Raw genomic sequence first — 63,085 nt, forward strand, 5'->3', positions numbered from 1 at the left:
AAAAAAAACATTAAAGAGACAGACAACATTTGATTTCAGAAATCCAACAAACAGTTATTACCTAATGCCCAACTGGAGATTAAGCATCAAATCATAATTCTTGTGGCCTTTGGATATGGTTTGCCCCGGCTTCTTAATATCGCCATTAAAGCAACACGGGTTGCTTCTAAACGGGCGGGTTCCGTACCCGTCCATCGGTGACCCGTCCCGGTAAATCATGGAGGCCTCGGCGGTGTCAATAATATCGCAGGTTATATCGCCGGCGTCGCCGTCGGACTCCCATATGCAAATCCTCGGGAAATTCCTCTCCGTCGTGGAAGTCATAGTCAACCGGCCGCCGTCCATTGAAGTCCTCTTCTTCCCGAAATTCTCCGCCGCCATTAATGGCGCGGCTAGCTTAGGGCCGAATCCTTCTTCTTTGAAATTAATAATGTCGAGATTGTCCTTCGGCTTTGTGTTCTGAGCAGGGTAAAAAGTACCATTTAAGACCTGACTGGTTTTATTGTCTTTGCTCCAGCACCCAATGTAGCAGCTCCCGTCCGGCCAAGTGAAAACGCCGTGGCCTTTGGGGACCCCACTTTCCCAATTCCCGTCGTAACGGTTTCCGTTAGCCCAAATTAAAACCCCCCGGCCGTGAATCATTCCGGTTTTCCATTCTCCGGCGTATTCGTTCCCATTTTTCCACATATACCTTCCTTGCCCCTCCTGCAAATTCCTCTTCCAATGCCCCTCATAGTAGTCGCCATTGCTGTAGTGTTTCTGCCCGAACCCGTGTTTCCGATCCGCGGACCAGGAGCCCTTGTACATGTCCCCGTCGGAGCCTATGAAGGTGCCGGACCCCTCCATCCGACCCGACTTGAATTCCCCCTGGAAAGTCGCCCCCGACGGCCACGAAAATTTCCCTTTCCCGGAGGCCTTCCCTCGCTTCCACTCCCCCTCGTACATGCACCCGTCCGTCCATAAATACTTCCCGGATCCGTGCGGCGCGTTGCCGGAGAAGTCCCCGATATACAGATCCCCGTTGGGGAGGTGCTTCTCCACTACGGCCTCCCCGGCTACTGTGGGCCCCGTGATGGCACTAGTAGTCGGCGTCACTCTCCGGGAGGCCGCCTGAGATTTGCTCCGAGGAATAATAATAACGGAACTCGCCGCCGTACTCGCGGCAGTAAGACTAGAAACATCTAGAACCTTCCCCCTCTCCTCCTCCTCCTCCCCATCTCCCTTCTTCGTGGTGGGCATATCATCCGTCGTTAACATCATCAATCCCGGAAACAACAAAAGGCTTTATATATTCCCTATAAAAGCTCGCGGCGGCGTAAATGGCAGCGCAATCTCTCTCTCTCTCTCAACTATCCCAGGAAACGAAAATGGGTATTGCAGTTGACAACACAGAGTTTCACCTCCGGGAGCATATCCGGCGGCTTTCCTTTCCTTATATAATCCACCCACCCTTTCTCTCTCTAAAACAAAGCACTCGGAAATAGAGAGAACGAAAGAGGGTATCGGGATTATTGAGAGAAAACGAATCCTTGTAGTCTTAGAAAACAGAGAGAATAGAGAGAGTCACAAGAAAGAAAGACAGAGAGAGAAAGCGAGGAGGAACGTAAAGAAGTAGTAGAAGCAGAGGGGTCGTGGTAGAGAGAGAGAGAATACTGTAAACAAAATAAAAAAGGGCATAAAATGTAAAGTAGAGAGAGAAAGGAAATAGAAACAAAACGTGTTTGTGTGTGAGAGAGAAAGAGAAAGGGGACTTATATTGAAACAGAAAATTTATAATTTTTCAGTTCCAATTAATCTCACAACTTCCCCATATTTTACGTAATTACCATTCACAGAAGATTTTTAATGACTTTAAAAGCTTAGTGCTATTCGATCTCAAGTCAGCTATTATTTGATTCAGACTTTAAAAAAGTTTTATACTAGTATTTGTCTATTCGTATTTAAAATTTTACTCCGTATTAACTTTCATATACTCTATCATATTAAGATTCTTGTAGTCAATGATCTTGTGGTCTAGTAGTACCCGGTGTCCCAGTTAACACTTTCACATGAATGATGGAAGTAGTGACCTTGAGTCTCAGTGGAGGCAACTGTCAACTCTTTGTGCTTCAGTAATTACATTGTAATAGAGTCAGTAGCACTCAACAAAAAATCTTGTAGACTTTTCCATTACAAATATAATAAATAGTTGAAATCCAGCATCCAACTCTAAATTTTCCAACTTTCTCTACATATACATAGCTATTTGAGACTTATACCTTAAAATAATTATAGTTAAATAATTTAAGAAAGTATTATTATAAATTATGATAAATATTATAAGTTATAGAAATCATATTATATTGAAATGAATAATTATTGTTGTACTATTTTTATTTATATTGTGAAAATTCTATCTATATTGAAAAAATGATAAGTAAATAACTTTTGAGTTATATATAGCATATAAAGTCATAAATACATATCATGAAAATTATTTTTTAAAGTTGATTTATGATTTTTACACGGTATATGGTAATTATAATGGTGCATTATAATTTTTATTTATTTAGAAGTTACTTCCATTGTTTGTCTCAAATTTATAAGTGCAGTATATTTTAGTCCATTTTTATCAAAACATTCTCATTTGGTCATAGACTTATAGTATTATTGTGTCATTATCATCTTTTTGTTCTCCGTCAACAAAATCATTAAAATGTTGTTAAATACAAGGGCATTTTGATATTTTGTATACAAAGTGGGTTGATCCCGCTATATTTTATGTTTACTTTTTAAAAAAAACCTATAATTAAATACCAAAATGATTTTGTATTTAACGGCATTTAAACTGTTTTGTTGATAAATGACCAAAAATTGCCATGTCACAATAATACTATGATCAAATGGGGATGTTCTGATATAAAATGACTAAAAGTGAACTGCCACCTATATATCTAAGTATCAAGAATGGAATCAACTCTTTATTTAGTCATCAAAGTTATAATTTATTAAACAGTAACGAAGTTATAATGAGTAATTATATCCAACAAAAATGCAATAAAGTTATTTTCGTTCCTCAATACGAACTATTTACGTTTAACTTGTCAAATCTGGTGGTCATATGGTAGAACTTCATATTATTGTCCCCTGAGACAATCCATTATATCCGAGATCGTTGGAACCACAACAGTTCATCTTGTCAAAGAGTGTCCTAAAGGTTCTTTCTAATATTTCTCTCTAACTTGACGAGACCCCTATGCGGGTTGCGAGCCAAATCTCTTTGGATTCTCTCAAAAGCCTAGCCATAAGCTTACGCTTTTTCTTGTGTATGTTATTGAACGAGTCTTTGTTCGAAGAAGTCAATGCCTCATCCAGTAAGCTCAAGCTATCTGTAACACTCAAGGTGAAAATGTCAATAGGCAACTCCTACACGAAATTAAACATGAAACATTGTGGCTACTAAACTAACTATTCAACTAACTCGCGTAGGGAATAACAAAACTTTTTTACTTTTGGCAAAGGAAAATTTCATAGAAGGGGAAAATATGAAAAGGCAACATTGCCAAACTCCGTGTAGGTGCCAAAACCATTTTTTATGGTATTGTTCATTTATAGCATAAAAAATTTGACAATGTCCAATACCATATTGTGTTTCATGGTTGATGCCATTTCACTTTCGAAATTATCAGCAAAAAAGTTAATGGGGGAAGAATTTCAATGTAAAAAAGTATGGGGGACTGCACTGATAATTTCCCAAATTCCTACTACTTCCTAGGGAATGTCACTACATACCGTATATTCGTAAAAGCTTTCATTAATTATGGCCTAACATTTTATATACCTGATTCTCCCCTCCATGTTAGATAATATCGAATAAAATTTTTATAATGCAATTGTGCACCATACTAATTACAATATGTATAACTAAATTGTTTTTTGACATTATAAAATTTTTCTTGTTAATTATTATTTGTAATTAAATGTTTACATTAAAATTTGCAACAAAAAAAAATGTAGTGTTACTTTTTAAATATTTGAAGAGATTAAGAATTGAATTTGTATACTTAAAAAGGTAGCCTATATATATGAAAATTGTTAAGGTTAGGATTGTACGCATGATGTCATTATGTATGATATATTAGGGAAAATGATCAAATATGTCCAAATAGGTCTAAAACTTTACTCAATAAGTCAACTAGACTTATAAACTTTCAAAGGTTGCAATTAGGTCATTAAACATATTATTTTAGAGCATTGAGACTCAGAAACCGGTTGGTCACTTGTAATTACATGTCACTAGGGTTCTGGCAATCCTCTAACGGTCCTCCAACCATATTTCAACCAAAAACACCAACGAAATTGTTGTTGGTGTTGGTTGGTTGCCTTCTTTGGCGAATGATAAGGCAGACCAACTAGTTTGGTCCTTAGCCGGAGAAGGCAACCAATTTGGTCGCTTTCCCAGTCGACTAAGTCTCATAGGCAATTGATAGTATTTTTAGCTTATTAAAGAGATGGAAATAAGACTTGTCAAAAAAAAAAAAAGATGAAAATAAGAAAACAAAAGTGATTTTTTTTTTTTGAAAACAACAAAAGTGATTTATATTAGGTTTATTGGCAAAAAAAAAAAAAAACTAAAACATTTGTATTTTATGATAATTATATCTTAACTTTAAAATTTTTTTATATGTTTATGTTTATGACAATTATACATAATTATAGTGTGAGGATTAATGGTTAACGGCGGAATAGGAGTGGTAAAATGCAACGTTAATTGGGGATTACATGAATTGACAACGATAAATATGGGCATGAATTTTGGGGGGAAATAAGTTAGGGCAACAGAAACAGGAGAATCTTTTTCCTATCGCGACGTGACGGAATCGCCTAGGAAGTGTGCAACTAGGTAAACAGGATCCCAATTTCCCCCCTCCTTGCTACTTTCAACTTTTTAGATTACCTTCGCTTTTCACCTTATTTCTCATTTTTGCACCTTTAACATTATTAATAATATAACCTTTTAATCATTTATTTCTAATTTTAATTTTAAGTGCTTAGTTCAAATTTACTAGACTTAGATTCACAGCGTTTTTTTCAAAAAAAAAAAAAAAATAAAAAATTCACAGCGTGACAACCCTAAAAATGATATGTGATGTATGTACCATACCATATTTGAAAAACATGTGATCGGAAACTATTTTTATTTCCAAATTTTATTATATATTATATATTCTAAATGAGAGTTAAACTCTATTGACATTGTTAGGTAAATAATACTGTAAAAATATTATTCCAGAAAAAATTAACAAGCACAATGAACGAAAGGAGAATTAGTTCTTTAAGTTTGGGGACGACGCACAAGTCAATTCTTTTTTATTTGTACTTACCATACGCGCGAGAGAGAGTTTTTAAACTATACAATTCAAACTCTCTCTAAAATGGTATTCTATATATAGTAGTGTAAATTCATTTCTTTTTCCAATGTAGGACAAATGTTTCACAAGTCTTTTCACCTTTATTTTTCAACTCAAATATATCTACTTTAAGAATCAATTTCTTACTCACATATTATCGGTTGTTAGCGTACAATATATCAATATCTTTGTCTCACTATTGAAGAACTCAAATTCACTTTGACCCGACTCAAATTGAAAGTGAACCTCACATATATTTATACCACAAAATAATCCATTAAAATGTCATTTTATGCTTCTTTTTTTTTTTTCAACATGCATTACCCAAACTCAATTTGAAAGGCGTGGGCATAAGAGAATAAGTCATGGTTATATAATGGACCATGTTACATGTTGCCACTTACACCTAAGATATCCCTACATGTTCTTTTTTTTTTTCTTCAACTTAAACTTTTTTCTTTGTACACGGATTTACTATAGATTCATAAAATCATTATTGCAAGTTCATAAAGTCACTATTGTAAATTCAAAAAATTACAATAGTAAGTTTATAAATTAAAGCCAGTACTATAGGTTCATTAAGTTACTATTACAAGTTCATAAAATCTATATTAGGTTACGTTCATTAAGTAACTACAACATGTTCATAATGTCATTGTTATAGCTTATAAAGTTACAAGTAGGTATATGTTCAACAAAACCATTACTACAAGTTTATAAAATCATGTACTATTGCAAATTCATTACAAATTTTTAAAATGATATAATGAAACGAAACATATATCAATATAGGTATTATTTTAAATATTTCAACGAGAAATTTTATATACATTGATTTTAGTTATACAAAAAGAAATGAAAAAACAATATATTTAAGTAATACAGAGTAATTGATCAATTTTTATCATTTTTTTATGAACTTACAATATTATATTTATGTGCATTGGTCCATGATGGAACATGGACTCAGATCTATAATATAATCAGGGTCGGTCCTATTATTTTATAGCTCTGGGACAAAATAAAAACAATGACCATTAATATATGAAGTTAATTAATAGATTGTATGAGTTAATTGAAAATAATTAAATGATAACTATATGAACTTTAATTATAACATTGGTTAATATATACCTATTAATTGAATTAATATATCAAATAGTTGTAATTGTTAAGTGAATTTAATATTAATAAATAACTTTGAAGTTATAGGTTCAAATCTGTGCATGTATTAGATTTTTTTTTTTAAACTTCATCAAAAAATAAAAATCAAGTTAGAGAACCTCACGTTGGGCGCGGGGCGATTGCCCAACTCACCCTCCCATAGAGCAGTTCTTATATCGTGGACCGCGGTCCCAAAACGACGTCGTTTTAGTAAGTGGAGACGGAGCCCCGTAATTGACACTACAGTTCATTCAAAAAGATACTGCCTTACATTTGTTTTGATATTATCGAATGAAACTGTAGTTATATCAAAATGTAACTGTAGTTGTGTTGAAATGTAACTGCAGTGTATATGAAAAGATACTGAATAACAGTTTCACATTTGTGTTTGATATTATCGAATGAAATTGTAGTTATATCAAAATGTAACTGTAGTTGTGTTGAAATGTAACTGCAGTGTATATGAACAGATACTGAATAACAGTTTCACTTTTGTGTTTTTATATTATCGAATGAAACTGTAGTTATATCAAAATGTAACTGCAGTTGTGTTGAAAGGTAACTGCAGTTGTGTTGAAATGTAACTGAAGTTGTGTTGAAATGTAACTGCAGTATATATGAAAAGAAAGTGAGTGGCGCGAATTCATCCGTCTGTTTTCATTAATCAAAACGACGTCGTTTTGGGACCGCGGTCCACAATGCATTGTGGACCGTGGTCCACGATATAATTTGCGCCATAGAGTCGGCGTGGACCGTGGTCCACGATATAATTTGCGCCATAGAGTCGGCCTTGGATATAATTCATCGAGGATAAGGGATTGCTAGATGCCATATATATGCAAAAAGGAAAAAAGTATATTAAAAAACTATTTTATTTTAAAATAAGAGCAAGAGTGTGCACGGGTCAACTATCCTAATGTGTAATACCTTGCAAACTATAAAAGCGATATAAACCGCACTAGAAAAATCTAATACGACAACAGACTCAACTAAGAAAATGTTGGTAAAAATAAAACACACAACCTTTTAATACAAGAATCATACCTCACGTACTCAGTCACTTCTTTCCAAGCTATAAATATTTTTTAGTAAATCCACGAGTTGTTCTGGGTCTTTCTCCGTCCATTTAACAGTCCGGGTTCACCTGACTAATTTTCGCTCACTCCCAATTCTTCCCAAATCATTATTACTTATTAGTATTATTATTATTATTATTAGTAGAAGTATTATGTGTTAAAACGCGTACAGAATAATATTCATAGTAAATCACATGAGATATCTTTTTGTTTAGGTAATTGATTTGTTGCCATTATAATAATAATAATAATAATAATTTTGCTTACCCCGGATGGATCATTTGTATATATTTGTGACGCATAATTTTCTTGACACACAAACGAATGAACACATCTTTGGAGATATTATTGTTTAATTATTAGACAGATCACAGATGGCGTAACCATTATTATATATTAATGGTAAATAGAATTTAGCCTTTTGCACATTCATTGGTTTCCTGAATTGACTGGTATTACAAACTTCTGATTAAATACTAAATAATTTAATTAGATGTTGCCACATTAAGAAGATAAATTGGGAAGAAAATTTTCAGAAGGGATACTTAGCATTACTCTAAGTTGAATCATTCCCTCAACATATACCGCTCCATCAATTTTAAATATGCAATGATAAAATTAACTAAAATTTAAATATATTGACCAAAATAAACAAAATTAAAAATACAAATACTCAATATTTTGGCGTACTATAGATGCTAATTTAATCTACATTTAGAAACTCATTCAAGCTCAAACTCATATAAATAATTAAATTGGATCCACCTGTTAATTAAATGAGAGAAAATTAAGTGCACATTTATTACTATCTTATTTAAAGGATTGTATTAGGCCGGCTACATGATATAGCTGAGTGAAATTAACGCATAGTCCCATATAGGCGACGTCTAAGGCTTTATTTAACACACTAAGGATACGTTTGGAAATCAAAAAATATATTTTTTGAAAAATAAATTTTAAAAATAACTTATTTTTTAGAAAATAATTTTTTTTGAATATTTGACTGAAGGTCCAAAAATTATCTTTTTCTGTTTGGCTAAAAGTTAAGAAAATACAATTTTTTTTTTCTATTTGGTTCATTTTTCCTCAAAAATAAACATTTTTTAATAAGAAAAATAAACATATTATTTGTTATAAAATAATAATAATAATAATATCAATAATAATAATAATAATAATAATAATAATAAGAAGAAGAAGAAGGAGAAGGAGAAGGAGAAGGAGAAGAAGGAGGAGGAGGGTTCAGGACTGCGGACTTGTGGTGCTGGTGATTGTAATAATAATAATCTGAAAACTATATTGAAAAGATATGAGAGAAAAGATAAATATGAAAAAATAAAGAATTCAAAAAATATCTTCCGACTAAAAATTTAGGAAGACATTTTTCGTCAAATTGTTATTTCTTTCGTTGACCATAATGAATATTTTTCTTTGATTTTATTTTTCTTAAATACCCAAATATGAGAAAATCCAAAAAAAAAAATGACTTCTAAAATTCATTTTTCGAGTTTCCAAACAAATCTACGTTAAAAATAGAAGATGAAAAGTTTTGTTGTTACTTGTTAAAAGTTAAAAGTCAGTTGAAATCGGTTAATATGAGTGATTAATTGATTATGATATGTACCAAGTACCTTGTGGTTTGATGGCATCACTGTTACCATTCCAAACAGGAAGGTGTTAGGTCCAAGTCTCATCTTAATCAATGATGTTGGCATTATCATTGTACGTTAGGGCTACATTTTAGTTTTTATAAATTTTCAAAAGATTTTTTTTTTTTAACATATGAAGGAAATTTTAAAAAACCAACTATGTGAATCTAGAGACCATAATGTATAAATTTTTATATGAAAGCTGGAGGTAGGAGGAGAAAGTAGGATTTTAATGAGAAATTGTTAAGTGATGTAATTTGTAAATTAACAAAGTTAATTATTAACTAAAAATTTTTGAAATTGAGAACTTTACTTAGCATATGAAAAATAAAAATATTTTGCAACTTTTTTTTTATTTGTCAATTACCAAACACAATTAAAAACTTAATTGTATGTTCATAAACAAGCTAAGATTTCCCTAGCAAAGCGTTAGGTTGCTCTAATTTCAATCAAAGAAGTTTGGCCGCAATGTGGTGTTCGATCAAGAAGATCGAATTAGATTTCTTTAGCTTCATTTTTCCCATGAATGATTGTGTGTTGTAACTAACCCTATAAGAAATACCCCTTTTGGCATAATTCGTATTCATTTTAAAGTTCTCATATATAGCAACATATTCTAATATGATATTGAGTTTGAGTTCTAGTGATCATAACGTTCTTGTTTACCTTTTTGACCCATTGACAAGCCAACGTCCACAACAGTCTATGCTACTCCAGATGATTTACATTCTGGACTCGTTAAAACCCTAACTCCACCACGTACAAAAGTTAGTTCATGAGTGAAAGTTTTGTTCCATCTTAAGTACCACTCCACAATCTCTTGTGAAGTCAATGTGGAATCATATAAGTAGTTCTTACTTTAGTTGCATACATGTGTTGATAATTACTTCAATTATATCGATCAGTGAATAAATTTATAGGTATCTACAATCTAAATACATTAATATATTTAAATATCCATCTTGTGATGAAGTGTCATTTTAATTAATTTACAAATTTTTATGATTTAAATTAGGTTTAATTATATTTATTAGAGCATTTCATTGGGATTTTATATATGTTGGATTTGCATTCATAATTGGTAATTAATGTGAACAACTTAATTAAAGGGAAATCAATATTTTTGTCTACAAATACACTTTATTAGAGCCATTGATTTCAACGTCTAGGTTTCCTTTCTTACTTTATGCTAATGTAGTTGGTAAACTTTTGTCGTAAAAGCAAGGTGGTAGTTAAAACCTCATAAACTCATAACCTATCTTTAAAGAAGAAGCTAAAGCATTTTGATAGCCCACAAGAAAGATGAACAAATGCTCAACTAATTGAGGCATAATAATTTGCAAATGTTAATGCATTACAGAATTTGAATAATACTTTTTAATAGATAAAAATAGAGTTTTAAGTGAATGGATTATTACTAGGAACAAACTCAATTTAAATGTACTTCTATTATTTTTCTAATTAGATAAACAAACAATCATAATTTAATTAATGATGTATAACAAAGTCCTCATTTTGATGCGTAATAATTTATGCAATTATATACAACAAGGAAGTATTCCTCTCTTCTAGCAATGAAGCTTTTGCCCATAAAAATATATTTTACTCATTTTAAGTTAAGTTGTCAAAAAATAATGGTTATGCATAAAATAATTTATATAGTCACCCTAAAGATCATGAGATATAATAGTGCTCGAGCAGTTGCATTTATTACCTAATGAGTATGTTGGGATTACCAACCCTAGAAAAGTATGAGCATGCTAAATTACCTTCAGAAATGAGTAGACCAAGATGAAATTCATTAATGTACACGTAGTTCTCATACTAACATAGTAACATGTAATAATTCGTGTAATTATATATAACAAATATTCCCTTCTTATAGCAACCATGACATATATTTTAATCATCTCAAATTAAGTTATCAAAAAGTAATGTTACACACTTACAACACGTTTGGTTCACATAATGAATTTGGAGGGAATATGAATACTATTCCATAAGGAATGGAATAGGTAAGGAATAGAATAGAAATTGTATTATAGTGTTTGGTTCGTTGAAGGAATAGACTTGGGAATTGTATTCCAGCGTTTTGTTGGTTAAAAGAATAGCAATGGAATATATATTTAAAAGACATAAATGCCCTTAGGAATTGTATTCCAACGTTTTATTATTATTATTATTATTATTATTATTATTATTATTATTATTATTCACCATGCCGCAGCCGTAACGGTTTTTATATATATAAATAAATTATTTGTAAAAAAAGGGAGAAATTTAGAAGAATACCTTGAAGAAGAATTTCAATTTGCAATGCCGGAAGTAAGATGCGTGCGATGACAGAGAGAAAGGTGATGTGATGCGATGATAGAGAGATAGAGAGATAGGTCATACTGGGAATGCATTCCCTGCCTGATCTATTCCTGATAGGTCATACTGGGAATGCAATGCAATTCCCTGCCTAATCCGTAAACCAGAGAGATATAGAGATCTATTCCTGATAGGTCATACTGGGAATGCAATGCCATTCCCTGCCTATTCCATAAACCAAACACCTGCCTATTCCGTAAACCAAACAGCTCGTTATAGCGTAATTTTCAATTGAATGAAGAACAAAGAGCCAATATCGCCTCAATGCCATTCCCTGCCTATTCCGTAAACCAAACAACCCGTTATAGCGTAATTTTCAATCGAATGAAGAACAAATAGCCAATATCGCCTCTATTGAAACTCAAACTCATTACTCTCATGTGGGGTGCAATCAGGTGCCACTAAACCAGAAGGTCTTTGTTACTAATATTAAATTGAATTCAAATAAAAATAATTATGAATTGAAATAGACAAATAACATGTGTTAAGAAGAAATGGATAAGATTTGAGTGTTTTTAGGCATAGCATTAGAAAGCCGGAAGAGTTGGGGCAAACAAGAAAGGGAAAAGTAGTGTGGCATCCATTATGGAACCGGTCAACGATAAAATAATATTCTTTTACTATTTCTGTTTTTTTTTATTTCGTGTATTTTTCTTTAAACAGTAAAATAATACTATTATTTTTTTGGCTGGAATAAATAAATAGTACGATAATTATAGGTATATCAAGAGTTGTGTAAAGCATTCCTCGGAATAGGGTAGGGGCTAAGGTTAATAGGCTACCAACCAAATATAAAGAAAAAAATATTTATTGGATTTTTTGTTATAATTTAATTATTATTAAGGTAATGAGCATTGGAAATGGTGGTGCATCATGAAGGGTAGAAAGGGAAGCATAGGTGGACCCACTTTTTAGGGGGATTGTGGGTCCCATTTGTGGCCCACTCAACACCCCTAGTGGGTTGCCGGGTTGGAGTCCCATGAGGCCATGACAATAACCCAAATATGGATTCTTGGACAAGACCTGGCTCTTATCTCTCCATTAGTCATTTTCTTCTCCAATCATCATTCTCAATTTTTAACAAATTAAATTCTATCTTCATATGTTTATATATTCACACATTAAACTCAAATTTTTAAATACAGACATGCTCCAAATAAGTAGGAAAAATCTGCAACTTGAGCAACTCACTTTATCTTCAAGTTGTAGATTATGATTAAATATGTATGATCAAACTTTGACAGCCAGTCACAGTGTAAAAGTTATACACAATATGATGAATTTCTTGTAGACACTAGACATTGGTCATCCTACTTAAGAGACCGTTGAGGCCATTACGATTTGCCCTTCAGGGATCTTGTTGGGCGAGGGTATCGATTATATTATCCATCTGTAATAGCTGACCGAAAATTGATCCCCTTCGCCAATAAAGGTATTCTCAATGGAAGATATTTTCCATTCATATAGGCAAAACTCCTGCTGGCTTCATGCATCCAGCAAGTTGCGTAATGAAAAGTGATAGACAATTTTTATTTTTTTAAAGATACATGAATATTAAGTTGATGTGAGAAAAAAAAAATATCTACATAAATTATAGATGTCCTAATATTATTAAGGATTCAACTTATGAACAAAAATTTAAGTGCATTGTCTCAGTGCATTCTATATAATATTTAAGTGAAATTATAAAATTAGAGCTGTGTTTGAATTTTGAGACTTGAGATTTTTTGCATAAACATTTTAATTTAACTTTTGAAAAAATAAAAAACTATGCAATTACACTTGTTAGATGGTAACAATGTAACATATTAATACTTAGATTAAAATATATCATATCGTTATATCTTGTCAACAATATTAAAGCGATAATATGTTTGGTTAGTTTCTACCAATGAAATTATTAAAAAAATCATTAACAAAATATGTTGCTAACCCCACTATGATTAAAATGGTTATCATTATTAACATCTGATGATGACAATGACTAAATATCCTTTGACACCACAAAATACACCAAATAGTGTATATTTGTGATTTCATCAAATTAATCATTTTCAAAGTGATTCTTTTTTAACCAGGCCTCAACAAAATAAGATAATTAGTCAATCAGGCCAATTTAAAGTAAATATATACTTAATTGTTTATATTATAAAGTAGGATTCAACACACACGGAGACTAATCTTATTTGTGTTGGGTATAACTTTAAAGGGCATTTTCTTATGTTGCACTACACAATTGGCTTGTTTTTTTTTGTTTTGTTTTTTTTTTTGTATTTAATTATTAAATTATTTTTTAAAACTCATATGGTATTGGTCAATTCATTATCAAGCAACTAATAAATAAATAAATAAATAAAGAGTGTTATTACTATGTCAAAATATAAATATTAGAAAGTGAATTAATAACACCTATCTTGCTAAATAGAAAAACCTGTAGTCTAATCTTGGGGATTTTGTGGCTGGTTAGAGCAACATGTGTCACCCATTTAGTATTGGATTTAATTAATGCAACTATAAATAATGATAGAGAATAGCATCAAATAATATCATATAAAGGATGATAACAAAGTCATATATGTAGACATATGCATATGCCCCATTAATTTGAGGAGAAATTATGAGAGTAATACAATAAACAATTATTGAAATACTTAATTAACATAACCAAATAAACTAATTGATTGTGGAAATATATCCAAGTGTATAGTGTATTGACAAATGACTCACTTAACTCCATCATGGCTTTGCTTATATGAAGCTTCAAAGAAATTAAACAAATTAAAACCAACCCTTTTCCAGTGAGTTGATGATCTTGAATATAATCTTGAATAACAGTAGTCTTACTTAAAGTCAATGATCATTTCAGTAATTAACTCTTTGCTTAAATATTATTTTATGAGTTTAAATATGTATGAATACATACAACAACACTTGAATATAATACAAATATCCGTTTAAAAAAAACTTATCATACAAATAGAGTAAAAAGAATAATTAATTCTCTCGAAGGAAGAAAATGTTTAATAAAATAAAATACTAATTTTCTCCTTATTTTTCCATCATATATATTCTTTCTCCTCCATTTTCCTTCTTATCCAAAAAGCAAAGAATAAATGTTCCCATCCTATTTATTACTTTCCCCATGCATACATTTCCTTTTTCCTCATTTTGAAGTTTCAACCATCAAAATATACTATTAAGGTATGTTGAACCTGCTTAATTCATACGCGAAAATCTTAATTGCCAATAACAATAGTAAAATAACACAAGGAGGGGACAAAGAATGTATACGTCACTACTAAAAAATAATGTTTTGGGTAAGTATTGTTATTGCATTCTTGACTATAAACAATTAGTTGTTTTGGGTTACAGAGAAATCTTTTTTTTTTTTTATTATTATAGTTTTATTTGTTTTCTGTTGGGCGTTTATTGTATTGCATAATGTACGTTATTTGAGTAGTTACAAAAATAAGTATCATGATCAAGATTATATTTCTACGACTAATTAAATTATGATCTAAATGCAATAGATGCAATTCATTTTATATATGTTCGTTGCTTGACCATAGCTTATACTTTCAAATATTTTGATGAATGAAACATTCAATGTGCTTGTTGTCATGATTTTGAAATTAAGGGTGTGTTTGGTAACCCGTAAAATAACTTCCGGAAAATGCTTTCTGAGTTTTTGGTGTTTGGCAACGTCCGGAAAATGCGGTCAACGGAAAATACTTTCCGTTGACCAAGGAAAATCAGTTCATTTTTCTGGAAAATGACTTACGGAATTCCGTAAGTCATTTTCTGGAATCGTTAAAATGACCGTTCCGCATGTTCTCGACCAAACCCAATCCATATATCCTATATCACCCATGACCGAAAATGGACCAAGAGGTGGGAAACCGGCAGACACAGTACAGGTTTCCGTCGAAAACCTGTTGTTTTACGTTTTTTTTTTTAGTTTTTAATTCTATTTTTAATAAATAATATTATTATAATTTTTATATTTTAAATAAAATAATTACAATGTTTAATTATACAATTCTACCCATTTTCCAGAAAATGAACCAAACATACAAAGACAATTTTCCAGAATACATCCAAACACTGAAAATGAAACTATTTTCCAAAAAATGACTCATTTCCAGAAGTCATTTTCGTACTTTCCAAATGGACCCTAAATCAAATCATGTCTTATGTTCTTTTGCTTGATTGAGTGTTTAATTCTATAGTTTGTTTTATATGGAGTCGTTTTATATGAAAGTTATTAATTGTGATGATTTATCATTGTTCATAAATGAAATGCCTTATGAAATAGTATTTCTGTTCTATCAACGAACCAAACATGGTATTGTTTGCAAAGTAATTGCTCAACTCCAAAAACAAAAAATATATATTAGTGCACATCGTCAGGTAATGGAGGTGAGTTTCCCTTGTCATTCAAATATATGTATTTTTGTTAAACATTTGTATTTCTACAAGAATCTTTTTTAGACTTATTTACTTGGAACTTTTGCTACATTTCTCTCATTAAATTATCTTATATTGTTAAATTATTTTTCTATAGATTTAATTAATTACTACATTAGATCTTTTTATAAATCTTCTTATCACTTAATTATTAACATGTGATAGAATCAACTAAAATCGTAACTCATACCCAATGGATACAATAATATTTTTTAGATTATTATAAGAAAAATGTGCAACTACTATATCCGATGATACGCACAGAGTAAATTTTTCTTGTGTGAAATAGCTAGCTACACTTTTTTATAATTTTTTTTAAAGTCTTACACATGATGTTGAGTGAGTCAGGAGACAAACATTGGAGGAAATTAAATTTCAAATGAAAAAAAAAAAACATTTTTATTTACTTANCTATAGATTTAATTAATTACTACATTAGATCTTTTTATAAATCTTCTTATCACTTAATTATTAACATGTGATAGAATCAACTAAAATCGTAACTCATACCCAATGGATACAATAATATTTTTTAGATTATTATAAGAAAAATGTGCAACTACTATATCCGATGATACGCACAGAGTAAATTTTTCTTGTGTGAAATAGCTAGCTACACTTTTTTATAATTTTTTTTAAAGTCTTACACATGATGTTGAGTGAGTCAGGAGACAAACATTGGAGGAAATTAAATTTCAAATGAAAAAAAAAAAACATTTTTATTTACTTATTACCCACTCCACTTTAATTATATATATATATATATATATATATATATATATATATAATTACAACTACAAAATATATAAGTGTAAATCATTCATTTGAAAACTACAAAATTAACATTTTAAAGAAATATGATTTAATACATTGGTCAAGATTGTATTTGCCTGACCATGAACTAGTATGGAGCAAAGTTTGATATTTTGAAAGATCCATCGTGAGAATACAATATATATATATATATATATATATATATATATATATATATATATATATATATATATATATATATATATTTGTTAAACTACAAGGAGTCTTGAGTATGCTCTAATTATAGTTCGTACCAAACCAACTTAAATTAATTAAATGACAAAGTGCTGGTCATATTAATTTTTTCATACGATAATGAGGTTTAAATTTGAACTCTCGATCTCTCTTAAGAGATTACAATATATTTTATTAGTGACAAGGAAAGTGTATTCCCATTTGTCCCAAGGGAACAAACCCATAGAATTATTTTCAAAAAAAAAACCCAGAATTAATTATTTGGCAGATGGATGTAGTTAAGTTCATTGAATTATGGAGTTATAGAATAGAATAGAATAGAATTAATTAATTAGAGTGGGAGGCCATATTGCCAACTCAATCTGGCTTGCCCATGATAGCAATGGTTGAAGAGGATGCATGCATGGTAGCCCAGCCTTGTGGAAATAAACATGGCCAAGTTTCTATTAATGGCTCTTTATTTGCTCTTACGTACTGCTAATTCATCCTCTCGCCTACTATGCTCATTGCTGGGGAAATTGCATTAATGTCTAACTTAAATGCCCCCCTCCATCCCCACCCAAGACAACCATCCATCTTTTAATCTTGAAGTTAAAATTATATCAACTTGAATATATATATATATATATATATATATATATATTGGAGTGGCAACCAGTTTTGCGGCCAAACTTTGAACTATATATCAAGGACTATTTAACTCTATAAATTTGTGCAGATAGTATTTTTAGCAGGTTACTTTTAGGTTAAGCAGGTAGGATGAATAACATGGCATCTTATGTGTTAATTTTTAATATTTAAATTAATTTACTATAATTCTCAGAACAAATAATAATAATAATAATAATATATCATTAATTAATTAATGACATATAATTCAAGAAATACGGTATATAAATTATGTTAGTAAATCATATGTAATTAAAATATTCCAAAGGTATACGGTATACCAACAAGAATCAAATAGGTGATGGGAATGTCAACGTTACCTCAACAAAAACAAGGCAGCGGTAGCATTGTGCCAGCAGGAAAGAATTTATATTATGCTTTGCAAATTAAATAAAATATATTTTACATTATATTCGTTTATATGCCCAAAGCCCATAGTTTATGTACTATGCAACAACGTATAACATATATCCCTTCTCTTAAGTATGTTCATTGTCATTTGTCCACCAATCTTAGTCGTCGTCAAGCATTTAATTACATGTGTGAATATATTAATGAAAGAATATATAGCCCGTTAAACTGTGACGGTACTTTCAATCCGTCATATCTTCCCAATTCATCTTCGCATGGATAAGTTGTTGCAGGTGACAATGAGTAATGGATTCGATTGGTTCTTAAAAAATTAAATCCACGGAATTTGAATTGGATTTGAATTTTATGTACAAAATTCGACTATAACTCCACCTGATCCACCATATGTGTGTATGTGTGTATAATAGTAAAATAAGTATTGGTATGTAATTAGTTATAAAAGTTTCTATAACTTTTTCTGACTTTTTAGTATGCTTAGTTCTGTACTATTTGAGTAATAAGTTTATTTTTTAAAATTAACAAAATTTTTATTATATTTGAATATTTCTATTATTTTATGTTTTAATATAACTAGCTAGTTAATTCTATTATTTTATTATGTGTAAATAATTTAAATGATATAATAAGTTGTTGATACCCGTAGTGACACCCACACCCAGTGAACGGGGGTGTGTATTTTGAAAAAGTCCACCCAATGCAGATCGAGGTGAGAGTAGGTAGTGGAGAAAGTATAAGGTAGATCAGGTGATGAATATAGCATTCCCCGACCTACTCCAACTCATTAACATTACTACTGTCACGTTCCGGTTACACCCTTAAAATGTATTTCTTTTTAGGAAAAGGGTTTTCCAATGTTTATAACTAACGAAAAATGCATATTTTTTTTTCTCGAATTTTCAAGAAAGAAACATGTTGGGAAATGCATAAATGCTCTCACTTGAAAGTTTATATGTATCATATCCATATATTATAAACTGAGAATTACATGCATTTGCTTAACGAAGCATATTAGGATTAAATTACTGAGTCATAATAAACAACACATGAAAATGTCCGTACACTTAGAATATTAAAGATGATATGATATACTATACATAAGTTTATAAGTAGAAAATGACTCATGATTTTGTCAACTTAAAGACGTGGTTAGGTGTAATTATGTAACTCAATTCCACGTACCCCCCTTTGAAAACTAAGCACATTATCTAACTTAATTGTTTAACACTAAAATATTTTAAAACTATTTAATTAGCATAGGATCACTATATTATAAATTTATAATACACATGAAATGATCAAGCTAGTTGGGTCAAATGATAATGTCATTTTGTCTTATCTTGAATTGGTTTTATTAAAAGTAAAGATGCAAATAAAACATTGTATTAGTTACTGATTATATCATGCAACTCAGGATCCACCTTGTAAGATATACGATGATTCATATTTATTTTTAGTATGTTCATTATATTTTGATATATTATTTTAATTTATTACAAGTCAAAATAAATCTATATATAACATACTAAAAATGAATTTATAATATATATTAAAAAATAAATATATTAAGAGTTCATCTTAATATGTGAATCCTAATTTATGATACAAGCATTGGTCAATTAATAATACGTAGACAATATTTTGGTGCCAATTTAAATAATTTGTTTTGTGTATCCATTACAATTTTAAATTAATAATGATATTGTACATTTATTATAACTTATATGCTATTCTTTAAAACTAAACATTTCATGTGACACCTGTTCTTTAGGATTCTTCTTGTCATTATATATATGTATTTAAAAATTATAGAGGGAGGAATTTGCATTATTTGTAAAATTTAATAATTAGGTTATTTGATTGACCATATTCCATATAATTCCAGGGAAAAAATACTAAATTATTTGTAATGTTATTATTTAAAGTTTAAATGGAACAGAATGGGAAAAAAACAAAGGTGTGGTGCCAAACGGTCTCTTTAGAAACGTGACGTGGAAGGATCTGAGTTGGCAATTTGGAGGGAAGTGGGCCCATAATGGTTCCAGCTGCCGTGTGAAGGATCGGTTCCATTGGGAAGTCGTAATTCAAGGCTTTGATTTGGTTTAAGAATTAATTCCAGAAATAAGTCTTCGACTATTAATTTTTATTAATTTTTATCATTAACTTTTAATTTTATCAAAATTGGTCCCTTAACTATTGAATTTGTATCATTTTTAATGCTTTTGTTAAATCTATGTTAAATAGGTGTTAAAATTAAGAAAAAAAATGTAAAATCAAATATTTATCAAGTTTAAACTATTAATATCTTGATCTCAAGTTTAAACTATTAAAATCCCTTCTGTTTAGGTTGGTGACTTTGGAAAGTGAAAATCAATCATAAATTATTTTGAAAAAAATAGATTAATCATATGAATAAACTAATTCATCATATTTTATGCTTTTTAATTAAAATCAGAAAAATAAGAGGAAAATGTTGAACAAGGATTTGGAGAAGAAAAAGTGAGCGGTCCAGGGCATATAGATAGAGCATGTGAGAATCAACACTTAGAAATTAAATAGACAAAAAGACAATTTGCAAATGTAAGAAAGAATAATAAAAAGGTAAATTTATGAGTCGTCTCATTCCTCACATCATATCTCACTATGAATCTATGATACAATTCTGAAATTGTATTGATTACTCTTCTTCAAGTCAAGAGTTAAACTCCAGGGGAGAAGAGACATGACTATGGTTCGAATGACTATCCAACTCCAGAAAAGAGAGATAAATAAGAGAAGGTCACCCGGCAATTAATATTTCTTTATGCCTTTTTTCAAATACATATTATCTATTTATACAGAATGATAAAACTACCTACTATCTTAACGTGCCCGTAACGACCTAAGAAAGTGGGCGTTCCACTACTACTATTAATAATAATAATAATAATAATATTTGCGTCAACATTGCACCATGGGTGTATCACACTCATTGACCGACCCGACCCGATTTAATTTTATTTCGTTTTTCTGCACTAAATGTTTGTCCACCAATTTAACAACACTAAACTATCAAACCAATACAACAATTTGCCTCGTTAAGTTGGTTAAGATATTGATGATGATTTTGACATATTATTTCCAACATTTTGGCCCAATTCAACCATAAACAATTCACCAAACACGGACTAGTAATATAGTACTCCGTGTTTCTTTTGTAAAATATAATTTAAACACAAATTATTTTATAAGATAATACTACACATCTATTTTTTTTTTCAAGTTTTATTTTTATTCCTTATTAACGTGGGTAACAAGTTTAGATTGATTCAGATAAATGGATCAGGTTTTTTTTCCCCTTTTATTCCTCCAATATATCACCACTTGGGAGGAGTCCTCTCATTTTCTTATTTTACATAGTTAATTTTGAGTATATATCTTAACCATGGCCCCTTTTACAGTAAATCTCATTTTACAATTTTTTTTACCAACTACCATGTAGCGTAATGACATCCTAATTACTATTTTAGATGAGACTTAGAATTTTTGAGCCGAAAGTGTTTGAGAAAGTATAGAACATATAATACCTTATAAAGAATCACGAGTATGACGAAAAAAATTCGCAACTAATGTCTGAAGGTGTGCATTGGGTACGGTCTAATACGAAAGGTAGTGAGATTTTACTAACATAAATAAATTAAATCTCATTTTTTTGGATGACAAGAAAAACTTGTAAGTTTGCACTTGGTAAACTCTACTTCTTTGTAATAGTTGCATGACTAATAGGAAAGGTAGCGGGTTCGTAGTAACATAAATCACATTTTTCCACTACTCAAAAGTATGCACAATGTAACCTGATCTGATGCTCATGTGTAATAGTTGTCAAACTACATGGGAGAGACGTAAATTTTACTAAAAAGACTATGCGTGATGGACTCGACCAAAATAATATTAGTCAGAATATAATTAAACTTGCATTGTGAAATTCAGTTTCAAGTATCATAACTTAATTAGTTAGGGAAAACACAAAACTCATTTTGTTAATAGGAATGAAGGATTAGCTTGGCCAAATCATGAAGTGTAGGTGAAAATGGGAATATATAGACAGATTGATGGATTGAAGGGGTTAAGATCTCACTTTAATATATGCCAGTGTATCTCTAACAGTAGTGGCATATATGGCGAGGGCGTTAGGCCATACATGACGAAGAAGATAAGAAAAGAAGGCCTCAGAGCTGAGGGTTTAATTTGGGTCACATTTCTGGGAACTAAAAAGCTGAAACAACGAAAGAAACAACATAATGTAGTGGGAACACAAAAAAAAACAGTCAATTTGGTAATCAGATCCAAATACGAAAGTTTTGAAGTGTGATGTATGGGTTAACGTTATCTAATCTTAATATAAACGACCACAAAAGCAGATGTCCATCATCAATCTAATCTAATCTAATCTAATCTAATCTAATCTAATCTCTTCTCTGCAAATTTACGTACGGGCGTACAGTACAATACATTCGTAGTACTTATTTTTAACTTCTTGCTCTTGTGGCGTACCCATTGGAAAAGGAATTGTATTGCCAACATGACTATAATGATTCTACTTATGACCATTTATGCATTGCTTTTATTTTCATCTCTTCCAATAATCCATGTTTTAACTTTTATTAATGGGAAGGTTTTGAACCTTCACCACTTTTAATAAATGTCAAAAGGGTTCATTTTTAAAAGAGTTAATTCCATTTTTTTCAAAAAAGAAAAATGAACATAAAAAATATAGGGGGTCACCTTACTTTCTATAAAAAGATCAAAATGTCTTTGTATTTAACGACATTTCAACAATTTTGTTGACGGACAACTAAAAATGATTATGCTACAATAATACTAGAAGAATCATATTTCTCATGAGAATTGCAAACATGTATCATGTAACAATTATAAGTGAAATCATCGATATGTAAATGTGCAATCAAAATTAAGATTTTACAAGTGCATTACACAATTACATATCAAGGATTGCACTATTAGCACTTTAAGTTTAAAATATTTTATCAAATTATCAGCATGTTTTTTTTCTTATTTTACATTTTTTAATCAACACAGATTGACAATCAATTTAGTCTACAATTTTTACCTGGAAAGAAGTTCTCATTTCATCATTGTCCTATACATATAAAACTCATTACAATTATTAATATATGGCAGTTAAGAAAGCATAACATCTAGTTTTGTCTGACATATTTAAAAGAGTCCTAAAGTCAAGCAACGCATTAATTTGTCAGTTATAGCGAAGAATTGGAGTGCAATTTCTTAATTGTAGTACAAGCAACGTGAATGGCTTTGGCTATTGGCATATAGAAATGGGGAATGTGGCCCATCTTAGTAGACAAAGAATGACCTACACCAACCCATGTGTAGCCCAACTATATTCTTCCAAATCTTCAATGTCGTTTACGTGTATGGACCGACCGGCAGTGGTGGCAAGGGCTATTTAAAAAAAATATATGAGATAGGTAACAAGTAACATCCTACATTTCCCTTAAAAATGACAAAAGGGATATTTGATAAATAGTTGTTGACTGATAACTGTTAGCAATTAGTTGATAATATTGACTGATTGTAAAAAGATGTTCGGTAAATAAACTGTTAGTTGATAGCTGATTATATGCAAAATAACTTTCTCAAAAAGCTAAACGAAAAAACCAAGCCGCTTTTAGCAACTTTTTGAATTTTAATATTTTGAAGCAATAAACTGTTACAAAAAGCTAATTAACTAAACACTTATTTTAGTTGTTTAACCAAGTCAAACAATTAATAGTGATCAAACAAATCAAAATTGAATGATAAGCTAACTATTTTACCAAATGGAGTCAATATGCAATTCATCTGTAAAACTGTAAAAGTATATGCTGTTAGAATATCAAATATTAAACTTTTTGCAAATTCCATACAGATGAATTGCATAATAGGCATAGAATACCACCAGTCTTTTCTCATCAGAAGATTACATAATTTTCAACAATACATTCTATGGTTAATGGTGGGGGCTATAAATAATCTGCCAGCCAACAGCTTCCGTTTGAGCCTCTAGCTAGACAATGCCACAAACCAAAGCAAGTCAAACAAAACCACACTGGACCTACTGTCCAAAATCATGAAGCTAAGAACAAACAAGTGAACAACTTCATCTATCTACATCACCGCTTTACTTGCCTCCTAATGTTGCCAACTGTACTCGTAGTTTGAGACATAGTTTTGACAATTCGAAGAGCAACTCGCACTGTTGACTTGTCGTTGATTCCGACTGCTTTGATGCTCTGGGGTCAGCTAGCAATTGTTGGAGTTGTGAACATAACATCAGTGCATCTTGATCATGTTGGCATGATTTCATGAGCAACTGGACCAATTTACAACTTTGCTCTTGTGGGAAAGATGGTTGAGTTGGAACCGGCGGAACTAAAAAAGGGTGTTGGAGTAGCTCTGGAATTCTCCATCTTTCATTTCTGTCCCATGCAAGACACTTCTTCATAAGATCAAGGAGCCATGGGTTGGAAACTGGTTCATATGTTATTTCATGGTTCGGATCTGTTATAACCTTAAATTTTGCCCAGAATGTTCGGTGTTCTGAAAATGGTGTCCGACCATAAACCATTTGGTAAAGGATGCAACCAAGTGACCAAATGTCTGATGGACGGCCACATTTTATGATGTTTCCATTTGCATCTGTCTCGTTGCACAAAAATGCTTCAGGAGACATGTAACTTAAAGTGCCCACCTGCACATATATAATATATTAACATGCAATAAGAAATATGGGCAGTACACATGCATGATATCATTGACTAAGCTCCGGTTTCTATCTTAAATAAGCCAATCCTAAATATCACCAAAAAGCTTAAAGTAACTGCAGAATGACCTGTGCATCCCTCTGAATGTTTGTGGTGTCACTCATTATAGCCTTGGCGATGCCAAAATCGATCAACTTCAGTGAACCTCTCACGAGCAGGAAGTTAGCTGGCTTTAGGTCTGAGTGCACAATCCGTTCTTCATGTATAATGTTCACGGCAAGAAGTACTTGCTGCAACATGTCATAAAAGTATGAGTGATGATATAAGACTTATTTCTTTAACATTTAGAGATGAATTATTGAAATAAGTAGTATTTATTAGCAGTTTCTTAATATCTTATTTTAAATTTCCAAAGTGTAAACTTAAGAGTATCAAAATTTAATGGAAAATGACCAAGAAAACAGTAAACATGACCATCAAAATGGTATGAAGAGAGTAGTATATATGGTTGGTAAAGAACCTGCCAGTAAAATCTTAGCCAGTTTTCATCAATGGTTGCATTACAGTCATCTAGCTCCCTCCATTTCTGGGACAGCATGTGAGCCAAATCAATTTCTCCATATTCAAGAACCATGTATATAAAGCCATCTTCTTTGACCCTGCCATCTTTATTACTCATGGAACCATTCATGACTTCCTGAAGCAAGTTCTTGTCTGTCACCTAAAAATTAGGGAAAGAATTCAGTAGCTATCTGAAGTACATAGCTATCTATATGTGTAGCTTTCTAAGAGCATCCTTATCAGTTGGGGTTTTTTCTCCATTTTTTTGTGGGTCCCAACATCCACCTCATCCCCCACTATCTCACTTAATCACAAAAACTCTTCTCCACACTAGTTTAAAGTTTTTTCTCAGTTTTTTGTGGACCCACCATTTTCTATCATATATTTTAATTATTTCTTTATTTATTTGAATTATAAATTTATAATTATAAAATTAATTAAAATAAAAATACCTACATTTAATTATTACAAACATTTAATTAATTTTCGTTGTTACTTTTTTATTTTAATCATTTTAAATTTTAATTATAATTAAATCATTCAAAAGTTAATTCAAAAATATTAAATTTGATATTTTATAAAAAAAAAATTGAAACAAAATAATAAAATAATAAAAAACAAATAAATTAAATGACAAAAAAAAAAAAGTAGAAGAAGAAGCGAAACAGAAATCAGAAGTGAAACCAAAAGGAAAGAAAAACAAAGAAACAAACGAAAAAAGAAATAAATTAAATGAAGATCGAGAGTGGCCGCCAGCTGGCCACTCTCAATCGCCCACCATCGCCCAGTAGGGCCCTGGTCTGTTTTTTTATTCTTTTGTTTTCTGACATTAACCAAGCACTTGCAGGAATGCATTTTGACAAATAACTAACCCCTACATCAGTTCAAAACAATTGCTTTGCTATTACACTGTTCCAAGAACCAACAAATCTTCATTGATGTAGATGCTCTAAAGCACTAAACCAGACCAAGCACTGAGAACAGATATGGAAGTGGCAAGTGGGGGTCTTCTGTTCAGGACCTAGCACTTTGCATAGTGAAAGCCCACAGACAATGATATTGATGTCAAACCATTAAGTACAGTAATCAAGCACACTTGTTACATGGCAGAACATTAGTTAAGACATCACAGTTTCTCTTGGCTAAGTTTACTAGATACTCTATTTCAGTCAGGTATAGAATGAAACTTGCTCTAGTTTAATATATGTATACATAAAAACATTGGAATGTAGAGATAGTTCATTTTAATAACCCTAAGCTCACATATATGTGTTTTTGTATTTGGAAATTTTCGAAAAACAAGAAAAATGTGTTTTCAAATTCATTTGATATGTTGGAAAAATGGAAAACAATGCTAAAGAAACATATTTTAAGTTTTCCATTTTTCCAGAGAAATGGAAAACCTTTCTGGTTACTAAACATTTGCCCCTCTAATGGTGAACTAAGTTGAGCCTTCTTGGTCCATGGTCGAGAGCTCAACCTCAAACCTTATTCTCTTGTATTCTTCAAATAATATGCACAAGTTAGGTACAAACACATGCAACATTCTTCAAATAATATGCACAATTTAGGCATAAACACCTATATACTTAGTTTTGCTTAATCTTCTATTCTTCCAATAGCAGCTAATTTGAAAATTATCTTAGAGAAGCTTATGTCTCCCCAGCTATACAGATCCCTCCCACCCTACCCCTCAAAACCAAATAATAATAATAATAACAACAACAACAACAACAACAATAATAATAATAATATTATTATTATTATAGAGAGAGAATAATGTCTTCCCACCTAAAAAAATAAAAAGAATGGCAAAAAAATAATATAAAACACTATCAGGCCTCTCCATAAAAGCCTATCACATCAAAAGTTTTTTTAAGAGAATTAATCCAATTGGACAAGAGGACAATATTTTACATTTACCTAGATACAAAAGAAAATTGACATAATAAATAACCCAATTATATATTTTGCGCATGAATCCAAAACAGCAATTGAATTTCTATTTGCTGATGGTCATTCATTTCTAATAACTGTCATAGTATTTTATTGTGAATTTTATTAATATATTAAGCTCTGAATAGTATATGTGTAGGCTTACTAATGTTTCTAAATATATTCAATTATTATACATTTTGGAATGCTATGTCAATATACCTTTGCCCCCACCATTTCTAGCTCCACCCCTAAGTCTCTCAAGCTTAACTTAGTCACATATGCAGCTCTCATGTGAAAAACAAAAACAAAAACAAAACAAAAAAACAAAAACAAAAACAAACAAACAACTTCAACTTAGAAAACATTACCCCTAAGTCTCTCAAGCTTAACTTAGTCGCATATGCAGCTCTCATGTGAAAAACAAAAACAAAAACAAAAAACAAACAAAAAAACAAAAAACAAAAAACAAAAAAAAAACAAAAAAACAAAAACAAAAACAAAAACAAACAAACCAACAAACAACTTCAACTTAGAAAACATTTTGTGAAGATAAATAAGCAATGTATAAGATCCAATGCACCAGAATCTATAAACATTGATTTGTAGTGCATACCTCGTAGTCAATGAGTTGAATAATGTTGTTCTTCCCCTTCAGTGTCTTTAAATACTCAATTTCTTGGCAAAACCCATAAGCAGTCGCGTGATCTCGACCTTTAAGCTTGATTCTTTTCAAGGCATAAATTGTGCAATCTGATGAAATGACTTTATGGACCTCACTACTTCCACCACTACCTATCTTCCCAAGCCTTTGGTAAAGCTTTCCATTAACTTTGAAAAACAGATCAGGATCATAAGTTTTTCGTCTAGATGAAGATGTGACTTTACTGCTTGCAACTTTCTCTGGTTTCTCCAATTTGGAAGGTTCTGCTTTCAAGCCCAATGATGAAACTTTTGGCAAGGCATCCTCAGATTGCATATCTGCAACATCCCCTTTGGCAGAATTTCCATCAAGAGGGGAAGGACCATTGGAGGTGTCACCCAACTTAGGTATAGTGCTATTTTGCTCCTTACTTGGGATAGAACTCTTAGCTTCCAGTTTAGTTTCAGTGCTAGAGTTAGGAGCTGTAAGGGCTTCATGACCGGCTAATGCTACATTTTCATTCTTGGATGAAGGATGCAAAAGCTGCATAATATCTTTTTGGGGCACCAGTTCATAATTCAGTTTAGACTCTCCTATGAGTTCCCCAACTAAATGAGAATTGCCCATTTTATGAGATTGTGAACAATAGGTTGTTGAATTAAGCATGGGAGCAGAAGTAGAGTTAATCAATGTTGTTGTGATGCAAGATGACCCATTAACTGAGGATTGAGTCATTGGGTGGCTAAAATCACTTTGTAGAAAGTTACTAAATTGATGAGGCTGATCAGAGACCGCCGCAGTTCTTTTATCCAGCAAAGAAATCCCAGCCTCAGACCTTAAATTACCATCCATATCTGAATGTGGAACATTTTGATTCCTCATGTCCTGACTGACAACAGTCGGAGCCTCTATTTGGCTGCTTGTGTACCATTCAGTTCCTGTCAATGCAAGTGAATTCATATGAGACAACAAATCATCCCTTTGAGTGGCCATTTGGCCATCAGCCCCTGCATGGAGAATTATTTTGGCATGTTACACTTGCACTTATGCTAAGCCTCTTTGGCACCACATATAATCAATACTAAAAATAAATTTTCAGTTATGTCTTGGGAGATAATATTTCATCATGCATTGAAGGATATGGAATTAATTATTTGAGAATTTTTGTGTTACCCTGGGATCTGGAATTGTAATCTGCGGCATAATGGACTTTCTTCTGACCCTCAACCAGTGGAATGTCCTCACTTCTTGCAACTGTGGACTCAAGTGTAATATTGCTTTGACACCCCTCAAAGGACCTAATTTGATCACGCTGAGCATTCATTGATCTAAAATCCTGTTCATGTGTATTCACAGTCGAATTCCAATCAGAAGGTGGAGTGACTGATTCATCCTCATGGATTTCTCTGACAACAGAGGCTGTGTTCTTTGGTTGTGAAATACAACCCTGCAGTCTGTGACTAGCCAAAATATCATCATGTGCCTTCTTCATATCACACATAGGATCTACACTTTTGGTTGAGCTGTTTGAAACTTCCCTTCGAGGAAGCAGTTGTCTTCTAGGCCTTATATTATTTGATTGTATATTGCCTGTAAGTTCCTCAAAGTTAGATGTAGTTCCAAACCAAAATAATGGGGAAAAAACCCTACTATACAGATGCTATTACAAACCATGTTACTAGATTACTCCATTTCCAGTGACACTCTTCTTTCTAGGAACAATGTTCACTCTCACTTATATACATATAGCCAAACAAAATTTTAATCTGAAGTGAGGTTTCTGAGTATAACATTTTTAATGAAATCTACACTCTTTGGACATAGTACACACTTCGAGCATAATGTACAAATTCCCAATTTCTTTATTTAAACAAAAATAGATAAAAAGAAACAGGAAAATCACAAGTTTCTCAGCTCAGCAAAAATAGAAAATCAAAACCCCCAAATAATTATCCCAAAGCCCTATAAGTTGAAAATCAATTGCATACCGTAAGAAGAGTCAGGAGTATTACCTAGAGGCCGGTGGCGCTTGAAGGCGGCCTGAACGTCGCGGAGAAAGTCCGGCGGCGAGGAGGAGGAGGAGTTGGAGGACCGAGTGAGTTTGGCGGAGTCAGGGTTTATCGGACGGACAGGAACGCCGCTGGTAGCCGCTGCCGGTGGGACCGGGAGGTTAGCTTCCCTTTCCATGGCTTTTCATCTTATTAGTTTATTCACATCTCTCTGCAAACAAATCTAATCGAATCTGAATCTGAAGAAGAAGAAGAGAGATGATAGCAACAGGAGAAATGTTTGAATGGTGGTGTTGGCGCTCCTCAATTCTCAACCCAATAACAGTGGGCGCTTATGCTCTTTTTTGTCTTTCTCAATAAAAAACAAGAGAGAATTTTACATGAGTAGCACATTTACTTAATTTTGAAATTGAGAATTTTCACATTTACTCTTTGTTTTTTAATTTATGATGCGTTTTAAATTTTGGAAAATGATTTCTAAAAATTATTCTTTTGGGTTTTTAGTGTTTGACTATGGGGGAAATAGAAGTTAATGGAAAATAAGGGTGTGGTGGTGAACGGAAAATAGATGGGATTTTTCAAAAAATACTTTCTTTTTTTTAATGTCATTTTTTGTTTGAAGGGAGCATCCAATCACCCGCAGTCGTCGCCGTCACCACCACCACTATTGTATATTTTAAATATTTAAAATTAAAAATAATTGTGCACATTTTCCAAAAAAAGACCAACTACAATAAGATAATTTTATGAAATGCAACTAAACACTGTAAAATAAAATATTTTATGGAAAATGGCTCGTTTGCCATAAAATATTTTCAGAAGTCATTTGTCTGCTTTACAAACACACTCTTAGACAAATTAAACCCTTGACTATTATAATTGTTCCATCATTAGTCATTCCGTGAACCTAGCGTTAGTTATACGTTTAGTTCAGGGGTAAAAGGGTCCTTTCATATGTCGAGTGTCTTTTTTCCTTCCTCTGCTCAATAACAATACTTCGTATCAAAATTCCTAATTTTCATAATCAATTTCCTATTAAGAACTCAATATTCGTTGTGCAAATTTGGAGATTTAGCCCTCATATGTATCTTCCATCATTTTTTAACATCTCTTTGTCTAGCATCTTCAATTACCGCATTAGCACTTAAAGCATTTTGTTTGAGATTACAGCATGCTTTTGCACTCTATCAACTCCAACACTTGTCAACCTACACACTATTGAAATTATGCTACAACGACTAGGAATTCAACTGGGTATCGAAATCCTGTTGCACTGACTGGGGAATCAACACGTGCTCTACCGTGTGAATGATTATGTTGAGACATATTACGTCGTCATCCCCAGCAATCTTGCTTCGCGACGCTCACATCTCTTCCCCACATTCATCTCATACACAATAAGATTCTTATTGTTGGAGTCGCGGTACAAACTAAAATGATTATGCGTTCCCTGTGACTTCTAAAGCTAGTGTTTTGCCTTAATGTGAGTATGTATAATGTGAAAGAGCATCACATTATGCAAATACCATGGAATCCCTGGCTTAATCAAGGATCACTTTAACTCCAGGTCCAAATATCGCTCCAAAACCTCATTCCTTGGTGCAAAAAATGGTGATATATATTATGGCAAGAAATAACCTCTATGAACACCTTATCTACAAGCTCAAATAACTCTGTGTAGTGAGAATCCAAAAGTGCCACTAATAATGAGTTAGAATATAATTGATATGGGCAGTTGAATTCGTTGCTCCAAAGTGTTTCACGAGCGAGTTTCATTGTAATGTAGAACCTGTCAAAGCCAAACATAAGAAAAGTACAAAAAATGTGAAGACTTTGCAAATACAATAGATATGGAATCCATGGCCGCTTATAGATTTCATAAAATTTTAGGGTGTATTTGGTTGGGGGGTTTTGGTATAGGGAATGGGTATGAAAGTGATTGCTAGTGTTTGGTTTATAGGTTTTGAGAATGCTACTATGGGTATGGAATACCCCAGTAATGGGAAAACCCATACCCTTATTAAATAAGGGTTTCATTTCACTTCTCCATTTCTTCCCCAACTATTAATATTCATTCCCATTCCACCCAACTACCAAACATGCTAAATACTTTCACCAAAACCCATTACCCTTACCAAGTATTTGATACCCATTCCAATTCCGATTCCCATGTGCGAACCAAACATACCCTTAGCTCTCTGTGCCAAGAAAATATTTTTCGCTCTTCTATCTCTCTCTCTCTCTAAAATGTGTCACTGGATTCCATAATATGTAATAGTGGGTTTATGAAGAGATAGAGGTTTGTTGTTTGGTGGTCTAATAAAGCAAAGAGAATATAATATACATAGGCTATGACAAGACGAATATACCCCTTAACTTAATGTCAAAATAATGGTGAGGTGGCGAAAAGATCAATGGTGGAAAGATTTCGATAGTCAAGTGTCACACTTGTCCAAATAAAAAGATGATGAACAAATGTAAAAATTTGCTATAGTTAGATGACTTTTGTTGGAATTAATTCTTATTTTTGTATAACCTATACGGAAACAAAATAATACTATTGAGAATAGCTTTATTTCATTTTTGAAATCTATTATGGAGTATTTTAATTAATAAAAAATGAAATGTAACTTCTATCAGATTTTATTTATTCAAAATTCATTACGTAAACAACAAGTGTTGTTGGTCTACATTAGCTCATTAAAGAAAAATAATGTCTAAGATATATATATATTTTTTGAAAGCATATCTACAATAAATTAATTTGATACAAATTATGTCAAATTTAATGAAATTTGTACACAAAACACAGGTCATGTAATTGTGAACATTTTTTTTCTTTAAAAAAGAAAGCAACTTAACTCATTAAATCTTTAAAAAAAACATTACAAATAAAAGAATGTGTTATGAAAATCACTTCAAACAATTTGAAATTGTTGGGAATTAATATTAGATAAATTTTCAGCTAAAGCTTTGATGTCCTCAAAATTAAATCAAAAGAGAGTAAATATTAGTATGTAAGCCATTAATCACGTGAATAGTTATACTATGGACTCCTAGTATTATCAAAGTGGACCAACCTGTCCCATCGCATGTTTAATTTTTGGCGGGTTTTTGCGGGTCGGCCCGTAGACTTATTATTGTTGTTGTTGTTGTTGAATTCAAAGTTCAAAACAATAAATAGAGTCTACAAATACTAATATTGCGAATTTGCAATCCAACTTTATAGTCTAAAAAAATTAATATTAGTTCAAAAGTTCAAACAAAAAAATAAAATTTACTAAGTAATATTAATTTTTTTATGTTTAAAAATTTTAAAAATTACATTTTATAAAATGTTATATATATATATATATATATATATATATATATATATATATATATATATATATATGTGCGCGCGCGCGCGCTCTATATAGCAAGGCAGTGCCTTGCTATGTAGCATACGCGCGCGTGTGTGTATATATATATATATATATATATATATATATATATATTACTTCGGGTTTGGCCCGCAGGCTGTGCGCGATGTAGGCCTTAGCGGGTTAAGTCTGTTAGGCCCGTTACTTCGCAGGTCATCTTTATTGTGGCCCTAACTCACCTCACCGTGGAACATGTGTGGATAAGTTCGCGGGCTTCGGTCTACTTTGACAGTCCTGCTATGAACTCGAGTTTACCTTGCAATGTGGACCTGAGACTCCATTTAAACTTACCAAAAAAAAATGTTTAGGCTTTTTATTCATAGAAGTGTTTGTTACTTGTACAAAAAAGTGTAACATTTTTAAATCAAAATTCAAAAGTATTACATTTTTTTTTTCAAAAGTATTACACATCCCCTTATAAATAATACTACGTAAATATTTTATTCCTGATTAGTATTACATTTTGAAGTATAAATATTATTCTCTTCGTCTCATCTTATTTGTTTGGTTCAGTTAACTATGTTTAACTAAAGTTATTTTTAATTTAATATATCATAATATTAAGCTTAGTAGTAACATGTAATATTTATAAATTTAGAAATTATATTAAAATACTATTAAATATAAAAAAATCAAATATAAATAAGATAAGTAAAATAGGAGAAAGAGAGTATAATTTATTGACGCGATCAATTTCATGGATACTCTCTCACACAAATTTTTACCCTCCCTCGTATTTTACTATTCTCTCACACAAGTTTTTACCCTCCCTCATATTTTACTTTTCAAAAGTCTAAAACCCTCAACAAATAACCACCGCCAAGTGCCAATTGCGGGGTATTGGGAAATGTTAACTCCCCGATCACACTTTGCAGGGACTCCTTTTGCCAGGAATGGCAATGCGGAAATTGTTGCAACGGAGATTCATCCCTCGCGCTCCCTCCTCAGCCTCATACTACTTTCCGTACATCTTTTCTCAATCGCACGGTTCCGGTCACCGGCGGCGCCTGCACCATCTTCTCTGCCGTCCTGTGCCGCCGTCTTATTTTGCTGCTGCTCCGCAATTTCTACCGCCGTTCCATGGAATTTCCTCCCCACGTTCTTTCTCCACTCGCGACTCCGCCTCCGCCGCAGGCTGGCCGCTCAAGGATGACAACTTCACGGCTGCTCAACCCTTTGCGTGGCCAGACCCGTTTTTTGGCGGCGATGTGGATAATAGCAGGCATTTTGAAGATTTGTTTCTTCCCGTTAACAAGATGATTTCGTTGGTAGATTGCTACCACGACCTCTCCGGGCTCCCTTGGTGAGTTCCAAAATGGACATGCATTAATTTTTGTCCCCGTAAATAATTAGCCTATTGTCAATTTTGATTTATTTGAGCACTATTAATTGTTTGACAGGTTAACAAATTAATATAAATGTTTGATTAATAAGCTTTTTTAACTCCAAATACTAAAATTTATCAAAGAAACCTTTTCAATTAACTTTTTGAAAAAAGAAATTATACCAAAAGCTAATTTACCAAATAACTAATTTACCAAACACCTAATGTTATAAAACTAATTATATCTTCTAAGCCAATCAGCTAACAACCATTTACCATTACCAGTTTGTCTTTTCAGTTTTAAGTTCCTTAATCAAATCTTAGATGCAGTTTTTTTTTTCCTCAATTCATTTGTCTTGAATGGAAATTTCCTCTGACTTTCTTTAGTTTTTGAAATGTTTAGGCTATAAATGTAATATGTCTTCTTTTAGTGACTTTGGTATTGCATTTAGTCAGTAGTTATTTGATTTTGTAGGTGGGCGGTTATTGCTTCTGGGACGTTGGCAATGAGGCTCGCATTATTTCCTTTTATGATATTGCTAATCCGCAAGTTTACGAGGATGGGAGAGATACTTCCCACCTGTGAGGCTTTTTTCTCTATTATAATTCATCTTCATTCTTAATTATTTAGAACAAAATGCTCCTAATGCAGGATCAAGTGATTGGTAGGCTGTTTTACTTGCTTAGCTCTTATTGTTCAAAGGGAAAGACAAAAAAAAATGTAAAAGCTTGCAACTTTATAAATATTACTTCATAGACATTGCTTTCGATTAACTGACTATGCTCAGGGTCTCTTGCAACATAATGGTAAAGAAATGAAAGTAAGGCAATGGTTTCACATGATTTTTTTCTCCATTCTTCTAGTGCCCTCTCTATTTGCACCCCCTAAGGGAGGAAAGAGTTTCAAAGACCAAATTAAACTAATGTTGAGAAAGAGACGAGGAAGAACTTTCGAAGACCGACTTAAAATCTTCCTGAGAGAGAAACGAGCAGCTGATTGCCCTTCATTTGTATGGTTCTTTGCAGCTATTCTCCAGGTGATATTTCTTTTACCTTAGTCTAGCATAACTTTTCTCTTAGGTGATACATTAATGAACCCATTCTCTTAAGGCATAGTTGAGCTATTAATTGTTTATGGAATTATTTTCATTTTGTGTCTATATATTTATTTATCAACTTGAGAAACAAAAAACTTAGCAAATACTGTGAAGTATGGCTTAAAACTAAATGCTTTTTGTCTGCTATTTCCTTTGCAACATATTTAAATATTGTGAAATTTAAATACTTTGCAAGTCTGGCTGCTATTGCAACTAGCTATGGATTTGGAGATATACTTCTGATTAACATTATTTATCTGAACACCTAGATTTCTTGGACCAGATGACAAGGTATATAATATGCTTCTTATGTTTTCTCACCTCAAAATGAAAAGAAATATGTACTAAGGAAGATAAATATGTTTTTACCTTTGAATTATGATCAGCTTGCAGAAAGTTGTTTTTGTTCACAATGATGATACTTTTGGATAACCAACAAATTGTAAGGCTATGTTTGCAAGCTTATAGCTTATTTAAAGCTATTAGCTCTATTTTTGTAAATAGAGAATAGATTAAATTCAGGCATTCAGCTCTTGTTTTGAAATGCTATCCCCAATAGCGTTTCAAGTAATAAGCTTTGGTTTTTTTTTTTTGTTTTTGTTTTTGTTTATTATTATTATTATTATTATTTTTATTATTATTTCCCTACTAATAACCTTGTAATTTTACAACAATGACATCCTTAGACCGTCCCTAATCTTTCTTCATACATTCTTGAAATGAAAAATTATCTCAACTTTTAGGTTTTTTAATTAAAAAAAGAATTTTATATAAATATTTTCAAAAGAAATAACATTACTTTTTTTTTTTTTTTTTTAGGGTTTAGGGTTTAGGATGTGTATATATATAGTGAATAAAAACCATATAATACTAGTTATTTTAGAATTTTGCATTATGAATTAAAAATTATAATACTTTAAAAATAGATTGTTTAAATAGACTTTATTTTTCAAAAGCTAAGATAATGTAGACTGGTTCATCATTGGATTGGTCATTCTTTTAAAAATAAAATTAACATATATAAAGATACCTTTTTATGTCTTCTACATATATTAGTTTATTCAACGACTAATTTTACCAAACATTTTTAAAACGATAAACTTTCAGCTTTTCAGCTTTTAGTTAGCTTTGCAGGCTTTCAACTAGGTATACTAAACAAAGCCTAAATGGAGATAAAAGGTGAGGAGGAATGGAAAGAGGTGACAATTTATTTTGTCACTCTTGGATGTGGGGAAGGAAGGTTTCGTCATATATAAACATGAGATCTGTAGAAAAACACATTAAATACAAGGAGTTCAATAAAATATGAATTCTTATCTTCAGATGTTTGAGTTTGGGCTGGAGGTTTCCTTAAGTATGAAGTGTGGAATAGGATCAAAAGAAAGACAATTGCTATGAGGGAAAGAGGGAAGTATATATTGAATATCAGTGTAGATGTTTTGGGGTAGTATAATGTGATGCTTTGGAATTATTTTTATTTGATATAGTTTTATTTATTTATTTATTGTAATTGCTTTTGTACTTTTATTCAACCTCCCTCAATGCAGTTTGGTGAAATATACAATTAAGAAAAAAGAGAGACTTGAAGTTTAATGGTTTATGATTTTCTTTGAACAATCTGCAGCTAGCATTTTGATCAAAATTAGGAAGCAGATTTATTCTTTTCCATATGTAGTTGTAGTTACTTTATCATGTAGTGTTTCTGTACAGTGTTAATAATCTTTTTAAAAATGTTTTCTGCACTTGGTGTTTGGAGAAAAAGGGTGTTTTTCTTTTTACCCTTTGTCATTTACACAAACCACCGTGGATGTTTGCTTTGGTTAATATCTTATGCAAACTGATTTTTTCTATATGTAGTTAAGTGGCGAGCTGTATGGTTGAGAACTTATATATTATTTTCATTGGTGTTGTTAGGAGTTAATAATTGAAAACTGTAATTACATCAAATATTTGACATATGATTGCATCCCCTCCCCCCTCTCCCTCTATAATTAGTTTGGACCAAACATTTATCACATATAGATCACTTTGTTTTTTTCAATATTCATGCACGCACACCAAGTAATATGTGTACAATTTATATCTACTCATATTAATTAATTAATACATGTAGAATATGTATGTAAACATATTCAGTCAAAAAGTTTATGAATTTCTGTGTTTGGCAGGTGCCCTACTTTCTACTATGGCTCACAACTGTAAGAAGAATGTCACTTAATCATCATGATGGCTTTGATTGTGTAAGGCGCGCTTATGGATAGATGCATTGCTTGAGTAGATCTATGAATTATTGTGTATAGTCATATACTATTATACTTCACTGCCTTTTAAGTTCTATATTATAGTAGAAACTATGCTTTAAATTCTGAAGCTTTTTGAAGTTTACATGTTAACTTTTGAGCAAATACTAATGGCTCGATATCCAACCCCTGCAGCAGCTTTTAGGCTTTAGCTGTTGCTGTAGTCATTATTTAATCTGTTTTGGGTTGCTGTCTAGTTAGTTTCAGTTAGATGTTAGTTGACACTTGAAAGCTTTTCTTTTTGGTCTGGTAATGTTTTTCTTATGTCATTTTTGAAACTTGTACAGGGAGGAATTCTATGGTTTCAGAATTTGACGGAACTCCCAAATGGTACTTTAGGCTCCATCCTTCCTTTACTGGCTGCAGGCTTGTATTTTGCAAATGTTAAGGTATTTGTTGTTTTCTCCCACAATATGTCCATGACAATATTTAGAAATGAAATTTTAGTAACAGAATATTTAGAAAATGATTTCAAAGTTCAATGGGCCGGGTAAGTAATTTGCAAACTTTAAGGGATCCAAGGAGATTCATTTATAAAAATATAAAAACTCTTTTGCCTGGAGTGGGGGTGGGGTTGAACTCATTCGAAAGTCACCATATGGCTTTAAAGCTGAATGATGTGTAAGATGGAGTTCTTATTTTATTTATCTATTTATTTATTCTTTTGGCTTTGGTTTCTTCTGCTAGCTTGGTTTTACCTTGGTTGAATATATTTTTAGATGTCACTTGAATCTACCTTTTTCAGGTTACCTATATGAAGTCATCCATCGTGAAAATGAATGAACTCGCCAAGGTCAACATATAAGATTAACTTGGCTTGTTTTTGTGAATGCTATATCTCTGTATGCTAGTTGTATATTTCTTGTGATTTTCTCCCAGTAAATTGAACAATTCCATTTTTCAATCTAATAATAGATTTCAGTTATTTGTCTAATTTTTGGAAGTATAGATAAACAAAGTATAGGCTGAATTCAGTTCTACTGAAAATTAGATGTGCACTTAGAGAACATGAGATGTATCTATTAATTTTTGAAGTTTATTTAAACTTTTGAATTCAATCCTACAGAAAGCGAGCTGTGCACTTGTAGAACTTGAGATGCATCCATTACTCAATCCCGTTTAATGTGTCTGGTAATTAACAATGGTGGACACCAGCTGATTATTATTCAATTTTGTATATTAATTAATTTAGTATGGAGTATTAGAAAATAAAATTTACATATAATATATTTATAACTGCATTAAAGGTTTTATTAAACACAGTCAGATTTATAAATTATAAGAAAAAAAAGAACGAAAGAAGAGTTGGTTTGATTTTCAGATAGCAAAAATTACAGGTGAAATGGGATGGGGTGATATTATTCTTTCGTGGTAAATTCGGATGACATACTTACAAATCTATGCCTTGACACAGTGGTACAAGTTACATTTGGAACTTATGACACTGCCAACAATGTTCATAGCATTCCATATTCCTCAGGTATCTATACATTCTTTCTCCGTATTTCTTATTGTCTTTGTTATTATTAATTCATTTGCTTGCGATTGGAATTCCCCCCTCCCCCACTATCCCAATGGCTGCTTGTGTTGTTGGCTTTGAACAATGGAGTAAGCTGTAAGCATAGGTTATGGGGGTGGGAGCAACTTTTATGTGGATACTATGAGGGAAAGGGATAGAAAAGTTAATACCGATCATGATAGTTTTTATTTTTTATTTTTATTTTTTTATTTTTATTTTTTTTAAAGTTTTGAATTTGTATCAACTGTCTTGAATCTAGTGCTATCAATTGCTTCATCCTACTGTTCCAGTGCTACCTAAGATCTTGAAATGACCCATTGTCTGACCTTTGATGGACTTGTATATGCTCTTTAAAGTCACAATGCTCTTGCCTTCTGATTTTTTTTTTCACCCCTCCAAATATTTTCATTGCTTCCTTCTCAAAATTATATTTTTATTGCTTCTCTTCCATGGGTTAGACACTCTGAATTTCACATGACAATGAAGTTTATTTCAGAAACTTCCAGTTTTAACTCATCTTGCATCAAAGCTGTCAACGGTTGAAGATTCTTTATGACATAGCACTGTTCTTTCATCATTCCTTACCACGACATTAGACAGCTGTATTATCACCCAATGGAGCCACCAAGGCTTCTGCCTCTTCCAAGTTCTGGTAGAAAATAAATGTGGAGAAGAAATAGTGGCATAAACAGGATCTCAAAAAAATAGTTTTCAAAGAGCAAAATGTACGCAAATGTAAAAAAGGAAACATGATTATTTTCCAATATCTAGCCTACTAGAAGTATGATGCCCAATTTCAACTAGAAAAATAGATATATAAAGAAAAACCTATGAAAAGATTGCTTGACCTAATTTTCTAAAATTATTTTGTTAACCATCGCATTGTAGGTTCACAGAGATCACTGTACTGCCTTATTCACCTATAACTTAATTTTGACCACTGAAGAATTTTCTTAATGTTGTAATACAAAAAGTGGAAATTTTGGATTCAAGTGTTCAGTCCCAGTAAACTAATGCTTATTGAACTCCTACAATGCTTAAAATATTAATTCTTGCTTGAGTTGGTCTATATGTAGCCATTATTTTTAACCATGATAGTTGCTGATTTCTTGATCATGCATAAGGCTACCTACTGTTTGCAGTACTTTGCACACCTATGTTTGCCAATGAATACAAATCCTTGTTGCTAGCTATGAATTAGAATTAATAGAACAGAACACTTATTTGGCACATTTTCCATGTTTTGTGTTTGGTTTAGCATGTACTAACACTAAAACTAGGGCAAAGATTCTAATTGCAGTATTAATGTTAGGATTGTCAAATAATCCCAATGGGACTTCTTTCAGGCATCATTATATGCAGGGAAGTGAAAATGAGAATATAGAAGAAAAATATACAGTATCTGATATGTAACTATCTGAAGTACATTTTGCTTTGACGTTGTATTTTTTGCCTTCTGTTCTTTAAAAAGATGCTGAGATGGTGAACTTTTCTACAGAGCTTATGTATTTGCTTTCTCTTTTGCAGGGGAGTTTAATATGTTGGGTTACGAATGGTTCATTTACTCTTATTCAGGTATCTCTCATCTATGTATCACATGGAAAGAATTTCCCTTAAAACTTCAAACATTGATCGAAACCTTGAGTCCTTGATTGAACTGATAAAATTTTTTCCTTTGGTGCTACATCATCCTTAATTTTCATTCACAATGCCTCAATCCCCTATACTTTCCAACTATGGAGAAAGTGAATGGAAGTTACGTATCTCTTAGTTTATGGCTACTTATTTAACAATTCAACCCTTTCCCCTTGCCATGCTCTCCCTTTATAGGAGCAAGGCATTGAATACCATTTAGGCTGTGTTTGGAAACCCGGAAAATGATTTCTGGAAATCATTTTCCGGGTTTCCCGTGTTTGGCTACACCTGGAAAACCCAGTCAATGGAAAATGATTTCCGTTGATTGGGGAAAATTAGCCCAAAATGGCGGAAAATGACTTCCGCCCAAAAAGTCCAGAAGTCATTTTCTGCCAACGGAAAATGGCTATTGGACCATCGACGTCTTTGGTTTCTGTCGTCGGAAACCAGAGCCTTGCTCTGGTTTCTGCCGGGAGACTAGAGCACTGCTGGGGCGGGGGGCTTTTTATTTTATTTTATTTATTTTTTTTAATTTTAAATCCTTAAAATATTATTTTTTATATTATTATAAATGTTTTAAATTGTGAAATCAGAAAAATCTGTGTTTCTTACTTGCCTTTTCTACAATGGCATGCTGCCATATATATACATGTTGGAAACTTCTACACTATTGATGTCATTTCATCTTTCTATGCTACACTATTGAAGACATTTCATCTTTCTATACTACTGATGCCATTTCATCTTTCTATGCTACACTATTGAAGCCATTTCATCTTTCAAGGCATAATATAATAATTCTCAACATCCCCCCTCAAGCTGGAGCGTGAATATCAAAAGCTCCAAGCTTGTTACACAAATATTCAACTCTAGGACCTCTTAAAGCTTTGGTGAAGATGTCAGCCAACTGATCATTTGTACCTACAAATGAGGTAACAATTTCCCCGGATGCAATCTTTTCACGAACAAAATGACAATCAATCTCAATGTGTTTTGTTCTCTCATGAAAGACAGGATTAGATGCAATATGCAAAGCTGCTTGATTGTCACACATCAGTTTAATCGGCCCTTTCATGTAGAATTTTAATTCAGATAGGAGATGCTTTAACCAGATTAGTTCACATGTTCCCAAGGCTATTGACCGATATTCTGCCTCTGCACTAGATCGAGCCACCACATTTTGCTTCTTACTTTTCCAAGATATTAGGTTGCCTCCAAGAAAAACACAGTATCCTGATGTTGATTTTCTATCCCAAGGGCATCCAACCCAATCTGCATCAGTATAACCAATAATCTCTGTATTTCCATGATCCTTGTATAACACTCCGGTCCCGGGAGACTTCTTGATGTATCGTAGAATCCTTATGACAGCATCCCAATGGCTGTCACATGGAGAGGCCAAAAACTGATTCACAATACTCACTGCAAAAGAAATGTCAGGACGGGTGACAGTTAAGTACAACAGTTTTCCAACCAACCTTCGATATCTTCCTGGATCTGAAAAGAGTTTCCCTTGTTCTGGTACAAGCTTAATATTAGGATCCATGGGAGTATCAATTGGTCTACAATCAAGCATACCTGTTTCCTCTAATATGTCTAAAGCATATTTTCGTTGAGATATACAAATCCCTTGCTTTGACTGGGCAACTTCTATCCCTAAGAAGTATTTTAATTTTCCAAGATCTTTTGTTTCAAAGTGTTTGAAAAGATGTTGCTTTAACTGGACCATTCCTTCCGCATCATTTCCTGTGATAACAATATCATCAACATAAACAACAAGATAAATACTTTTACCTTGTTGATGCCGATAGAACACAGAATGATCCACTTTGCTCCGAATTAACCCAAAATCTTGTAGAACTGTGCTAAAGCGTCCAAACCAGGCACGTGGAGACTGTTTCAATCCATAAAGAGAGCGTTTTAGTTTGCAAACCAGGTTAGTCTCCCCCCCTTGAGCAACAAATCCAGGAGGTTGCTCCATATACACTTCCTCTTTGAGATCCCCATGTAAGAATGCATTCTTGATGTCTAACTGGTATAGAGGCCAATGATGTATAGCAGCAATAGAGAGAAAGATCCTGATGGAAGAGATCTTGGCCACAGGTGAGAATGTATCGGTGTAATCAACGCCAAATACTTGAGTGTACCCCTTGGCTACGAGTCGAGCCTTGAGTCTGTCTACCTGTCCATCTGGTCCAACTTTGACGTTATAGACCCATCGACAACCAACAACTGTTTTGCCAGGAGGTAATGGAACCAAGTCCCAAGTTCCCGAGGAATGTAAAGCAGCCATTTCATCTACCATAGCTTGTTGCCAACCAGGATGAGAAAGAGCCTCTTTAACCGATTTAGGAACATAAACAGATGATAAACTGGAGATGAAGGCATTATAAACAGGGGAAAAACGGTGATAAGAGGAGATGAAGGCATTATAAACAGGGGAAAAACGGTGATAAGAGACAATGAAGGCATTATAAACAGGGGAAAAACGGTGATAAGAGACAAAATTATATATAGGATAGGGATTGCGAGTAGACCTGTTACCTACCCGACTAGCAACGGGAGTACTGGAAACTGGAGCAGGAACCGCATCCAAGGGAAGGGGAGTACTGGAAACTGGAGCAGGAACCGCATCCAAGGGAAGAGACAGCTCAGGAGATGGAGCAGGAACCGCATCCAAGGGAAGAGACAGCTCAGGAGATGAATCAGCAGGTTCAATGTTTGCAGTAGTAGTGGTTGGTGGCAATGTTGACCGACAATGATAGGTGAACTGGAATGGAGAAACAGTGTGTGTTTGTGATGGATTGGGAGGTAGGACACTAGGAGGTAGTGGCATTTCTATCCCACCTTCAAACGAGGGAACTGGTAGGACATCAGGAAAAGGATCCACAACCCCTGTAGAGTCAGATGAAAAGAATGGAGTGTTTTCAAAGAAGGTAACATTTGGTGATACATAGAACCGCCGTGTGTCAGGGCAATAACATCTGAAACCTTTTTGAACCCTAGAGTACCCCACAAAAATACATTTCAAAGACTTGGGTGCGATCTTATCACGACCAGGAGTAATATCATGAACAAAACAAGTACAACCAAAAACCTTAAGTGGAAGTTTGTGTAATGGCTCTTGAGGAAACAGTAGGTTGTAAGGTATTTTGCCGTGTAAAACAGATGATGGCATACGGTTAATAAGATAACATGAATGAAGGATAGCATCTCTCCAGAAACAAGAAGGGACCTTATAGTGAAGAAGCATAGTCCTAGCAGTTTCCACTAGATGTCTATTCTTCCGTTCAGACACACCATTTTGTTGTGGGGTGTTCGGACAAGAAGACTCATGGAGAATACCCTCCGATTCAAGAAGGGTAGTCAAAGGAGTATTGAAATATTCCTTGGCATTATCACTCCGAAGAATTTTAATAGACACTCCAAACTGATTTTTAATTTCGTTATGAAACTTTTGAAAGATGTGAAACAGTTCAGAACGTCGTTGCATTAGGAAAACCCAAGTACAACGAGAAAAGTCATCAATAAAAGTAACAAAATACCTAAAACCTAACACAGATGCGACACGACTAGGACCCCAAATATCACTATGAACTAAAGAGAAAGGAGATGAAGATACTTTATTGACCCGTTCAGGAAATGAGGTTCTGGAATGTTTTCCATACTGACAAGATTCACACTCTAGTGAAGACAACTTTGAGAGATTTGGTTCAAGTTGTTGCAGTTTCTTCAAACTCGGATGACCTAGACGACAATGAGTAAGGGAAGGAGAAATAGTAGCACTACAGACAGCGGAAGCAGGAGTAGATAAGCGGTATAGTCCTTTTGATTCATACCCCGAGCCAATCGTCTTCCCCGAACGACGGTCCTGTATAATAACAGAATCAGAAGAAAATGTAACTAGGCAATCCAGAGAGTGAGTAAGTTGACGAATGGAAATCAAGTTAAAAGGACATGTAGGTATGTACAGAACTGATGATAAAGGTAAATTAGGAAGAGGCCTTGCTTTACCAACACCATGAGCAGTACATATGGATCCATTACCAAATACAATTGATGGAAGAGACTTAGAATCTGTGAAGTGAGTCAATAAAGAAGAATTACCACAGATATGTTCAGAAGCACCTGAATCAAGGACCCATGATCCAAGAGAGCCAGATTGAGAAACCAGGGCAGTGTGAGTCTCTTTGGTGTGAGCTACAGGAGTGACAACAGCAGCTTGGGCACTAGCTTTAAATCGGGCAAACTCTTCATATTCTGTAAGAGAGATAGTTTTAGAACCTGAATCCTGTTTGAGCTCAGCCACATTTGTAGGGGCAAGCACCGGTCTCCCATGCAGCTTCCAGCATCGATCCCGTGTGTGTCCAGATCGATTGCAGTAATCGCAATATCTAGTGTTTTTCTGCCCACTACGGTCTTTATTTCGGTTGCCCAAATGGTTACCTCGACCTCCTTGGATCACAAGAGCAGATTGGTCTGTGGTGGGTGCAGAAGTCTCACCAGGAAAGGAAGTCACTTGAAGAAGGCGTTTGAACAATTCTTGGATCCCTGGTACAACATTATCTCCAAGAATCTGGTTTCGAGTATTCTCAAACTCAGGGCCTAATTTAGATAAAACAAAGACAACAAAAAATATTTCACGTTGGGCAATCTGTTCCGCAGGTGTCCCTCCAGTTGGTAATAGCTTATTAAACTCAGTTAATAAACTTTGAGTTTTCCCAAGAAAGGCTTCCATACTCATACAATCCTTCTTTAAGTTAACCAAATTATTAACAACTGTGTAACATTGAGAAACATCATTAGTGTATAAGGACTTGGCTTGATTCCATACCTCAACACATGATTTAAAAACTCTGAACAGTTGAATTAACTCAGGTGAAAGGGATTGCCACAAGAGACTACAAAGTTGGGCATCCACTCTTTTCCAAATTGCCTTCTCATTTTCTGGAACCTTTTCTTCCCCCTTTTCCAAATGGTCACTAACACCTTGGCCCATAAACCACATTTCAACAGCATCGGACCACGAATGGTAGTTTTGTGACCCACATAATTTTTCAGAGGTAATAACTGGATTTCCAGATAAATTTGGCACAAACACTGAGCTAGAAATAACATTCTCAACACTGTCAGAAGTTTCCTTAATACCAGTTGAAGACATGGTTGACAAAAAGGAATATTAGCAGGTGAGTGAGAGAGTACCGTTGACCGGAATATTTTACCGGAACAGTGCCTTTGACCGGAACAGTACCGTTGACCAGTGTTGACCGGCGTTGACCAGCGTTGACCGGCGACGGCGAAGGATCTGGAAAAAACACTGCTAGATACGTCTCCTCGAAACGAACCCAATGGAGAAAACGGCACCTTGATCGGAGATCGGAGGAGAAAGATATGACCGGAAAACAGTTTTTACGCCACTGCCGGAAAATATTTGGAAAAAGAAAAACCAGAAGAAAAACAGCCTAGGAAAGAGGCTCTGATACCATGTGAAATCAGAAAAATCTGTGTTTCTTACTTGCCTTTTCTACAATGGCATGCTGCCATATATATACATGTTGGAAACCTCTACACTATTGATGTCATTTCATCTTTCTATGCTACACTATTGAAGACATTTCATCTTTCTATACTACTGATGCCATTTCATCTTTCTATGCTACACTATTGAAGCCATTTCATCTTTCAAGGCATAATATAATAATTCTCAACATAAATAAAATAACAAAAATATATAATTATACAATTCCACTCATTTTCGAGAAAATGAACCAAACACACAAAGACAGTTTTCCAGAATACATCCAAACACTGGAAATGAATTATTTTCCGGAAAATAACTCATTTTCCAGAAGTCATTTTCCTGCTTTCCAAACACACCCTTAAAGACCTCAGTTTCCCATCTCCTTATGGTCCTTGATGCCGGTCATGCAGCACATATTACTTAACTGAATAATCCCAATCTAGTTAAGTGTTATGGAGTTTAATTCTATATATTTAGCTATATTTTACACAAAAGAGTTTTGAACTTCTTTAATTAACATGCATTTCTTAACAATATCTATCTAGATACGTTTAGGACTTGTACTAAACCATCTCTTTTCTATCTAAGAAGGCCTTCTACTTCCATATTATTGTTCTTCAAACCTGGGAATTCATAGACTTGTACTAAACCATCTACAAAATCCTGGTCATTAGATTTGACAATTTTATACTGGCTGTCAACATACTGCCATGCTCCTTGCTTCTGGGCTTTAAACTGTTGAAGTTAGGAACAATTTGTGTAGTATCTTTTCACGTATTGGTAACTGAGTTCCTTTTATCTCTTTTTTACATTTTGATGTACAGCAAATAGCTTTAAGGAATCCATATGTTTGCAAAAAATTGGGTATACCTGACAGGGATGCTTCTGCATTAGCTGCAAAAGATAAAGATAACTCTACAGTGTGGGAAATGTATCTGCCAACAGGGTTGCGTGAGATACTTGCCCAGAATATATCGTCTTCAGAAATGGTTAAAGTGAGTAGCTGGTCCTCTGCTTCATGGTTTGCCCCCCACCCCCCCCCCTCCCTCCCTTTTTTTTTTTTTTTTTAATTCAAATTTTTAAGATTGGGAATTTAAACAGCTTTCAGCCAAATACTTAGCAGAGGGTCAGAAAGATGTGGCTCTTCCACTACTGCGGTAACTTTTACTTCTGAATATTGGTTTGGGCTTTATTCTGTTCATATATTTTCACCATTTTGATGGCTGTAATGCATGTGTAAACATAAATTACAGACTTACTATTGATAAGGATCCCGAGAACATTAAAGCGCTGGCTGTTTTGGGGCAGGCACTGTTGCGTTATGGTTACTTAGTGGAAGCAACTGCATATTTAGAGCATGCTATATCCAAGGTTTGAAATTAATGTCTTCTGTTTCTAATTTCGTTTCTGTTTAATGGTTTAGGTCATTAGTGTTCGGTTTGTGGTTGTGAAATTTAGATGCAAGTTTTTTCTCTTCTCCCGACCAAGTATTGAATTTTCTGTGAATTGTATTCAGCTGCTTCGAAATGGTAATCCAACGGGAGGTGACGAAGTTGATCTTTTGATCCTATCATCTGAATGGGCAGGTGTAGCTTGTTTGCGGCAGGTAATGACAATCTCAGTATTTGACTTTGACTTCATCATTGAGTTAAAAATATGAACTGGTTCATATTAGAGACGCTAAATGGTGACTACCATACATTGATCAAAGAAATTTTTAAAAGGTGGAATGTTTTTGTGCTGCTATTATATTGTTTGGAAAAGGGTCAAATAGGCCCATAACTTTATACTAAAAAGTCAATTAGACCTTTGAACTTTTGAAAAATGCAATAAAACAGATGAACTCATCATTTTAGTGCATCCCACCCCTTCAGCCGGTAACCTTCGGTAAAAGCCTATGTGGCAGCTAACTTTTCAATATTATTAATATTTGGTTTGCCACGTAAGCAAAGTAAACCGGGTGAAGGGGTGAGATGTACTAAAATGATGAGTTCAATTGCAGTTTTTGAAAGTTAAAAGGCCTAATTAACTTTTCGTGTAAAGTTCATGGGCCTATTTGACCCTTTTCCCAACATTATTGTTTAAACCTCCAAATCTAGTGTTATGGCATAATTATAAATAGGTTTTCTCGACTCGACAACTACCCATTCTTGTTTGCTCCTACATAAAATCTTTTGTATATGAAAAGCGAGTGTTTGAATTTCCAGCAAGGTATAAACCTGGTTTTACAACATAATTTCCTTTGTTTATTCAGGGGAAATTCGACGAGGGTATGACACACCTTAAAAGAATAGTTAAGATGAAGGAGCCAGAGGATCCAAACTCGAAAGCCAATTACTACGAGGGTATGGTAGTATTCTCGAGGTATAGTTACATCCATCAACGACTCATCATATCTTCAAGTGCAACATAGTTTTGATAAATGAATACTGTAATTATCATTAAATCGATGATGAGAAAACTGGGCTCCAAATGCATGTTGTGTTTATAAATGAAGTAATTTACTTTAAAAATAAAGTAATTTGATTTGATATGATGATGTTGCAGTGCTTTGTTCAGTAAGGGGTTTAAAGTTGAAGCTGCCAATTATTTGCGCATGGCAGCCGCTTATGATGATTCGTATAAAAGATTCCTAGAAAAATGCGAAGAGGATCTGCGTACACAAGACGATGAATTTGTCGACGGCCTCATCAACAGCCGGAGAGTTAATTACTGAGTTTGGTATTTATGATTTTTTATTTTAACCGTTTTTACGTGTATAATTATAGCATAGGGAAACGTTACAATGCCAAAAATTGTCGTACATAAAAAATGTCTTATTTCAAAAATAGAAAGTAATGTTTTTTGTTTTAATTTGTTTTTCCTTTTAATTTACTGCACCGACAAAATTGTCACATGGATGTTTTCCTTCTGAATCTTTGGTGCACAATTTGAAGAAGAAAGTAATATCCTTTAAACGGAAGGAGAATACTACAGTAAAAAAGTTTGAGTTTTTTACCGTTGATTTGAGAACTGTAATTGCGAAGCTAGTTAAAGTGGGAAGCTTTAATTTATTTTTGTGGTGTAGTAATAGTGCTATGATTTTGAGACAGAAGGAACCGAATCAGCTTTTCTCCGTACCAAGCAATTTACAGCATTATTATATCACACAATTTTAGAAAACTAATATTATCTTGCTCACAAAAAAGGTGAAATTCTCTTGCCTCCGACTCGACAGAATAGTATGGACAAATTACAAGGATTAGTGTCACATTCTCACGGATTAGTGTCACATTCTCACCTGGTGCTCCACACTTGACCTGACAGAATAGTGAATGGATAAATCACCAGGACCAGTACCTAGTGCCTACAAGGAGTTTATCACATTATGTGTAACTTTTACACTACAGTTGCTAGAGTTTGATCATGTGTTATTGCTTACAATCTATTACTCAAGAATCAATTGAATTATCTGTGTAGGTGAAATCTGACATTATCTAAAACAGTATGCAATTGTGACCTGTTTGTATGTATTGTACGAAAAAAAATTGTATACTAAAAAGATTGTTGTGTGAGCTACATCATGCCGACAAATTTGTGAGAAAGTTTGGTGTTAGATTAGAGTCGCTTTCTAGTTTTCTACTATGTTATCAAGTTTGAACCCAGATATCCCGTGTTTGATATGGGACTAATAATGGTTTTGTTGATTATATCCATAATCAAACCCAAATGGCGATGATTGTATCAGTTTCGTACATTCCAAATAACACAAGGGCCAACCCATGTGGTGTTGGATTTCCAAATCTTGATTCATGAACCAAATAACATTCAATTCATTCATTCCTATTCCTACAAAATATTACGAGTAATAATACTAATATGTGAATGTGACATGCCCTTAGTTCACTCACTCTCCTCATTTCACTCTTTTTGGTTCAATTTTTTTTTTCTTCTCCCAAAAGGTTGAATCCCCAACCTCATGCACCACCCGCTTCGGCCCGACAAAGCTTCTTGAGAGGATATAAATCATGATAACTCAACTAAACACAAAAGTTAGAGAGCCCCTTTTCTTTTTGTACCACAAGGAGTTTTGAGTAGACTTTAACTATAAAAACACTTTTTTTGAATATTACAATGCAATATCTGTTCATAATTACTTTCTTAAACTTGTTGAAGCACAAAGAGTCAATATCGCATCCCAGAGACTCAAACCTTCATATGGGAGTGCAATCGGGTGACGCTAGACCACAAGGTCTTGCACCATATTCATTAATTCCTGTTCGTGTTGATCCAATTAAAAGGTAAAGTGTTGATCGTATTGATTTTTTCATACGAGAGGGGATTTTGAAATTTTGACGTCTCTTAAAGTACGAGAGCACATGATTGCTCATAGGTAAATTTTCTTATTTATCTCTTATATTTATTTATCAGTCCCATAAAAATCTGTGTTATATAACACAAACACCACCATTCAGATCTCTGATTTCTTCTTCTTCCATGAAGAAATGGCCATAAACAAGAACAGCAAAAAGAACCCAAAACCGCAGACACGATCTCACCATCTCCACAAGCCACACTCATGGGCAGTGGTGAGAAGCCTCTTCACCTGCAAACACTTGGAGCAGCCAAAGGAGCAGAGACACAGAAAGCCCAAACAGAGGGAAGAAATCATCAGCAAGAAGATGGGGCCTCAACACCCTTCTTCTTCTTCTTCTTCCCCAGCCTCACCTAATTCCTCCATTGTTGGATCTCTCAGAGCCATGCCCTTCAGAAAGCTGTCCGGGTGCTATGAGTGCAGGATGGTGGTTGACCCTGTTCTTGGCCTCACCAGAGACCCTTCTCTCAGAACCACCATCTGTTCTTGCCCTGTCTGTGGTCAGATCTTCATGAAACCTGACACCTTGGAGCTCCATCAGGCTGTCAGGCATGCTGGTAATCTTTTCTCCTTTCCATTTTGGGCTAATTTCAATTTTCTTCATCAATATTCAACATCACTACAATAGTAGCTTTTTTGCTCAAATTTCTAGCCAAAATGTTATCTTGATTGCTTGGAGGTGAATGTTTCAAATTTCAATGCCCTGTAATCGAAAACACATGTCTTCCTGTCCGATGGTGTACACAAGATAAATATGGTCTTGTAATTCTAGATAAACCAATCTAGATTGTGTATAACTGGTATAACTGACCAGCTCAACTCAAGAAGGCCTATAAATTGTTCATTTGAGAGTAAAACTTGTAATATTATGATTATCAAAACATTTAGAATTTGAAAATTTTAGGTTTATTTCCCTTAAAACGATGTAGTTATAACCCATTTTTAAAAACAATAGCTAATTGGCTGACTAGGTGACCTAGTCGGAACCTAGAAGACATGGTCGGTGCCTAGGAGGCCTAGGCACCGCTTGGGCAGCCTAGTCGGGCTGCTAAACTACTATACGTTAGGCGGCCAGCAGCGCCTAGTGGAATTTTTACAAAATTGATCATAAATAAACTAGTTTAAGTTGTCTATAACTAACCAACTCAAACTAAGAAAGTCAAAAAATTACTCAATTTAGATTAAAACTTGTAATATTATTATTACGAGAACACCAGTCATACCAATTTGATCGAGATTGTTTCACTTTTTGCCATTATTATTATTATTATCATCAATGATAACCTTACTCGCACGGCATTTATAAATTTAATATGTTGGGAAGGTTTTGTTAATGTTTGGTTCCACCTTTTGGGTTTATCTGTTATGACAGTGTCAGAATTGGGAGCAGAAGACACGAGCAGGAACGTTGTGGAGATCATATTCCAATCCAGCTGGCTCAAGAAACACAACCCAATCTGCACAATCGACAGAATCCTTAAAGTCCACAACACACCCAAAGTAATCTCGAGGTTCGAGGAGTACAGGGACGCCATTAAAGCAAAAGCCAACAAGCTCCCCAAAAAGCACCCGCGTTGCGTGGCAGACGGGAACGAGCTCCTCAGGTTCCATTCCACCACTTTTATGTGTTCTCTCGGCCTAAACGGCTCTTCCAATCTCTGCAATTCGATCCCCAGTTGTGCCGTGTGTGGGATCATCAAGAACGGGTTCAAGGGCGCCGGAGATGTCGCCGGAAAAGGCGTTCTCACGACGGCGACGAGCTGGAAGGCGCATGTTAGCGGTGGTGCTGCGGGTGAGGAGAAGAGGGCGATGTTGGTTTGCCGGGTGATCGCCGGGCGGGTGAAGAAGAGCTTTCCCGGGAGCTTGGAGGAGTATGATTCGGTGAGTGGAGGCGCCGGCGCCGGCGCCGGAGGTTATGGTGATTTGGAAGAGTTGTATGTGTTTAATCCTAAGGCTGTTTTGCCATGTTTCGTTGTAATTTATAGAGGGTTTTAGTACCTTACCTAGTACTCTGTTGTTAAATTTGTAATTATATTAAAATTATATTTATTACAGCATTTTAATCTTTATATCACTTCTTTATTTCTCATTTTCAATAATTCTATTTTCTCTTACCAAAAAATGTAATTTAAATTATTACTTTATTCTACCTCATTCTTTTTGTACCGAATTACAATACTTAGCGTCAGGTGAGTTAGTGCGGTGCGCGAGACTATTTTGTAGTAAACTTTAGCTGTGTAGATAATACTTTCTAGAATTCTAGGGCATAGAGACAAAGGAGTGGGAGTTGGACAGCAATGTTTTGTATGTCTTAGGATTTAAAGATAAACAAAATTGTTGGGAGGTTGATTTGGACTACTCGTTGCCTCATCCATTGTTAGACATCATCCGTGACTTGTTTAATTATTAGATTTGAAGTTGAGCCCGGGCATGCATGGATCAGCCTACTTTGTTAGTTTCCAAATACCTAATAACAATTTCAGTGCTTCCTTTAAAAAAAAATGCAAATTTGATAGTGTGGGTTTCATTTTAAATTTGTTTATTTTGTGAAAATTCTCTCTATTGTATTTAAAAATGAAGAGTATTTTAACATATCAAGTGATCAAGAAAGTAAGAAAAATAAGTAACAGGTAACATAGAGACATAAAAATAGCCAAGCTAGAGTCTTTTTAGGTATATATTTGTATCAGCTAAAGTTCGACTAAATGCGGTTTTAAAAAATCAATTAGCCCTTAAACTTTTTAAACGTGCAATTGCACTCATCTAACTTCGGCTAAAGTTGGGGGCGTATTTAACCCTTTCCCTAAATTTTGTATGCGGAAGGAACATTTTGAAAGTTTGTCAACCTTCGATAGTGGAGCCCAAAACAGAGTGTTTTGCGGGTGCAGTTAGAAGATTCTCCGCTCAGCTGCACATCAGATGATCAGATCACAAGCTCTTGCGTCGTCGCCATTCCATTCCCATCGCTGCATTTAAACCTCTCACGTCCATGTCATCAACACCTTTAACACAGTTGTGTGAAATTACTATATATTTTTATTTTTATATAAAGAGAAAAAGAAAAAGTTGACCGATACCACATTATCACCGCCTCGCCTCCTTCCTTCACGTCGTCCACCGCCGCCGCAGCCGGAGCTTCTGCCATACTGAGCCTCATTGACGGTGATGTTACGGCCGTTCATCCTCTCGATCGCATCTCTCGTGGATTGCTAGCTAATCTTCCAAACTCACGAATCCGAAACCTCTAGGTCTCCCAGTCTCGCCATAGATGAGCCGGAGAAGGTGGAAGCGTATATCATGTCATAAATTTCAATCACACATCGAAGGTACTTTCAGATACTTGAATTTCACTACAGACATACATATTTATTGTAATCGTACACCGGTAGCTATCTGCTTCTTCGTTTTTCGGTTGTCCCTTTCCCCCCTCTCTCTCTCTATACTCCGGTATCTATCAGCTTTTCTTTGTCATTTTATTGTAAAGTGCATTAAATTTATTAGTTTCCAAGTTAACTAAACAATTAAATAAGCAAGTGGTTGGTTCTGATGTGATCCCTGGGAGCTAATCTCTCTTTTAACTGGTGCAACTTTTGCTTAAGAAATCTTTGCTTTCTGAACTTTGTTATATATATATATATATGTGTGTGTGTGTGTGTGTGGCTTCGTGCCCAGTGAGCTTGGATCGGAGTGGTGGAGATGAGTTTTTTTTTTTTTTTTTTCGATTTGCTCAAATGCTTTGTTAGTGGGGAACACAGTTTTCTTAATTTCTTTCCATCAGAAATCTTTTAGTTTGGCAGTTTGATTAGAAGGCCCACTTTCAACTTCAGAGGCCACTCTTAGTTCTTAATGCTAAAATAATACAAACGTTTTGAACATGGACAGCTCAGCTTGGAAGGGAACAAATTTTTCTACACTCTAGTATTACACTATTCTCTTTTATTTACACTTTTGTCTGTTCTGTTCTTCCTTTTGCTGATTTAACATTTTTGTGTTGATAAAATTTTTAATTTTAATCCTAATTAATTAAATTAAACTAGATAAATAAATGAGCCAAAGGAGTATATGATATTGAAGATCTATAGTATTGCTGCATTAGAATAAGTTACAAACTTTCTGTGCACTGTTCATGATGCATATGTACATAATATTTTATAAGTTGCTGAACATTTTCTAGGTTTTCATTGAAATAAGCATAATTATTTATTATTATTATTATTTTTGTAACTATATTTGAAGAATAATAATAATTGTTTGATTTTAAATTATGTTCTTGAATGTATTCTTCTTTGTTTGGTTCAATGTCTTAACTGTGGGGTTATTATTTCCTATGGTGTTTGTATATATTTCCTATTGCATCATTTCAAAGATTGCATTACAGGTACATGTTCCTGATGAACAGTGCTTGGGCATACACACACCCCTGCATATTCTTTATATGTAAATGTGTGTAAATATGTTTTCCCTTCCTTTCATGTTGGTTGCAGTGGTAAACTGGTAGTTGTTTTAATGCACTCTCTGTTTCCTGGGGTGGAGTAGTTGAACTTGAGATTATCATAAAGCCCCCTCTTCCATAATCCTGATTGTCATCCCATCTTGTTGATTGAAGCTGCAGTAAATTTTCAACTGCAGCAACTGAAGATCAAGTAGCTTGAGAAAGGCAACCATGGACCATGGGAATAATGAATCAGAGTTTAGAAGAAGTGGATCTTTTGCACGGACTAGCAGTTCCTGTTCTATGCAGAGGAGTTCTCGTAACTTATCATTTTCTTTTTCACTACAGCTGGAAAATGACGATGGAAGCGAATCAGTATCTGAAGCAGGAGATATTGGGGATAGGGCACTTTGCAGCAATAGGTACAGTGGTAGACTAGCTTTATCTGCTGAAAGTGCTGCAGAAAGTGGAATGGTTGTGCCCATTGCAGAGGAAGGTTTCTGCTTTTATGATCCAGTTGCTACAAATAATGTTTCTCCTGTATCACCATCTATTCTGGATATCATATCACCTGTATCTTTCTTTTTTCCTTTTCTTTTTGTTTTTAAACACACCCGTTCTTGTAATTAGTTGGATTGATTAAAGATAACTTTATAAAACCTCATGTCCATTTAGTTGTTCTGAGGAAGTTTGATATGTGTGCAGGATTTTGAAGAGGAGGTGCCATGGTGGTTGGAATATTTTTCAAGCCTATTGTTTCTCGCTGTTTTTGGAATCTTAGGGGTAAACGCCTACATAATTGACCTTGTTAATATGTTTATTTAAAACTGCATTTTCCCCATTCTATAGAATCATTATTTTGTCATACGTATACTGCTGCAATCTTCCACCCTCATCATGTAGCTGTTCTGTTCCTTGCCAACTTTGAAAAGCAACATTGCTACTTCCAATAGGTCCAAAAGTCTGTTGCCCTGTGAAAACTGTTGTCTTGCAATTTCTAATAATTTCACTCTAATTAAATGATTATTAAATATTTTTTGGATAAGTAATTTATTAAATCTGATATAGTCTATTATTAGAAACTATAGGTCACTATGTAGGAAGGCCTTTATTTCTCCTTTTCAAATTTAGAGTGGTTCAGTAACATAATAGGTTACTTGTTAGAGTTTTCATTGCATAATCCTGATTGGAGAAGAACTTGGTTTAGTAGTCTATCAAAGATGCAAGAATTGTAGGATCAATCAGTTTATGTCTTCCAGGCATTACAATACACAACATTTTCCTGAGAACTTTACAGTTCTAATTCTCTATTTGTATGTAATCCAGGTGGGTAGTTTACATTTGTACATCCAGGGTTTTTACTTTTTAGCTTTAATGGTGGTCTGTTTAATGAATTTGCATTTGCTTACTCTGTATCTGTGTTGGTTATTTATTGTGTACACTCCTCCAGAAGTCATCCATTCTGGTTACATATTATCTGCAGGTTTTACTAAGGTATGGTCTTCAAAAATTGTTTGGACCAGGACATGTTGGTGCCACAAGTGATCAAAGCTATATGTATCTTGACCTTCCTTCTAATGTGGTAACCTCTATGCTAACGTATCCTTTGGAAATCATATTATGTACTATTTTATTGCTTAATATATCACTTGCATGAATAGGAAGTGTATGTTGGTATCTTTATGCATAGACCAGAAAAAATGTATAGAATCTTCATTAACTGAAATTGCATACATAGTTTACTTTGAACTTGGAATCAGGGTCTAGACGTGAGACAATGTTTTACTATTCGATTGATAATATGGTCACTTCTTTGCTCTTTTGTTTGTTTCATGTGTTCTCATTTATGTCTTTGTCAATTCCATAGGTTGGTTCATTTTTAATGGGTTGGTTTGGGGTGGTTTTCAAAGGAGAAATTTCCAAAATTTCAGATCAGTTGGCCATGGGATTGACAACTGGTTTTCTGGGAAGCCTTACTACTTTTAGTGGTTGGAACCAGAAGATGCTTGAACTCAGCGTTGAAGGTCAATGGGTTTTTGCAGTACTTGGCATTATTTTTGGTATAGAATTATTATTTTTTGAACAAAGTTGAGTTGTGTTGACATTGCTGCATCTACTAGCTTCTCTTCTTTATTCAGTTATAAGATCAAGTCAACATTGACAACCATCTTCTTTAGTTTCTGCTATGGTTGATGAAGCTTGTGATTCTTGCAGGCTTGTTTCTTGTAAGCCACTCCATTATTTTTGGTATTGAGACTGCAAAGGGCGTTCGATGGATTGTTAGAAAAACAGCTACGAGTAAAAATTCCAGCTCTGAAAGCTCTTGGAAGATGAACAGTTTCAAATGCCATTTGGTAGTTTCAGCAGCATTGCTACTTATTCTTGGTGCTCTATGGAGTACATGTATAGCACTGGAGGCACATGAATTCAAAAGAGGCAACAGTGAAGCCCAGCTGTGGCTGGCTTGTCTCGTCGGACCATTTGGTGTCTGGATCAGATGGTTCTTAGCACGGTTAAATGGGCGTGGTTTAGGGAAATCTGGCTCGTTGAAATGGGTACCCTTTGGAACCATCATTGCCAATGTCTCTGCAGCCTGTGTCATGGCAGCACTAGCAACCTTGAAGAAAGCGGTAAACTTCAAATGTTGCACACTCTTATCTATCATTCTTAAATGAGCAATCAAACCCCTTCTATTTGAATTAATACGCGAACTTGAATTCACTTGTGAGGTGTGGTGTGTTGTGTGATGCAGGTGAAAACCAAGGATTGCGATACGGTTGTGGCGGGAATTCAGTTCGGGCTGCTGGGCTGTCTTAGTACTGTGTCTACCTTTGTTGCTGAATTTCATGCCATGAGAGAGAGCAAATACCCATGGAGGGCATATGCTTATGTCTTAGCTACAATACTTACATCTTTCATATTTGGGACTCTTCTGTACTCTGTACCAGTGTGGACAATGGGATATAAATAGATGATGATGGTTAATTCTAGAAACACCAGCTTAAACGGAAAGTCAAACTTAGAACTTATGGTTATCAATCCAACTGTCTGATCAACTTAGTTGGGGTTACTTTATATGGTAAATGGAAAGATAAGATTGAAATTAATTAGCAATAAAATAATACCAAAGGGCAATAATTCAAGCATTAAAATAAACACGAGCATATTTAGTATATCAAGGAATGGAATACAAGCAAGCTAGGCCAGTGGTTTATTAGACAAATGAAATATAATAAGGAGGGACTTCAATTCATTACTGAGGAAGCTTGTTCAGCTTGCAATAAGCATAATCCTTGTACTTTTTGGTCTTATATTTTGGTGGATTATTCTCATCAATAAGCTTAGGAATGGGCCCAACTTCAAATTCAGGTGGTGGCTCCAAGAAGACAGGCCAGGATATTCTTGTCTTTTCCTTGTCCACTGTTGTCCTGTGGAACACACTTTTATACTTCCCATTGCTCAAAATCTGCCAAAAGTATACAACACAACTTCAATTTCATGTTCAAATAAAGTTTGTAACTTACACTTTCTACTTTGTTGGTAATACCTTACACTTAGTACAATCCCCAAAGCATAAAGTATATGTTTAAAATTTTCCAAAATATTTGCAATAAACTTTAAAAACTACACATATATATGTAATATTATAGTGCACGTAACTAGCGGAAGGATATGCAGAGTACCTCAAGTTGGTCACCAATGTGGATGATGAGGGCATTTGGAATATACTTAACATCGTACCAATGGTCATCATTGAAAACTTGGAGCCCTTGGACCTCATTGGGTACAAGGATAGTGATTGCTGACATGTCGGTGTGGGCCACCACTCCCAAGGCCAAATCTGGTCGAGGACATGGCGGGTAATAGTTGATCTTTAGTAAGTGAATTATATCTTCACCTCCAGCTGCTTCCTTCAACTCATGAGCCTCGAGACCAAGACCGATGGATAAGCTCCTAAATAGTCTATTCCCCACTTCATTTAGTATCTTAGCGTATTCCTCATTTGCTTCCCTACAATATCAATTTTTGCCAATAACTTAATCAGATCATAAGTGATATGACTGTCAAAAAAATACTATACTACCACTATTTTTTTGGTGTAGCCTAAGGTTTTTCATCGTCGGACACATTGACTTATCTCCTCGCTGGGTGGAACAGCTGGTCTGGAGATTTAAGACTGCTCCATACTCAAAGCCAATGATCGAATCGTTGACCTTTGGTTAAGGATGAATGAGTTCCTTCCACCCAACCACACCTTTGTTAGGTTTTCATACTACCACTATGAATTTAGCATTGCATGTAAAAATAGGTAAAAGCATGCATGGATGAAATAAGACATACCTATAAGAAGGAGGGTTTTTAGGCCAAAATTTGTAGTTAACCGCAGAAGGAGGCCAAACCCTATGAAACAAGTGATCAACCCAACCCCTCTTCCCATCCACATTCTTTTGCAAACTGGTCCCATACCCCTCAATGCTCCCCCCGCCGGGATCTTTAGCCACCGCCTCCTTCTCCGCCTGAGGGAGCTCGAAAAACTCCTTCCCCACCCTCTGCAACTCCCGGATCACCTCATTAGGCACCCCATGGTTCACCACCTGAAAAATCCCCCACTCTCTGCTCGCCTCCGCTATCATCTTCACAATCTTCTCCTCCTCCGGATCTCCCATGTCGATCACCGGAACTTCAAGAACCACGCCGCGGAGCGTCGTCGCCGCCGGCTGCTCCTTCTCCGACCGGATGTACTCCGCCGGAATAGTGTCCGCCGTCATCTTTGATAGAGAATTCGCCACCGCTTGCACTCTCTCCACCTCCATTTTTTTAGCAAGATGGAGATCGAGAGATCGGATCGGAGAAATATACAATTCTATTCTAGCTTAATTTGTGTAGTGGGGAAATGTGGAATAATTCATGCCACCATAGCTTGGTTCCTCTTTATAGAGTGAAATAAAATAATTCGACCATATTTTAGTTATTACTTTCGTAACATTTTTTATTTTTATTATTTTAATATATGATATGTCTTATTAATTACTTGTGGATGTTATTACAAAATATGATCTGATGACGCAACGTAACATGCGTTTTCTCCTGGCAAAAGGCAAACAAATCGCATGATTGCGACCATGAAAGATCACAATTTAAGTGCTACGTCATCATATCTAGGTGAATTGAAGACATATATTATTATATTTCCCTTGTTTTTTTTTCTTATGTTAAAAAAAAAAAAAAAAGAAGAAGAGTTGGGTAGGATGAGTGGTAGGAAGTTACGAAATTACGTGTGTAATTGTGGTTCACTGTTTAGCTGCTACCTACTTCGTAGGAAATAAATGTGACACAGACTTAGGTTACGTACTTGGGGCCTTGCTTTAATTTGCATGCTTCACGGTTCAGACGTTTAACTATCAAACAAACTACCAGTCTAGCTCTACGTTGCCAGACACGAAAAAACAACTCAACGACCAACTTGCAGCTAATTTGGCTCGCGGAATAAGAGTGCGTTTGGAAAGCAAGAGAATAGGAAAATGATTTCTGAAAAATATTTTCTGAAAAATGTGTTATTTTTCAGAAAAAAAAAACATTTTCCTTATCAATGTTTGGTTGCATTCTAGAAAACTATCTTGGTGTGTTTGGTTCATTTTCTGGAGAATGAGTATAATTATTTTTAATTTTAAATATTTAAAATATACAATGGTGGTGGTGGGTGGTGGTGGCGGTGGAGGTGGGTGGTGGGGGGTTGTGGGGGAGGTGGATGGTGGATGGTGGGTGGGTGGGGGGTGGAGGTGGTGGTGACGACAGCAGCGGGAGTGATTGGTTGCTCCACTATTGCAAACAGAAAATGACTTTCCCAAAGTCATTTTCCTGAAAATGTTAGCTATTTTTCATTGACCAATTCATTATTTTCCATTGATTTTAAATTTTCCTTTTTGCCAAACACCGGAAACCCGAAAAATGATTTCCATAAATTATTTTTCGGGTTTTCAAACTCACCCTAAGTTTTGAATGGAGTAAGTTTCCGAGAATAGGCCTATTTCTTTATTTGGTATTAGTTTTTACTTCCAGAAACAATGTACCCTCTTACAAACATGCTGTTAGTATGTAACTTAAAGTAATTAGTAAATCAACTGTTAATGTAACTGTAAAGTTGGAGGTTTAAACCTTGTAAAGTGTGCGCCAGGCTTTCACTTGAATAAGAGTCAAATTCTACATACATGTGTGACACGGGTCGAGTTTAAATTAATCTCGCGTATAGTGGAGAGGATACTAATTAAATGTCTATGAGAAAAAAGAAGCTATTGGCGTATGAACAAATCTATTATTAAGTATTTCATGCTATACATTATTGATCGTCTGTTAGGAATGAAATCTTTAAGGTTGTCTAAATAGGAGCCACTGACATATGAAGAAATCTATATACTCCTTAATATAATATTAATTACCGCTTATTGATACGCTAATTAAGTTAACCCTACATTGCGTGTGAGCAAATCTGTCTATTGTTTTGTAATATTTTGACATGTCTTGCAGAAGAGAGAGAATATTATATGCGAAATTTGTCAGTTGTTATATTGTGAACCATGGTCATGAATTGATACTGCAGTTGTGCTGAAAGGAAACTTCAGTTGCGCGGAATGGAGGCTGTTTCATCCGTCTGTTTTCATTAATCAAAACGATGCCGTTTCGATGCGCGGTCCACAGTAAAATTTGTGAAAACTGTACCTTGGCCTCCTCCATAGATTAATTCCAGTTTTATAGATCACCCCTTAGCAGTTGTATTGAATAGCTAGGTAGTTGAGACTTGAGAGAATGAGTGGGTAGTTGTATAATGTTTGATAGCAGGTAGTTGTCGGTGATTGGGTAGTGAAAATTTATTTTTATTTTTACAGCTTCCAAATGAATAATCAATCATATATATATATATATATATAAATACATGGCACAATATATATTATCTCCGTTGAATTATAAATTAATAAGTAGATGCCAAATACCTTGGAGCCGCATAGCTGTGGCTTTTTAAATGAGAGATCCCAAGAAATAATTTATGTTCACAAACAATTACCGAACTCTTCATTTATGAATCGAGCTGAGGCTCTGTTCGCTAACAGTACCTCTATATGCACAGAAGCAACAACAAAACCCTATATGCACGCAAGGAACAACAAAAGTATGGAAACACGTTCACAGCCCTCTACCACGATTTTAATTATATATTTCCTCTTTTGAATTTATCCATAAATGACACCAACACTCCAACATATTATATACACACACAAACACAAAAATGACACAATGGTTATAAAAGTTATATATATACACACACACAAAAATGACATAATTGTTATAAAAGTTATATATATATATATATATATATATATATATATATATATATATATATATATATAC

General features: G+C 33.9%; 7 protein-coding genes across 14 annotated transcripts in view; 3 read left to right on the top strand and 4 right to left on the bottom strand.

Moving 5' to 3' along the window:
- The window catches only part of LOC116002144 (phosphatidylinositol 4-phosphate 5-kinase 1-like), a 3,741-nt gene extending 2,048 nt beyond the window's left edge, over positions 1-1,693 (bottom strand). The window contains exon 1 of the mRNA XM_031242185.1: positions 62-1,693. Within this exon, the coding sequence (XP_031098045.1) occupies positions 62-1,260 (1,199 nt within the window). The 5' untranslated portion in view covers positions 1,261-1,693. The remainder of the gene's footprint in view (positions 1-61) is intronic.
- A 22,360-nt stretch (positions 1,694-24,053) lies between these two features.
- On the bottom strand, positions 24,054-30,401 carry LOC116003146 (serine/threonine-protein kinase MPS1). Of its 2 annotated transcripts, none has more exons than XM_031243311.1 (6): positions 30,081-30,401; positions 29,242-29,658; positions 28,042-29,006; positions 25,450-25,650; positions 25,058-25,219; positions 24,054-24,916 (listed from the first exon to the last, which is right to left on the bottom strand). In XM_031243311.1, exons 1-6 carry the CDS (start codon positions 30,253-30,255, stop codon positions 24,347-24,349), a joined length of 2,490 nt encoding a protein of 829 aa, XP_031099171.1. In that variant the 5' UTR covers positions 30,256-30,401; the 3' UTR covers positions 24,054-24,346. The 2 variants fall into 2 exon arrangements, with proteins under 2 accessions (XP_031099171.1, XP_031099170.1); XM_031243310.1 differs by having other exon boundaries at positions 28,042-29,075.
- A 3,935-nt stretch (positions 30,402-34,336) lies between these two features.
- Positions 34,337-49,748, top strand: LOC116002213 (ALBINO3-like protein 3, mitochondrial). The gene is made up of 14 exons (XM_031242284.1): positions 34,337-34,802; positions 35,299-35,405; positions 35,688-35,860; positions 38,089-38,160; positions 38,508-38,609; positions 38,966-39,013; positions 39,635-39,700; positions 41,267-41,314; positions 47,720-47,890; positions 47,997-48,052; positions 48,149-48,266; positions 48,412-48,501; positions 49,150-49,259; positions 49,443-49,748. Exons 1-14 carry the CDS (start codon positions 34,393-34,395, stop codon positions 49,609-49,611), a joined length of 1,740 nt encoding a protein of 579 aa, XP_031098144.1. The 5' UTR covers positions 34,337-34,392; the 3' UTR covers positions 49,612-49,748.
- On the bottom strand, positions 45,865-46,753 carry LOC116002214. Its single transcript, XM_031242286.1, has 2 exons — positions 46,209-46,753; positions 45,865-45,979 (listed from the first exon to the last, which is right to left on the bottom strand). Exons 1-2 carry the CDS (start codon positions 46,533-46,535, stop codon positions 45,890-45,892), a joined length of 417 nt encoding a protein of 138 aa, XP_031098146.1. The 5' UTR covers positions 46,536-46,753; the 3' UTR covers positions 45,865-45,889.
- A 1,587-nt stretch (positions 49,749-51,335) lies between the features above and the next one.
- On the top strand, positions 51,336-53,331 carry LOC116000941. Its single transcript, XM_031240815.1, has 2 exons — positions 51,336-51,806; positions 52,622-53,331. The coding sequence occupies exons 1-2, from the start codon at positions 51,380-51,382 to the stop codon at positions 53,242-53,244; spliced, it is 1,050 nt and encodes a 349-aa protein (XP_031096675.1). The 5' UTR covers positions 51,336-51,379; the 3' UTR covers positions 53,245-53,331.
- A 766-nt stretch (positions 53,332-54,097) lies between these two features.
- Positions 54,098-58,720, top strand: LOC116002504 (fluoride export protein 2-like). Of its 7 annotated transcripts, none has more exons than XM_031242656.1 (7): positions 54,098-54,575; positions 55,856-56,254; positions 56,387-56,464; positions 57,165-57,260; positions 57,549-57,741; positions 57,896-58,311; positions 58,434-58,720. In XM_031242656.1, the coding sequence occupies exons 2-7, from the start codon at positions 55,913-55,915 to the stop codon at positions 58,650-58,652; spliced, it is 1,344 nt and encodes a 447-aa protein (XP_031098516.1). In that variant the 5' UTR covers positions 54,098-54,575; positions 55,856-55,912; the 3' UTR covers positions 58,653-58,720. The 7 variants fall into 7 exon arrangements, with proteins under 7 accessions (XP_031098516.1, XP_031098513.1, XP_031098512.1 ...); XM_031242653.1 differs by having other exon boundaries at positions 54,099-54,575; positions 55,734-56,254; positions 57,165-57,263; XM_031242652.1 differs by having other exon boundaries at positions 54,099-54,575; positions 57,165-57,263.
- A 68-nt stretch (positions 58,721-58,788) lies between these two features.
- Positions 58,789-60,589, bottom strand: LOC116002506 (flavonol synthase/flavanone 3-hydroxylase-like). The gene is made up of 3 exons (XM_031242659.1): positions 60,023-60,589; positions 59,365-59,692; positions 58,789-59,147 (listed from the first exon to the last, which is right to left on the bottom strand). The coding sequence occupies exons 1-3, from the start codon at positions 60,493-60,495 to the stop codon at positions 58,935-58,937; spliced, it is 1,014 nt and encodes a 337-aa protein (XP_031098519.1). The 5' UTR covers positions 60,496-60,589; the 3' UTR covers positions 58,789-58,934.
- Between the last annotated feature and the right edge of the window lie 2,496 nt (positions 60,590-63,085).

Source organism: Ipomoea triloba, chromosome 13, assembly GCF_003576645.1.
Source record: "Ipomoea triloba cultivar NCNSP0323 chromosome 13, ASM357664v1".
Lineage (NCBI taxonomy): Eukaryota > Viridiplantae > Streptophyta > Magnoliopsida > Solanales > Convolvulaceae > Ipomoea > Ipomoea triloba.

Bases quoted from the DNA above. Each gene is read 5' to 3' on its own strand.
- LOC116003146 (XM_031243310.1), bottom strand. From the start codon at position 30,255: ATGGAAAGGGAAGCTAACCTCCCGGTCCCACCGGCAGCGGCTACCAGC. The intron at 29,659-30,080 runs GTAATACTCCTG...AGGAACTTACAG, and splicing joins CAAGCGCCACCGGCCTCTAG to GCAATATACAATCAAATAAT. The intron at 25,220-25,449 runs GTTCTTTACCAA...GACATGTTGCAG, and splicing joins GGCTAAGATTTTACTGGCAG to CAAGTACTTCTTGCCGTGAA.
- LOC116002213 (XM_031242284.1), top strand. From the start codon at position 34,393: ATGGCAATGCGGAAATTGTTGCAACGGAGATTCATCCCTCGCGCTCCC. The intron at 35,861-38,088 runs GTGATATTTCTT...TGTGTTTGGCAG, and splicing joins TCTTTGCAGCTATTCTCCAG to GTGCCCTACTTTCTACTATG. The intron at 39,701-41,266 runs GTATCTATACAT...TCTCTTTTGCAG, and splicing joins TAGCATTCCATATTCCTCAG to GGGAGTTTAATATGTTGGGT.
- LOC116002214 (XM_031242286.1), bottom strand. From the start codon at position 46,535: ATGTCTTCAACTGGTATTAAGGAAACTTCTGACAGTGTTGAGAATGTT. The intron at 45,980-46,208 runs GTATGGAATCAA...TATCTAAATTAG, and splicing joins TTTTTAAATCATGTGTTGAG to GCCCTGAGTTTGAGAATACT.
- LOC116000941 (XM_031240815.1), top strand. From the start codon at position 51,380: ATGGCCATAAACAAGAACAGCAAAAAGAACCCAAAACCGCAGACACGA. The intron at 51,807-52,621 runs GTAATCTTTTCT...CTGTTATGACAG, and splicing joins TCAGGCTGTCAGGCATGCTG to TGTCAGAATTGGGAGCAGAA.
- LOC116002504 (XM_031242653.1), top strand. From the start codon at position 55,913: ATGGACCATGGGAATAATGAATCAGAGTTTAGAAGAAGTGGATCTTTT. The intron at 57,264-57,548 runs GTAACCTCTATG...TCAATTCCATAG, and splicing joins TTGACCTTCCTTCTAATGTG to GTTGGTTCATTTTTAATGGG. The intron at 58,312-58,433 runs GTAAACTTCAAA...TGTGTGATGCAG, and splicing joins TAGCAACCTTGAAGAAAGCG to GTGAAAACCAAGGATTGCGA.
- LOC116002506 (XM_031242659.1), bottom strand. From the start codon at position 60,495: ATGGAGGTGGAGAGAGTGCAAGCGGTGGCGAATTCTCTATCAAAGATG. The intron at 59,693-60,022 runs GTATGTCTTATT...TTGATATTGTAG, and splicing joins AAAAACCCTCCTTCTTATAG to GGAAGCAAATGAGGAATACG. The intron at 59,148-59,364 runs GTACTCTGCATA...TACTTTTGGCAG, and splicing joins ACATTGGTGACCAACTTGAG to ATTTTGAGCAATGGGAAGTA.